The 72,089-nt window shown below is 37.8% G+C and overlaps 1 protein-coding gene across 1 annotated transcript; it reads left to right on the forward strand.

Annotated features, from left to right (window-relative positions):
* Positions 1-24,271: 24,271 nt before the first annotated feature.
* LOC120108078 (aquaporin SIP1-1-like) lies at positions 24,272-42,832 on the forward strand. Its single transcript, XM_039121624.1, has 3 exons — positions 24,272-24,693; positions 24,788-25,060; positions 42,278-42,832. The coding sequence occupies exons 1-3, from the start codon at positions 24,400-24,402 to the stop codon at positions 42,422-42,424; spliced, it is 714 nt and encodes a 237-aa protein (XP_038977552.1). The 5' UTR covers positions 24,272-24,399; the 3' UTR covers positions 42,425-42,832.
* Positions 42,833-72,089: the final 29,257 nt, after the last annotated feature.

The raw sequence follows: 72,089 nt of genomic DNA on the forward strand, positions 1-72,089 counted from the left end.
GTCTCGAGGTCCCTGGTCGTCCTCCCCGCCGCAGCCCGGCCTCCCTCCTCTACAGCTTTCAATCGGCTCTCGGCCCTCGCCAGAAGCCTCGCCTGTTCCTCGTGGCTCTCCTCCAGGCGGATCATGTATTGGGCGAGCTAAGAGGTAGGAAAAATGAGAGCGTCAGACGGGGATCAATAGAGCCTATAAATGACGAAAGCGACCAAAAGAACACTCACCGACATGAGACAGACGCAGCTGGCAGCTCCAACTTCAGGGATACCCATCTGCCGGACCTGCCTACGGTCCCCCTCCGGCAGCACCGTCTCGACGAGGTTTCGGGCGCCGGCGAAAGTGAGGGCCGACCCCGACTTCGCCCCGGAGCCGGATGGTGGTTCTGCAGCCTTACCCTTACCCATCGCTTGGGGGAGAGTCATGCCGACCGTGCTCGGGGCGGGGGCTGCGCCAGAAATCGACAGGGTCCCGCTCGGCCGGGGCCTCGGCGCGCCCCTCCTTCCCGTATCATCCGAAGCCGACCGAGTCGAAGGCCGGGCTGGGGACCGACCGCGTCCGACCCGGCCGTCTCGGGCGCGCCCGGATGACACCTCCAGAAAGACGGTAGTCTCATCACCGGAGGGCTGATGCGGCGTCAACTGTCGGTCCGAGCCCGCGGCGTCCCCCTGATCGGTGGGCCCGGACCCGTCTGTCGGCGTCGGAGTCGCCTGCTGGCGGGGCTTCTTCGCCGGTGGGACCCTGCTCGGAGGAGTCCGTTTCTTCCTCCGGACCGCTTCCAGTAGGGACGCCCTACTAACAGCCATTGCCTTGTCCGACTGCATGACGTCGTCGATTTCTGCAAAAAGGACGAGATGGTTAGAAACCGAGAAACTGATGGAAAGAAGAAATGAAAGAGGAGGAAAGAGCTAAAAAGAAGAAGTGGTGGCGGGCTCACGGTCGGCGGGGACCGAGCTCAGACCGACGTTCACCAAGGCATCCTCGGAAATAAGGCGAGCCACCGGGGGGAGCCGGCCCTCGGCAACCAACTCCCTCAAGACGGCGACGCCATCGGACTCCTCCCTCGACAACCTCGATAGGCCGATCGGGGACTTCATCGGCGTCTCCCAGGTTGTCCCGATTCCCCAAGAGGGATCTACGTCGATGAAAAAGAAACGCTCCTTCCAGCTATGAATGGAGGAAGGAGCCTCCTTGACGAGGCCGCACCCTCGCCGCGCCGCAAAGCACCACCACCCTCTGTCCCGGGGGTGGCCGTTCAGGCCGTAGCATTCCCAAAAGACGTTCAGGGTGGCGGGAACCTCGTGCATGCGGCAGAGAACCTGGAAGGCCGTCAGGGTACGCCATGAGTTCGGCACCAGTTGCGTCGGCGCCACTCTTAAACCTCGAAGCACCTGCACGACTAAGTCCAAGAGGGGAAAGCGGAACCCAGCCCGAAGGATGTCCTCATTGATGGCGACCTTCCCTGGAGGAGGATGGGACATCCTCTCCTCAGGCCCCGGAAGCGTAACGTTGCAGGCTTCGGGAAGGTGGTACCGGGCCACGAACCTATCTAGGTCTTCGGGGACCAGCTCCGACTGAATGCGGTCCGCTCTTACTTCGTCCATCCCTAACGGCCAGTGAATCTACGGTCAGGACGGGGTCAAGAGGGGAGAAGGGACCGGAACGACTGGGGTACACTAATACGAAAGGAGAAAGTACGGAGAGCCCTAAATTGAAGAGTGGGGCAACTCACCGGAAGGGAAGGAAGAACGGCTCCGAGAGCGTCAAAGGAGGAGCGAACGAACAGTCCGACGGCAACGGCAGCAGCACAAGGGAGAAACTCGAGGATGCCTGTGAAGAGAAAGGCGGACGGGGGAGGGCCCCCGGTTAAATAGGCAGAAAGGCAGATGACGCCTCGGTGACGCCAGAGGACGCCTGGCTACCGAAGGATCGTTCGCGCCCCAAAGGCGAATCGACGCCATTAAGGAAGGATGTCCGCCGAAATCCGCAGACCGCCAGATCAGCGACAACCGCCATACGCCATAAAGAAGGCGGGGAGCTCGGAGCGCGCGCGCCTTTCCGAGGGATGGCGGCAATCTCGAAGCATCACTCCCTTCACCCGTTCCCCTCCTGGTTCCAGGCTCGGAAGTGGGGGGCTACTGTTACGGGGGAACTTAGCCACCATGCCCCACGTGACCGGCACGCGCGCCCAGGAAGACTACGGCTGCCCCTTGATCCAGCAATCCGACCTCGGGTCGGATATCTTCGGCTCCGCAGCCCGACCCCAAGTCGGCTGCCCCTTGATCCAGCAATCCGACCTTGGGTCGGATATCTTCGGCTCCGCAGCCCGACCCCGAGTCGGCTGCCCCTTGATCCAGCAATCCGACCTCAAGTCGGCAATCTCTTGACAACAACAGACTGTTCCCCTGAGGCACGCCGCGGCCCCCTGCTCCACTACTCCCTGCAACGGCCGTATCCGGCGCTGTCCCACGATCTCCTGTAACAGCCGTACAAAGCGGAGCTCCACTACGCCCTGCCATAGCCGTACCCAGCGCTGCCCCACGGTGCCCTGTAACGACCATGTCAGTGGCAACCCCATCGTGCCACACGATGACCAATCCCCAGAGAAATCCCCCAGCCTGATATATATGCGGTTGGGGGGGAAGGGGGAAGGTAAGCAAGATTTTCCAGAGTATTATCTTACCTGCTACCTCTCCTTCTCCTTCGATCTCTCCTAACTTGATCGTCGGAGGGCCTCCACTACCCCGGTGGTGGTGCGAGGCTTGCTTGCAGGTCTCCCGGCGGAAGGCGGAGCGCAACCGAAGTAATTCCAAGGGAACCCCGTTCACACCGTTGTGCCAATCGTTCTCGGTTTGGACCCCCAGCAACATAATCGTTCTGAACTTACAGTGAATTTGTTAATAAGAGATTTTGATTGGTTAATATCTTTACTTAAGTTTTGATTTTCTTTAATTAAATTCTGATTTTTCTGAATCAATTGTTCTAAATTTAACCTTAAGCTTTCATTTTCAGAATTTAGTTTGTCATATATTTCAGCAATAGAATTTCTTTCTTTTAAAATTTTCAGATTTAGTTTCTTAAGATTTTTATTCTTTATAGCTAATTTTCTACATTCACCATACAAATCATGAAAATCATTTAATAATTCATCATAAGGGAATTCTTCTTGAGAATCATTTGATGTAAAAATAGATTCAGATTTTACCTTATCTTCTTGTGCCATAAAGCACAAGTTAGTTACCTTTTGTAGTTTTTTGAAGCTGAACTGCCTCGGAGTCGACTCGGATCGTTTTGGAGTCGACTCGGCTGACTTGGGAGTCGACTCTAGAGCGCTTGGAGTCGACTTGGCTCTCAGAGTCCCCGAAGTTGGTTCTTTGCCTTTTAGTCTTGCTTTCTTCTGAGAGTCGACTCGGACGTAACTAGGAGTCGACTCGCCAAACTTCGGAGTCGACTCGTAACCTTCTGGAGTCGACTCGGTTGCAGGGTCTGAAATACATCGTTCTGTCTTTCTTCTGTTACCCTTAGGAGTCGACTCGGAAACGTCGGGAGTCGACTCGGCAACCATCGGAGTCGACTCGAACCTTTCTGGAGTCGACTCGCTGACAGGGTCTGAAAATCTGAGTCTCTGCCTTTCAGACTGTTTTCCTCTAGGAGTCGACTCGGACAAACTGGGAGTCAACTCGGCTGATAAGGGAGATTCTGCAGTCTCACTGTTAGTATGTAATTGAAGCACATGTGAGCTAATCTGAGATTTATCATAAATATTTTTTAAAGTATCCCAGATTTCTTTAGCAGATAAGCATGCAGAAATCTTATTAAATATAGTTTCATGGATAGCACAATATAGTATGTTCATAGCATTATCATTCAATTGTGCTAAGTCTTTTTCATTAACAGTTTGAGAGAGTGTGTGAAGGTCATTTATTATGATATTCCATAAATAATAGTTTTGTGATTGAATAAAAATGCGCATGCGTGCTTTCCAATATATGTAGTCTATGCCATTAAATAGTGGAGGTCTATCAATTAATTGTCCCTCTTCTAGAAAACTATCTATTTGAGTTGTCATGATCTTTGGCTCTGGATCGTGAGATCAACAATTAACTTTAGAGCACCTGCTCTGATACCACTTGTTGCCCAAGATGACAACCCAAGAGGGGGGGTGAATTGGGTTTTCTAAAAATTGTGTTTCCTAATTTTTACTTTAAATTGAATGTAGCGGAATGATAAGATGTTACTTACTTAAGCTCTAGGTAATTATAAGTAATGCAGTGACAAACTAAGCTAGAGCAATTATACTATGGCTTTAGAACGCAATTGATCCTAAATTAACTTATAGTTGTATGATCAATTTAATCTATGTAAATTGTAAGAATAGAGTGAAAGCTAAGAAAGTTCTAAACAATCTCTTATACTCAATTAGGAAATAAAGCTAGAGATATTACACAGTCAAGTATGTATGTAAGGCATGAAATGCAAGAAATAAGGCATCACAAACACAAAGATATATAGTGGTTCGGTGCACCCCAGCACCTACATCCACTCCCCAAGACCTCTTGGGAATTTCACTATAATCCCTCAGATTACAGTCAGTTGTTTTACAAGCTCACAACCCAACTTGTTGTTTTGCGAGATCACAACGAACTCGGTCGGTTTTCACAGGCTCACTGACTAGAACCAACCGATTGTTTTCACGGGCTCACAATCCAACCCAGTTGGTTTTCCCAAAGGCTCACCAACCACAACCTTACAACGATTGTTTTCCGGGTTCACAGTCAACCCAGTTGGTTTTCCCAAAGGCTCACCAACCACAACCTTACAACGTTGGTTTTTCCCTTTGGCTCACCAACAAACCTTAACCCCTTGATTCAATTCTTTGATTGAATCAAGTTACAAGATATTTAGAGCAAGAGTTTAAATCAAGTACAAGCTTCTCAAATAAGCGAATATAGCAAATATAAACAAGTAAAGTAAAGGGAAGAAGCCCTCAAACAAATTTGTAGATGGAGGAACTCGGCTTCTTCTTTACTTGACCCTCTTCTAATTTTGCACGAAGTAGAGGATCACCGAGGCAGCACACGGATGGAGAGGAAGCTTTGGGATTCACTTGGATGCTCTTCTTCTCTCTATTTTACTTTGAATTGCCCTTTTGTGCTTATGGGAGATTTTTCGTGTAATCTCTTTGAAATCTTTTCCCTAAATGTTCTCTCCCACTTCCATACCCTCTTCCCTAGCTCTCCTCTTGATTTTATAGCTTTAGAGAGAGTGGAAACAAAAATCTAGCCGTTAGAGACAAAAATAGAGCCGTTGGAATCAAGAAAAAACTAGCCGTTATGCCTCCCAGCGTGCTAGAGTCGACTCGGCTGAAGTAGGAGTCGACTCGGCTGAAACAGGAGTCACTTGTGAATAGTAGTCTGTCGGCACTGTAGCTGGGAGTCGGCTCCGCACTGTAGCACTGAAGTTGGAGTCGACTCGAGATCACTGTAGCGCTGAAAATCAACTTTCTGTTTTTTTATTTGTTCTCAGTCGGAGTCGACTCGTAGAGTATCGGAGTCGACTCGAGCACTGTTTCTTGAAACTCTAGAGTGCCAGAGTCGACTCTAAACTTCCCGGAGTCGACTCGAGGACTATTCTTTTGAATCTTTCTTTGAATTTGCTCCTTCAACTTGAATCCTTTGAACTTGAAACTTGGGCCAATGAAGTGAAGCTTTCTTCCAACTTTTTTGAGAGCTTTTGAGGCCTTCTTGTATTTTTCCAACTTGCTATGTTCCTTGCAAAATAAATTATCTTTCTTCTTGCAACACAAACATTAGTAATTATACTTCAAGGTTTTGTGATCATCAAAATCAATCTTTAACTCAATCTTTGGGTCATCACGTCTTTTTTTCAAGGTCAATATTATTTTCTTTTTCTTCTCTTTTTTTTTCTTCTTTTTTTTTTGTATTTATAGATAAATTATGCACTTTTACTCTTGTAATGATTCCTCCGTGTAGCGAGCATTCAGTCAACACTCCCACACTAGATGGCGTAAGGTGTTGGGCATCAAGACTCCCCTACGGACCTATGCTCGGGTTCCTCATTACAAGCCCGCTGACCTTTGACGATAGGTAGCCCTTTTCGATGTACCTGACTAAATTCACTTTTTTTTTAACAATAAATACGAAATAATAGTGAATTAGATAGGAATGATTCATCAGGACTCAAGGTTGCTACTAGACTTAGTAACATAATGTTGAACCTAATCCTTAGAAGTGCAGGCCATGTGTGTTGTGAAATTCCAAAGTAAAAATTATCTTACAACTCGCTAAAAGAATTTTTAATAAAAAGAACTCAAATTGACTTACTCCTGACTAGTTATTGGGCTTTTTAGATTTTATATACTTTGTGTGTTTATCATTTCAGCACTAAAGCATAGAAATTAGGTTTTTTTTTTTTTTTGAGATGAAATACTTATTCACAAAATCAAAAATTTCGAAAAATTTCTTCAAAAATTCGAATCTTATACCCCCCAACCTAGATCAGACATTGTCCTCAATGTTTTTGTTTTTTTTTTAAAATTTTTTTTAAATATTTTATTATTATTATTATTATTATTATTATTATTATTTACGAAAATATGATGCATATGGAGGATAGAAGCATTGTACCTTAGTTGCATCAGTAATATGAGGACTTCTGAAAAAAATAACAAGAAAATGTGCAAAAATAATGTATGGAAATTGGGTTGCCTCCCAACAAGCGTTAAGTTTAACGTCTTCAGCCAGACGCAGTGCATCCTTATCAAATCATACCGGGTTCATGCGGGGTTCTCCAAGGAAGAAAATTTGTGGAAGACTGATTGTTGGGCAGGAAGTTATACTCTTCTGATCAGTCAAGTCAAGCATGCACTAAAAGAAAAACACGTCAAATCCTTGTATTTGCCCTAAAATCACTAGACAGCTCCTAACTGATTTGAAGAGGGCACCTAAGCCTCCAATCCGGTCTAATGAACTTAGTTGACCAGGTAAGCTCCCAGGTAAGTGGGGGGGTCACGATGCGTTGCAAAGGTCCCACTTAAAAACCACTTGCCTCGAACAGATGAACTGTCTCCCTTGGGACAAAGCTTGCCTAGACATCAACTGAGCCACAGAGCGAAATTGGTGCAACTTTCGGTGATCTTCGTCCTATTGAGCTTGAATTTCCCTAGGGGCCATCGTCTAATTGATTTTAATTTAAAATGATGGCTATGTGAGAATTGATTCACCTAATTTGGGCAAGAATCTGGTGATGAAATCCAGTTCTTATCTTGTTGGGGTGATTGCCCTTACTATGTGCGGATTAATTTGTGTATGTGTATCAGGCATGCATTCACACTTTTGCTGAATTTAAAATCAAACAATCACCACAAAATAGAATTTAAATAAGAAAGGTTTAGAGGTTACCAAAGGAAATTTCCCCAGCAATTTTGAAAAAAAAAAATTTAGGCAAACCTCAACAGCATTCCTTTTCCAGCAGTTCCCTTTTTGATCGACCCAGATTTTCTTTTTCGATTCCTGATCAAGAAAAATCAAAAATTAGTAAGAGAGAGAAATGAGGTAAGAAAAGTAACAAAAATAGAAAATATTTTTATTTTATTTTAGATATATATATATATATATATGAAAGATTTTTTTTTTTTTGGAAGAAAAACAACTATGCTAGCAATCCCCGGCAACGGCGCCAAAAATTGATAGTCAACTTTAAAGACCACGCAATAGCACGTATCTAGTAGGATAGTGATTACGGGTATCGATCCACAGGGATTGGGGTATAGTTGTTTTTCTTAAAATAAAAATATTTAAAATAATGAATTTGTGAAAACTATTAAACTAAGCAATTTAATAAAAGAAAATGCAATTAAAGGGATATCAGTTTAAGGGAACCTAGGGCAAGAAATTCACCACTAACATCGAGACAAGGGTTATTTATATTTTAATTTATTCTTGGATAAACATGCAAATTGGCTACAAGCCTAATAAGCATTTGAATAAAATTTCACAAAAGAAATTTGGGCATAATCCATCTTCAGTTGGCATGAAATGTCTACCCTAATCTAAGGTGGCAGTACATCGCATCTTCCTTAAGCATGGATTATCTTATATTTACTTAGTGATCATGAAGAGCAATTGTATAAACATCATATTTAAAATCACAGAAATTAAACATGAAATAAAAGAAGATATTCATTAAAAACAATAAGTTCATACAACTCCAAGAACATAAAATAAAATATAAAACCCATGTCCCTTTGTTAGGGCTGCGTCCAGCCCTAGTGAGGAGATCAGCCCTGCATGGAGTTGGAGACGGCAGCAGCAGCACAGCAGCGGGCTCCCATCTTGATATGAAAATCTTCCGCTTTCGTTCCACTCCCTCTATTCCCAAAATATCACAAAGTATTCTCTCCCTCTCCTTTTTTTTTATTCTTTTGTGGGAACTCCCTTGTGAGGGGCTCGGTGGGAGAAGAAGGAAGAAAGGGAGCAGTCCCCTCCCCTGGTGGGGAAGAGGAGGAATGCCCCCCGGTGGGGGAAGAGATGATGAACCGAAGAAGGAAAGCCTCCTCCTTTTATAGCTGCAATCTCCCCCTCTCTCCTCCTCTGTGACTGATTCGAATGGGAGGATAATCTTGTGGAGATAAGGATGGATCGAAGCTGAGGGATTGTTGCTTGATCCTCGAACATGTCGGAGGTGCTGACTCTGGTCCCGATCACTTGAACGTGCAACCTGTGAGGATAAACTCATGTTTTGTTTTCTTCTAACAGGGGATCCGGCAAAGATGAGTTGGCTGGGAGCTTATCCACCGAGAAAAATGCAGGGGAATTTGTTCTTTAGATGGCTGATTGCAAACAAGAGGATGATGCTGGAAGAATCGGGATGCTGAGAACGGATAAACTCTTCCATAATGCTTGATTCGGCTGAGCTTTGTTCTGCTGTTTCCGTGAAATCTGGGAAGAGGCTGAAGCAAAGGAATTTCGGGATGCAGGGGAGGAAGTTTGATCCGAGAAGATGATGATGGATGCGAAGATCGTGGGATCTAGCTTCGGAATGAACACCTAAACCTTATCCTATGGATGATAGGAGCAATCCAGAATGAGAAGAAGCTCGGGAATGGCTGGATTCGGCTGGTAATAGGGGATGGTGTGGATGGCATATCCGAACGCGAACGGGAGAAAATCTGGGATGCTGGGAAATGGGCGATGATGCCGTTGGGATGAAGTTTGGCCTGATTCGGAAGAGGATAAGGATGATATCTGTTCTGATTTGGATTTGGTTGGGAAGAAGTGAATGATTTTGTTCGTGGGTCACGGGAAGATGAAGCCGAGGAAGAGATATGCATCGCGGGATGGCTTGCGGATGAGGCTGATCCAGAACAAGGGAGCTGGGACGGCTTCAACGCAGAGGATACGTGGTTTGTTTGAGGTTGTGCGGGCTGGGTTTTGATTTTATCCCACGGATCATGCGACTCTATTCCAGAACAGGGGAAGATGCTGGGACGTTGGGGAGTTCATGAGATCAAGATGGGATTCTATTCTGAAGAAGGGGTAAGGCTAGATTCGTGAAGAGATAAGAGCATGCTTCATTTGGCTGGAAACCGGAAGAGGCCAATGCTAGAATTCTTTAGGATCCGTGCGGCTAAAGATGATATATTTTGAGATCTGTGAGACAATTGATCGAAGGGATTGTATTATTTTTAATGTTAAAACACGAGAATTGGAATGAGTGGGAAGAAATTTAGGTGAACTTGGGAAAGCACTGAATTTTGGAGAAGAGTTCTTGGAGTCGACTCCGGAGAATGTGAAATTGTGAAATGATGTAGTGTCCGTTTAGGCTTTACCTAATTGAGCTCGACTCGACCTGCATGCATTAAGCTTAATCAATAAATAATCAAATCAAACTTGAATTATCTTTGATAATTTATTAACATGCAATGATGAAGGTAACACATTTTTTAAGTTGAATTTACGAAATATGTGAATTAAAATAATGATAAGTGCTATGAATAAGATATTAATTTATGCACTATTTAGCACTTATCAAGTATTCTCTCCAGTTATTCGACATACTTCTATTCGGATGCTGTTGAGCATTGTTGCCATTCAGAATTTGGAGTTGGAGCAAATAGATGTTAAAACAGCCTTCCTCCATGGGAATTTGGAGGAGAAGATTTATATGGAGCAACCAAAGGGGTTTGGTGAGCCAGGGTCAGAAGAAAAGATCTGTTTGCTGCAGAGATCACTCCATGGGTTGATGCAATCATCAAGGCAATGGTACTTGCGGTTCGACACATACGTTAGGAGCATTGGCATGACCAGATGTGAGTATGACCCTTGTATCTATGTGAAGACTCTTGAGGATGAGTCTACATTATATCTGCTCCTGTATGTTGATGACATGCTGATTGCTTGCAAGAGAAGAGGAATTGTGGAAGACTTGAAGGTAACCTTATCTCGAGAATTTGAGATGATGGATTTGGGTCCAGCCACGAAGATTCTAGGCATGGAGATTCTCAGGGATAGAACCAAGAAGGTGCTGCATTTATCTCAGGGAGGTTACATCAGAAAGGTCTTGCGGAGATATGGCATGGATGGAGCTTAACCAGCGGCATTACCAATAGCTGGTCATGTCAGTCTTTCGAAGATAATGCACCACAGACTGAGGTGGAGGCTGAGGATATGAAGAGAATTTCATATGCTTCAGGAGTTGGGAGAATGATGTATGCCATGGTTTATTGTAGACTAGATCTTGCACATGCAGTTAGCCAAGTCAGTAGGTTCATGGCTAACCCTGGCAAGGAGCATTGGAGAGCACTGAAAGGTGTTTGCAGATACTTGGTGGGCACAGTTGGAGTTGGCATTTGCTATGGACTGGAAGGTAGCAAGGAGAAGAATTCCAACATGACCAAGGAGAACTAGAGCCGGATGATTGGTTTTGTGGATGCTGATTACGGAGGAGACATGGACACGCAGCGTTCTACCACAGGTTATGTGTTTTGCTTGAACAGAGGTCCAGTGTCATGGAGATCAAGCTTGCAACCAATCACGACATTGTCTACAACGGAAGCGGAGTATATTGGCATCACAGAAGCTGCCAAGGAAGCTCTATGGCTGAAAGGATTGGCATTCGAAATGGAATACAGGGGGCTATCAGGGTGCATTGTGATAGCCAGAGTGCATTGTGTTTGGTTCAGAACTCGGTCTATCATGCAAGGATCAAACACATTGACATCAGGTACCACAGGATTAGGGAGTTGGTGGAAGAACGTGAAGTGGAGCTTGCCAAAGTTCATACGAAGGAGAACCTGGCAGATGCACTGACCAAGTTTCTTAGAAGGGATGGCTTCCTCAGGTGTGGCGCTGATGGGGTTGATGGACCAGGAGAAGCTTGCAGAGGCTTTGGAGCGCCAAGGTGGAGATTGTAGGCTCATGTGTGGCGCATCCAATGGAAAACAACAAGTTTCTGGGCTGTGAACAGTATTGGAGTCGACTCCTGGAGACTTGAAGTTGACTTCGGCACGCTATGAAGACATGGCACAGTGCAGGGATCGACCCCAAGACTTCAAGGGTTGACTCCTTAAGAGCGATAGGAAAAAGTCCGAGAGCTATTTTCTGGAACAGCTTCAGGGGTCGACCCCAGGACAGCAGGAGTCGACCCCAGGGCAGCAGGAGTCGACCCGAGCACTGTTTTCACAGGATTTTCAGGCGTGAAGCGGGCCAAGTCAAGGTTTTTCAAGTCTCAAAGGATCTAAGTCATTCTTGGGCTAGGTTTAGGCTTAAAGGGGGAGAGCATGTAAGTCATGGACTTGGGTTGAGTGCTTTCTAATGTGGCTTAGGGGGAGATTGAGTTGGTGTATGATTAGATTAAAATTAGGTGCCTATATAAAGGCTTGATGTAATCAATTTTAGAGTTATCACTTGTATTATTTCCTAGAGAAATAAGAGCCTTCAGAAAACTTTCTCCCACGTTCTCTCTTCTCTTCCTCTTCTTCTCCACAAAAACCCTAGTTTGTGATTGTGATTCTCCATCTCTTCTTCCTTTTTTTCCCACGCGGCCTGACGCCCTAGGGGACGCCCTAGGTTAGCGGATATCAGGGATCCACACGCTTCCGCACAGCGCCAACAGTGGCAGCCTGCAGCAGAAGACAAAAGGGTAGGGATAAGGATGGGTTTTTTCCAAAAAAAGCTGCAGATGGATAGTGGGGACCTTTTAATAAAACCTCTCAAAAAGATTGACGCCCTACTTTGCCCGACTCGATTAATTACTTGAAGGAGAGATCTTATCTAGCATGAAGCGAGGGACAGACTTGAACTTTAGTTTTTTTATTTAGCACTTTGTTGCCCAGTAGATACAACCCAAGAGGGGGGGTGAATTGGGTTTTATAAAACTTTTAAGCCACTTCTAACACTTTTCAATTAATTATGCTAAGTTGTATAGTTGCACAGTGGAATTTAAACTTAGCAATAGGTTGATTTATCGAATGAGACTTGATTAAGTAAATTTAATATGCTTGCAACTAAAGGATGCGCGGATAAGAGTTAAGCATGCAATTTATCTAGGTAAGTAAGTGAGCAAGATAGACAATGACAAAAAGCATCACAAACACAACAAACATATAGTGGTTCGGTGCACCCCAGCACCTACATCCACTCCCCAAGACCTCTTGGGAATTTCACTATAATCCTACCGATTACAGCCGGTTGTTTTACAAGCTCACAACCCAACTTGTTGTTTTACGAGCGCACAACGAACTCGGTCGGTTTTCCCAGGCTCACCGACTAGAACCACTCCGATTGTTTTCACGGGCTCACAATCCAACCCAGTTGGTTTTCCCAAAGGCTCACCAACCACAACCTTACAATGATTGTTTTTCGGGTTCACAATCAACCCGGTTGGTTTTCCCCAAAGGCTCACCAACCACAACCTTACAACGTTGGTTTTTCCCTTTGGCTCACCAACAAACCTTAATCCCGTTGGTTTTCCCTTTGGCTCACCAACAAACCTTACACCGTTGGTTTTCCCTTTGGCTCACCAACAAACCTTTAACCCCTTGATTCAATCCCTTGATTGAATCAAGTTACAAGATATTAAAACAAAGAATAAAAACAAATCAAAGCTTCTTAAACAAGCAGATATGACAATATAAACAAATAGAGTAAAGAGAAGCCCTCAAACGAGTTTTGAAGATGGAGGAGCTCGGCTTCTTCTTTACTTGATCCTCCTCTGATTTGGCATGAAGTAGAGGATCCCCGAGGCAGCACACGGATGGAGAGGAAGCTTTCGGATTCACTTGGATGCTCTTCTTCTCTCTATTTCGTTTTGGATGGCCCTTTTGTGCTTATGGGAGATTTCCTTTGTAATCTCTTTGAGATCTCTTTCCTAGATGATCTCTCCCACTTCCATAAGTTCTCTCCTAGCTCTCTTCTTGTTTTTATAGCTTTTGATAACGTGGAAACAAGAATATAGCCGTTAGAGACAAAAATAGAGCCGTTGGAACCAGTCTGCACCTCCTGACAATATTACCGTTGGGATCGGAGTCGACTCGCGCGATCAGGAGTCGACTCGCCTGTTGCAGGAGTCGACTCGTGCTTTACTGGAGACGACTCGGCCACTGTTCCAAATTTGAATTATGGTGCATCCTCGACTGGGAGTCGACTCGTCTTAACCCGGAGTCGACTCGCCAACTTCTGGAGCTGACTTGGCAATTTCGGAGTCGGCTCATCCACTGAAGTCCGTGGATCCAATTTTGAATTTTGTCCTCTCGAGTCGACTCGACTGTCCTGGGAGTCGACTCGAATCTCAGAGCCCGAACTCCCGATCCTCTGTCTTTTGGCTCGTCCAGTCTTGGAGTCGACTCGAACTTCCTTGGAGTCGACTCGGCTCTCAGTTTGTGAAACACAACCTTCTGCCATCTTGGTGTAGCGCTGCCTTGGAGTCGACTCGAGCTGTCTGGGAGTCGACTCGAATCTCAGAGGCAGTAACTTGGTTTTCTGTCTGTTGATGGTCGCGGAGTCTCGGAGTCGACTCGTGCAATGCGGGAGTCGACTCGAATCTCAGAGTCCCAAAAATGCTCTCTGACTTTTTCCTTGTGTTCCGCTGAGAGTCGACTCTTGCTTTCTTCGGAGTCGACCTACCAACCATCGGAGTCGACTCGCGTTCCACTGGAGTCGACTCGAATCTCAGACCCGAAAACTGCTCTCTGACTTTTCTGCCTGTGACTCCTAGGAGTCGACTCATACTTCCCCGGAGTCGACTCGGTAAACATTGGAGTCGACTCGAATTCCTCAGGAGTCGACTTGAAGACTATTCTTTCGAATTTTTCCTTTGATTTTACTCCTCCAATTTGAACCTTTTGAACTTTAAACTTGGGCCAATGAATTGTAGCTTTCTTCTAACTTTTCTTGAGAGCTTTTGGAGGCCTTCTTGTGTTCTTCCAACTTGCTATGTTCCTTGCAAAATAAATATCTTTCTCCTTGCAACATAAACATTAGTATCCATACTTCAAGGTTTTGTGATCATCAAAATCAATCTATGAATCAATCTTTGGGTCATCAATCTCCCCCTTTTTGATGATGACAAAACTTGGAGTATATGCAATATAAAAGATATTGTTTTCTAGAAGTAATACATAGCTAAGTTGCATGAAGTAGAAAACATATATATTTAAAAGAACATACTTCATGATAATGCTTTAGATTTAATCAGCTTAACACAATCAACATATTTCAATTTAAGCTGATTTGTATTCAATTCAAAGCATAAAGGCATTATGAGCATATACTTAGATATTTCTCCCCCTTTTTGACAACATCAAAAGATAGTGAAACATTAAGCACAAAGATCAGAATGCTCATATATTTCTTTTCCTTATTGTACTCTGATTTGCAAGTCAAATTATTGCAAGGATATGAATCATATAACTCAAGGCAATAATATTAGAATCAGATTAATGAGCATAGATCAGAGCCAATTAAGATAATTTCAGAACAGAACACATTAAATGTGATTTCAAGAAGTTTTCTAATTTGATACCACAGATAGTTTTCTAATCAAGTGTAGGTGGAATCTTCCTTAGGTTAATTCAAGAAGTACCACAAATGATATTCAAGGAAAAATATGAGTGAAAATCTAACCTCTCTTCACTAAGTATGAAAGCTTGTTCATTTAAGACCTTTTGCCCAATCTATTAAGTATTTTATCAACATGAGAGCAATTTAATTAATTTTCAGAGTAAAAGATCAAAACTTATATATTTGGAAAAACATATCATCATGTTGGATCATTAATTCTTAATGACTTCAAAGTTCTTTTATGATAATAAGAGCATTGGGGCACAAATACCAAAATATGAGTTTATGCAATTTTTGATACATCTTTGAGCTCTTTTAAAGACTTTCTTTTATTCCTTTAGAAAATAAGCACAATTTGATACATAAAATAATGAATTGGCACAAAATAGAAGTTCTAAAGAGCAAGCCAATTAAAACTCATTAGTGAGGTTCAAAATAGATTTTCTAAGAGATACTCAAGAAAATTTAATACATTGTTCTCCCCCTGTTTTATTAAATTAGAGGCTCTTAAGATTTGTAATTTGGTTCATGAGTGATGCATAAGATATACTAACCAAATAACACGCCTCAAGGTGTATCATAAAGATTTTCAGATTTAAATTTCAGATGATACATATTGGAGAGTATTAGGATCACTTTTCATTTAGTATTCTTTCCCTCTCCTATAGATTCATGTAATTAAGTTCCATAAGACCTCTCCTTCTGAAATTTTCTTTCTCCCCCTCAATTGATCATTCCATTTAAGAGTTTAGAATCCTAAGATAATGTTCAACAAAATTGTCAATCTCAAAAATATATTTTCTATAAGTTTCAGCTTATTTTCATAAGACTCAAGGTTTGAGATAAGACAACCTTTATAGAACTCATCTCAAGGTAATTAAAGCATGTTTTGCAATATAAGGAGATTCATCAAAATCAATCCATAAAATTCAAAGCATGCATCAAAATAAAGTGTCTTTGGGATAGGATACTGAATATCTAAAGCTCCCCCTCAAAAGATGCATTCTTCTTTAATCATTTTAAATTGTTGAATTTCAGATTATAGTGATAAACGTGAATAACACTGAAATCCTGTAATATCGAGAATGTAGAGTAATCTAGTATTATTCCAAAATTTGTAGTAATTACTCTTTCTAATCCTTTACGAACAAGTTATGTTTTCTCTTAATCTTAGAGAAAATGTATAGAAATATCAATCAGAAAATGATTCATTTGAAGCTTAGTTTCTTTCAACCGCATTTACATTTTCTTTCTTTTAGAATCATTTGAGTGAGCTGAAATATTTCTAGTTTTAAGATCATTCACTCTATTGATGGAAGTTTTTAATAATGTAGGGGAGAAAAACATATAGATGATCATTGAGGTATATATATTTATAGAACTCAATTTTTTAATCATAGTTTTTCAGCAATGTATACATGAAACACAATAAATCCTTTTAATATCAAAATAAAATCATATATTTAGAAATTTTTGTTTGCAATCAAGATCATCGAAAGACACATCATTTGAACCAATATTAGTATACTTTGAAGATAAGAAATGATATGTTTCTGATGCGTATCGGAGCAATCAACCAAGGCATCAAAATTAATTCTGTTTTTCTTACATTAAGAATTTATTTAAAAATCATATTGAGTTCAAGCTTTTATATAAAATCAGATTCTGAATTACATAAGGATTTTCAATAGAGGCTTTCAAAATCATAATTTGAGATATGTATCTTCCACATTGTAGCTCATCTTAAATCATTACGATTGAAAACACATATTTCAAACATATAAGAGCATATTCAGAATATTTGTATTTATGTTGAATTTTGGTGTGAATTAGAACATTATATACTAAAATTAGGCATGTTGAAAGATGAAACAAAAACAATTCATTTTTCCTAAATAGATATATCCTTCTCTTCCCCTTTTTTTTTTTTTACAAATTTTATTCTACTTTCAGATTTTAGAGATGATTGTGAATGACAAATCTGAAATAAAATAAAAATAACTTCATATAGTACTTCAAACATTCAATCATGGAACATTACAAAATATTGGGAATTCATAATTCAGAACATCAGGCCACATGCAAAATATGTTATGTGTTAAGTCATGCATTAAAATAATAAGAACACGCATGTCAAGGATCAAAATCAATTCTTTTCAAATAAACTCCCCCTATTTAAATATAATCTTGCATTGATTTCATCCTTAAATTATGTTTTCAAGTGATAAAAAAAGATGACTTGATTCTTCTTATATACTTTCATTTACTTTGTCTTTCATTTTTTACTTTCTTATGCTCTATACTCTATTTACTCCCTATCCGGTGGAGTTGGGAAGGGGCACGAGGTACTACCACCAGCCTCCCTCTTGTGCCGTCCCTATGATGAGCAATATAGAAAGTTTAAAATGGTTACTTCAAACTCTCCCTGTTTAAGTGTAATTAATTATGGATTTTATCCCTTCCAAAAGAGTGCTCACCCAAGTCTCATAAGTGTGCCGAATATATTATGTTTGTTTTGCTTTTCCTTAAGATTGGAGTACTTGCCTTGCTTAGATTTTTCATCTCTTGAATAATGTCCACTTTCTTTCCTTTATCTCTCTCTCTTTTTGTTATTCCCAAGTAATTTACATGAAAGAGCAGAATAAAGAAATAATCTTATGTATCATATAGATGTATATCATGCAAACAACATTTTCATTATGCTCATGGATTCATAACTTCTCACAAGTTATTTTACATCAAAATTTTAAGCATATACTTGTGTATTTCATGGTTATGATATAGTCAAAGATATATTTTAGTTTGTGCAAACCATGAAACAATTTCTAAGAGCATAAGTCAATCAATATATATAGAGACATGATATCAAAAATTAATAATTAAAGACCTTAATCATGCCATAATAGGATTTAAGTTATTGACTTTGCTCAATTAATTTATGAGAGAAGTATCTAGAATTACCAATTCATTCTGCATTCTTCAGCAAATATCTACTAGATTTCTTACGTGTGAACTTTTGGCTGAAGAAAATCCTCTCTCTTGTTTGCATGTGAATGTTTGTTGTATCTTATGTGGAGGTGTCCTTCAAGTTGAATTCACTCATTTTCTTGCTCAAGGATTCTGCATTATTAACAAACTCCTTTTCTTTCTTGAAGGAAAGTCTTTAGTTTATTTAATATACAAACCATTCATCTAACACTTTTCTAACTAGATGACTCAATATAAGATAAGACAATAGTTGAATATTGAGTAACTTTACTCAAGAGATTGCCTAAATATAAGCAAGCATATATCACTTGAACTAAAGAGATAGTTTCATTAACCAAGATGGTTCAAGGACAAGCATGTGAGGCAATAGGAAGATTCATCAAGGTCAAATTAATTTCTTATTTTCAACATCAATTTAGCTTAGATTCTATTTGCTTAAGATAATTATCAATAAGGCATGCTAGCTAAGTTTTGATCAAATTGCCTTAAACAATTGTTTCTATCAAAATTCAGATTATGATTCATTTGTTATCAATAAATTATGATTCATTAGAGTTAGATTGAAGTCTTGCATAAGGGCACATAATGATCACACAATCTGGTCTATTAGGTGTTTGATGAAATAATTATTCTATCATGCTTTTGATGCTTGTTCCAAATCACATATTGCTTTATCATATTAGTAATGAGTGTTTTCAAATAACGTGGTTATTTTATATAGATTTTTTTAAATGAAATAACCACATAGACGTATATTCTACACATTCATTTGACAGAATATAAAGCTCATAAAGCAAGCAAATGATAATGGTGATCTTTACTTCTAATCATGCAAGAATTTCATCAAGATCTAATTCATCTTTTCTTGATTGAATCTTTTAGTAGTCACCAATTTTTCTTCATTAAGTGTATTTTTGAAAACTCAATTTGGTTCTAATTATTAACAAGTTTTCAGATTGTCATATGTAAAAGATTAAACATATCCATATATAATTTGATTTTAGTATCTTGATAATGAATCATTAGTCTCATAAAGAATAAACTGAATTGATATTTCTTTAACTAGAATCTTTTTATTGAATATTCTATATGCATTGCTTGATGAATGATATCCAAGGATAGAAATATCTTTATCAGATTTGGCATTATTTTCATAAGAATATATCAGGTATAACGTGTACGACTAAAAAATATGAAAGATATGCAGTAGTTCATTTTCTATTTTTCAGAAGATCAAATGGAGTTTTCATCAAATATAGACCTAATAGAAACCATATATATGACAAGCAATGATGATAGCTTTTAAATGACTATCGTACAACATTGCCTTTTTCATTTCTTCAAGGATTCTATTAACCCTATTTTACTTATGGTGTTCTTTGGTGCAGAAATAATTGTATTCAATATTATTTTCTGTGCACAACTTAATACAAAATTGGTTTTCAACACTATGCCATGATACTTCTTTTACTTTCATAGTTTGCAAACCTTTTTCATTTGATCCCTTTCACAAGATTTAGCAAATGCAGAAAATACTTTAATTTTACTTGCCAAAAACAAATCCAATGTAAGCTTGTGAAAACTTAGTGATGGAAACAACATCTTTAGATTTAGAAATTGATTCTTGTTTGTTTCCTTAGTTAACATGCATAGTAAACTTTGACCTTGCAGAAGATATTCTAAGTAAACCAATGACAAGATCTTTTGAGATTAGGTCCATACTAGCATAAGTTAATTTTATATGCCAAAAAGAATTCTTTGATCATAGTATTTATAATGCATATATTCAAAGATATACCAAGTACACATTTTCATATCTATGATCAAGGAACAATAATGCCATGGATAAAAACTCTCAGTCAAGCATATAGAGAATTCATTGAGTTATTCTTAGGAGAATTGATTTACCAAATTATCCATCTATAAGTAAAGCATAATCTAGAAAGATGGAGTGATTTGGATATATTTTCTTTTCATATCAGAAATATCACTTATATCACAAGAAAAGAATGATTAATACTTGCAAGATGTGTTTTAATCAACTAATAAAACAATTTCAGTATGAGAGGATGCGAGAATTACTGATTTCATTATTATTTTTTTTTGTTAATAACTTTTTAAGTTTCTTTATGTTCCATGGGTACCTTGGTACACCTATGTGTCCATCCTCATTTTCTCATTTTGGGTACCCAAGCTTGCTTGAGTCCTTGAGAGTTAGGACATATGGTTCCTTTTGGAACCCATATCTGTTTAATAGTAATAACTTTACCATTTGATTTAATTATACTAGAACGATAGGTAAAGTTGTTATTCCCATCCTTTTCATTTTTGAAATAAGTTATCTTATTTAATGGTTTGCTTGGTAAATTGATAACCTTTTTCTCTAGAGATTTATGGCTAAGTGAAGGAGTCAAGCTAAATTTTGATTTATCAAAATCAGCATGTTGGCTTTCAAACATCATTTTTAATCTTTCTGAGCTTACGGTGAATTTGTTAATGCAAGATTTTAATTGATTAATTTCTTCGCGTAAGTTTTGATTTTCTTTAATTAAGCTATGATTTTTCTGAATCAATTCTTCTGAAAATGACCTTAAGCTTTCATTTTCAGAATTTAGTTTCTTAAGATTTTTATTCTTTACAGTTAATTTTCTACATTCACTATACAACTCATGAAAAGCATTTAATAATTCATCATAAGAGAATTCTTCTTGAAAATCATTTGAGGTAAGAGTAGATTCAGATTTTACCTTGTCTTCTTGTGCCATAAAGCACAAGTCAGTTACCTCTTGTAGTTTCTTGGAGCTAATATCATCATTGTTGCTCCTAACCTTTATTTTTTGGCTTGACTCTTTCTTGGTCAAGGCTTTCTTCCTTTTTATCTCTTTCTTCCTTTCTTCTTGCTTCCTCTTTTTCCTTGTCTTTAGGAAGCTGATTTGCCTCGGAGTCGACTCGGAACTACTTGGAGTCGACTCGTTCACAGGGTCTTCAAGACTGTGTCTCTGCCTTTCAGACTGTTCTTCTCTAGGAGTCGACTCGGACGAACTGGGAGTCGACTCGGCTACTGTGGAGGATTCTGCAATCTCATTGTTAGTACGCAATTGAAGCACATGTAAGCTAATCTGAGATTTATCATAAATAGTTTCTAAAGTATCCCAGATCTCCTTAGCAGATAAGCATGCAGAAATTTCATTAAACTTCGTTTCATGAATAGCACAATATAATATGTTCATAGCATTAGCATTCAATTGTGCTAAGTCCTTTTCATTAATAGTTTTAGAGAGTGTATGAAGGTCATTTATTATGATTTTCCATAAATAATAGTTTTGTGATTGAATAAAAATGCGCATGCGTGCTTTCCAATATGTGTAGTCTATGCCATTAAACAGTGGAGGCCTATCAATTAACTGTCCTTCTCCTAGAAAACTATCTATTTGAGTTGTCATGATCTTTGGCTCTTGATCGTGAGATCAATAATTAATCTTAAAGCACCTGCTCTGATACCACTTGTTGCCCAGTAGATACAACCCAAGAGGGGGGGTGAATTGGGTTTTATAAAACTTTTAAGCCACTTCTAACACTTTTCAATTAATTATGCTAAGTTGTATAGTTGCACAGTGGAATTTAAACTTAGCAATAGGTTGATTTATCGAATGAGACTTGATTAAGTAAATTTAATATGCTTGCAACTAAAGGATGCGCGGATAAGAGTTAAGCATGCAATTTATCTAGGTAAGTAAGTGAGCAAGATAGACAATGACAAAAAGCATCACAAACACAACAAACATATAGTGGTTCGGTGCACCCCAGCACCTACATCCACTCCCCAAGACCTCTTGGGAATTTCACTATAATCCTACCGATTACAGCCGGTTGTTTTACAAGCTCACAACCCAACTTGTTGTTTTACGAGCGCACAACGAACTCGGTCGGTTTTCCCAGGCTCACCGACTAGAACCACTCCGATTGTTTTCACGGGCTCACAATCCAACCCAGTTGGTTTTCCCAAAGGCTCACCAACCACAACCTTACAATGATTGTTTTTCGGGTTCACAATCAACCCGGTTGGTTTTCCCCAAAGGCTCACCAACCACAACCTTACAACGTTGGTTTTTCCCTTTGGCTCACCAACAAACCTTAATCCCGTTGGTTTTCCCTTTGGCTCACCAACAAACCTTACACCGTTGGTTTTCCCTTTGGCTCACCAACAAACCTTTAACCCCTTGATTCAATCCCTTGATTGAATCAAGTTACAAGATATTAAAACAAAGAATAAAAACAAATCAAAGCTTCTTAAACAAGCAGATATGACAATATAAACAAATAGAGTAAAGAGAAGCCCTCAAACGAGTTTTGAAGATGGAGGAGCTCGGCTTCTTCTTTACTTGATCCTCCTCTGATTTGGCATGAAGTAGAGGATCCCCGAGGCAGCACACGGATGGAGAGGAAGCTTTCGGATTCACTTGGATGCTCTTCTTCTCTCTATTTCGTTTTGGATGGCCCTTTTGTGCTTATGGGAGATTTCCTTTGTAATCTCTTTGAGATCTCTTTCCTAGATGATCTCTCCCACTTCCATAAGTTCTCTCCTAGCTCTCTTCTTGTTTTTATAGCTTTTGATAACGTGGAAACAAGAATATAGCCGTTAGAGACAAAAATAGAGCCGTTGGAACCAGTCTGCACCTCCTGACAATATTACCGTTGGGATCGGAGTCGACTCGCGCGATCAGGAGTCGACTCGCCTGTTGCAGGAGTCGACTCGTGCTTTACTGGAGACGACTCGGCCACTGTTCCAAATTTGAATTATGGTGCATCCTCGACTGGGAGTCGACTCGTCTTAACCCGGAGTCGACTCGCCAACTTCTGGAGCTGACTTGGCAATTTCGGAGTCGGCTCATCCACTGAAGTCCGTGGATCCAATTTTGAATTTTGTCCTCTCGAGTCGACTCGACTGTCCTGGGAGTCGACTCGAATCTCAGAGCCCGAACTCCCGATCCTCTGTCTTTTGGCTCGTCCAGTCTTGGAGTCGACTCGAACTTCCTTGGAGTCGACTCGGCTCTCAGTTTGTGAAACACAACCTTCTGCCATCTTGGTGTAGCGCTGCCTTGGAGTCGACTCGAGCTGTCTGGGAGTCGACTCGAATCTCAGAGGCAGTAACTTGGTTTTCTGTCTGTTGATGGTCGCGGAGTCTCGGAGTCGACTCGTGCAATGCGGGAGTCGACTCGAATCTCAGAGTCCCAAAAATGCTCTCTGACTTTTTCCTTGTGTTCCGCTGAGAGTCGACTCTTGCTTTCTTCGGAGTCGACCTACCAACCATCGGAGTCGACTCGCGTTCCACTGGAGTCGACTCGAATCTCAGACCCGAAAACTGCTCTCTGACTTTTCTGCCTGTGACTCCTAGGAGTCGACTCATACTTCCCCGGAGTCGACTCGGTAAACATTGGAGTCGACTCGAATTCCTCAGGAGTCGACTTGAAGACTATTCTTTCGAATTTTTCCTTTGATTTTACTCCTCCAATTTGAACCTTTTGAACTTTAAACTTGGGCCAATGAATTGTAGCTTTCTTCTAACTTTTCTTGAGAGCTTTTGGAGGCCTTCTTGTGTTCTTCCAACTTGCTATGTTCCTTGCAAAATAAATATCTTTCTCCTTGCAACATAAACATTAGTATCCATACTTCAAGGTTTTGTGATCATCAAAATCAATCTATGAATCAATCTTTGGGTCATCACACTTTTTATAAAGTGGTTGTCTGACGACTCAAAACGTGCAATCATGCTTGTCAATCCAAACCTGTTACCATTGCACCAGACAATGACCTCTTAATGCTTTGTTCAAATTGCCAAAATAAAGATATTTTTGGTAATGTTAGATAGAATGCAGAAATCTAATTTGATTCAGATCCGACCCAACCAGACTCGATTCGGACCCAAATTTTTTGGGTCAGATCCGAGTTACACATGAATCCGATTCGACCCGAATAACCTGATGGGTCAAAAATTGTAGTCAACCCGATTCGACCTGATCCGATCTTTATTAGAATCGGATTTGGATCCAAAATTAGAATCCGAATAAAAAAATAGATTGGGTTGAATGAGTGATCTGATCCAATCCGACCTATTTGCACCTCTACTCTAGCCCTAGGCTCCACCAAAGTCGTCACACGGTGAGATTCTGAGATTGGAGTCGGCGGCAACTCCAGAACAACGGGCCGGACATCTCTATCCAGAGAAAGCCATCCGATCATCCCTCCACCCAAAACCGAGGGGGCGAGAAGGAATTCAACCAATCCTCCACCACGGTGAAAGACAACAATAGGAGAGAAAAGAAAAGCAAGGCTGGGGGCAATGGGCGCGATAAGGGCAGCCGTGGGCGATGCCGTGATTACGTTCCTGTGGATGTTCTGCGTCTCCACCGTGGGCGCCCTCACCGCCGTCATCGCGTCGGCCCTGCAGGTCCAGGGCGTCGCCTACTCCCTCCTCATCACCACCACCCTCATCTTCCTCCTCCTGCTCGTCTTCAATCCCATCTGCGATGCCATCGGCGGCGCCAGCTTTAACCCTACCGCGACGGCCGCCTTCTACGCCGCCGGCTTTGGGGAGGACAACCTTGTCTCCATGGCTCTCCGCTTCCCAGCCCAGGTCCATCCACCCATCCTCTCCCTCTCCCCTTCTCCATCCTTGCCATTTGTTTCTCTGGCCATCTGATTAATCTAATCCTTCATGATATCGTCAGGCGGCCGGGGCGGTGGGTGGTGTGTTGGCTATCGCAGAGTTGATGCCTCCTCATTATAAGCACACGCTGAGCGGGCCTTCTTTGAAAGTGGGCCTGCACACGGGGGCAGCCGCGGAAGGGGTCCTCACCTTTTGCATCACCTTGGCTGTTCTCTGGATAGTGATCAAGGGTCCCAGCAGCGCGTTCGTGAAGACTTGGTTGCTCGCTGTAACAACTGTGGCCTTCGTTCTTGCAGGTGCTGGTTACACGGGGCCATCCATGAACCCTGCCAATGTGAGCTGCTTCTTCCCTTATTCTGCATTTCTGCTGTCATCATCATCACCTTCTTCATCATTGTCATCTTAGATATCTGCAAATTACTTTGGTGCCATTATAACTTGTGTTTACTATTTGGAAGGTGTGGTGTAGCTTCCTGGTAGCAGTAGGACATCAGTGTATATCCTTATTCAGTTCAACTATTTAGCTTGCTCTATCACCTTTAACCATCAGCTGCACATTCCAACATTTCAAGCATGTCATTGAACTTCTAGCAGCATTTGTGGATTCCTTTTTCCCCACTCCCTTTTTTTGGTTTCATGTTCAGCTTATGAAGCTAGACTGTTTTTTGCAGATTATCCTGCGATATTTGGCACAAAACAAATCATTGCATAATACAGTTTAGTCTAGGATTGAGGAATAGCTAAATGTACAAATAAGAAAGCCACTTATACTGCTTTGTTTTAAAAATATGCATAGCTTTGTGTATACTTGTGTTTATTTCTCACCCAGCATCTGTTAAAGCAAGAGTTAATTGAAGACAAAGTATGTCTGTGTGATGGTTATAACCGATAGGTATTTCCTTTAGGTGCTCTACCTGTCCAGCCTCAGTTAGATTGTCACATATAAGAACCATTTCATTCCGATGTCACTGAAAACATATTATGTCTGTCTGATGAAAATGCTACTATCATTTACTAAAAGAATTAAGCATGATGGTTTCTTGAGTGTTTAAATGGTTTATAGTTATTCAAATTACAATCCATATTCACAATTCTTTATGGGCTTGCTAGAAGCGATCTTGTTTCTCTAACGCATGAGACATAGGTGTGACATTCTTTGTTTACAGGTTAAACCATAGAAGCTAGGAGTAAGAATGGGGTATTGGTGAAAATAAGGTCCAGTATAGGTGAAAATAGGGGCTGATAGCCTGCTAATCCAATATGATTTTGACTTTTCAGGTTTGGATTTGCAAAATTAGCCAAATAAGCTACACCTATTGGATTCTATCTAGATCCTATATTTAAATCTAAATCCCTTTCAAGTTAAGTTTGGATATAAGTTGACTCAAATGTGGTACTATTACTTGATAGCCATATATGTGTATGCACACGCACATACATATATGTGTGTAAGTACATACATATATATGTATATACATGTGTGTGTGTATGCATACATACATTCATTCATAAATACATATATATACACACATACATACATGCACACATTATACATGTATCTATTGTTATATGGCATATTTTTGTTATAGTTGCATTCGGGCATGTGCAATGTGAATTGGACTAAAAACTATGAAATTAGAGTAAACTAGAATCCCTCACATGTGAAGCAAAAGGGCATATGGGGGAACCACAGCTGCAAGGGATGCCGTGCCCCCATATTTTTTTTCAGGAAATGCGGTCTTTTCTGCTTCTAATATTGGAGTCCCATTGCCTGCTGGACTCCAAGGCTTAGTGTTATATATAATTGAGATTTGTAATTATCTTATTTTACGATCAATTCATTTTAGAGGATGCCAACTGGTAGAGTTGGTAAAATTTGTTGTTTTGATACAAGAAACCTAGGTTTATCTACCCTTAACTCAATATTTGGTTGGGTTTCCATTTGACCTAATTATCAAAGAGAAAGAAGATCGGTTTATTTTCAAGAAAAATTTGTGGATAACTTGTTTCAGTAATAGAATAATAGAAAGACATTTTAAATAATTGAAAATAAAAGATTTTATTGTAAAAGAAATAATGAAATACCCTCTCTCAATAAGGCTTTAGTGATCCTAGGCATCTTGTCAAAGTTAGAGATCAAAGTGTCTTAGATCATGTTTTTGTTCAAAAACTCTAGTGTTATATCTTTGGACTTAAGGTTAAGCAGCCGTATTGAAAGGAGAGAGAAGTTTAAATAGCTTCCTGAATTATGCAATAACCCTTTTTTCTTTGTAATTAAGCAAATAAGTGAAAATGGAATTATTGCAAAGGATATATATTAACTTTGATGGGGAAAGTAGACAGATAGAAAAAAAAATGGATAAAGAAAGAGGACCAGTACTAAAGGGTTTGAGAGAGAAATGGTTCAGGGGTTATATTTCAAACAAGGAGGAAGAAGAAATGAGATTGTTGGGATTAGAAGAGATACACAACTTAGGCTGGCCTCAAACCCAAAAACAACAAGCCTAACCTGCCTGTTTTGGTTGGATTGGGTTGAGAGACTATGAACTTCGGTTGGGATTAGGCTCAAAAATACCAACTTGACTCCAAGTTGTTTTATGTTAAGATTGAGCTTAAACCCATCCCGATTTTGACTGCAGCCCAACTTAAATCCTGTCGAATTATAGAGTTATGTGTCACTGTTTATGCCATTCATCCATCAATTTTGGTTGAGGGTTAAGATATCCACACCTTTTCCTCTTTATTAAAATTTCAACCCAAGCAACATTAACCTGACAGAAGTTTCCCAAGCCTTTCCTCTATCTTAAAATCCTTGTTTGACATGACCTAACTTGACTAAACAGAACCAACTTGACGTCTTCCTGACTTAGCTTGATATGGTTTGGGTTGATAAAATTTCAAACCAAAACGATGTTGATTTGGGATGAATTTGAGAGTTACAGAGGTTGGTTTGGTTTAGGCTTAGCTGTCAACCCAACCCACCTGCCCAAGTTGCAGCTTTAGAGATACACAAGGCAAAAGAGGAAAAGTGGATGTCCACATATTGCACGTCACATGCAGAGTTACAGATTCACATGCTTGTGATAATTGTTTCTGCACTTCATGAATCTCGCTCATGTCTTGTGCACAGCCACTTCTGCACTCCCATGTCTACATGCGAACCTGTTCACACAATTGGCTGCACTTGGGAATAGGAGTGCATTTTAACTCACTGGATGAGATTTTCTATATTTGGTGGGTAATATGATTATTCTGTTTCCTTTTCTTAATAGGCACATTATGATATTTGTAAAGGTGTTAAGAGAGTTGATCAGATCAGGATTAGAAAAATGATGGGCAGGAATCTAAAACTCTAATCTTTTAAATAATATACTTGAGTATTCATATTAGACGATTGTGGTTAAGGTATTGTTTCTATCTTATTAAGGTAAATTCGTAAAATAGAAAATAATCTAATTGGATTAGCCAATCAATAGCTAGTTGGCTTTATTAAGCTAAATAAGTGGAGTCTGGTGCATTTTGGGAAGAAAGGTTGTTAATATTCCTGAAATTCAAAATCTCATTTTTAATAAATATGGACGATATATATTTTACCATCTATGTCTCATCTATAGCATCTAAATTGAGACATAACTCTCAACTCGCTTTCCCTTTTGGAATTTCTTATGTTTGTTCGTCCTTTTTTTCAGGATGGAGGCACTGGTGGTAGTGTCGATGAGCATCCTTTTGTTGGAGAGATGGAGAGGATGATTGTTAACAGAACGTCCCTCCCATCTCTTGCCTACCCCAAAAACCAAAAACCACACACCTCTAATGTCTCTGTTCTACCTGTTAAACCCCCACCTCTTAGCCTCACCCCTTTGCCAATCCAAAGGGCCCAACTAAAACTCAATTAATAACGAAAATCTAGGCCTTAACATTGTATATGGGTATAGGCTGTAAATTGAGTGCATGGATCTAACACATGTAATGTAATTTGGATTTGGCTATGGATATAGCTAGACCCAACTTGTTGCCACCCTTGTCTGGAAGTGGTGTCATGATGCTTGTCTTGACTTGACAATGAACCCTTTTAGGATATCATAACAAACTTGTGTTTTGCAAGAAGCTCGAGCATTGGGGGTTTCAGAACAATTTTTCTCTAACTCTACTACGAGTGATTAAACTCATAATATCTACTTCTGATGTCAAAAAAATGTTGATCCTTAGTGCTTGGGGATTGTGAAAGATCCAAACTTGATGGAAAGCCAATTATTATCGAGTTATTCATGATGATATATGATGAAGCTCGAAAGTCAAAACTGCAATAAAGATCTTAATATGTGAATACTTTTGAAGGTATGAGAATAGTCAAATAATTGTTGAAAGGAATAATGAAAAAAGTAATGTAGGTGTAAGAAAGAATATCATGGAGGAAGAAGTAATGAATAAGTTAAACACTGTTTATGGTACAGCGTACTAAATATATACTAGTGAGACAACTTGCACTGACTATACTTCAGAATGTAAAAGTTTCTTTTGAATGGATCATTGTAGACCGTAGAAGATGGCAAACGTTTTTAAATGTTCAATATCTTATGAGTTGGAAATCATTAAGGATGGACAACTAATGAGTTGAAGCCATTTAGGTAAGGATGGTGTAGCAGAAGGAATGAAGATTAGAGGGATCCACTAGATGCTAGAATACTTAGCATAGACTGGTATATAAAATGATGCTTACTCGCACAGATACTAGCATTGATTTTCTGAATTGATAATCGTCTTTTATGGAAGAAATTGCAGATAGTGGCAAAGCAGTTATTAGCTGTTTATGAGTTGCAATCATCTAGGCAAGTATGTTTTGGCAAGAGGGAATAAAATTATATGGTGTTCTAAATATGTAATACTTTATGCATGAATTACACATAGTATTTGCTCATGTCAGAATTCATATAGTTTCTGGTCATGTTAGAATTCATATAGTATCTAGTCATGTTAGAATCCATACTCCAGCTTTTTCCATGTGCATATTAGGTGGGTAGCTGCTTTGCAATTAGAGTTGATAAATCAAGCGAACTTTTTGTTTTGTCATGCTTACCTCATTGTGCTATTATTCGTTTTTTTTATGGAAGACTTGTGAAAACCTTAGTTAAATTATGAGTATTCTTATAATATAAGAATTTTCTGCATATTTGGTTTATGATATTTAATCTCATTTCCTAGTGGGCTTTAAGATTTACCTAATACAAAATTGTGATCGGCACATATTTACATAAATATCCAAGGGAAAAAATGGCCGGCCTTTTCTGTTGAAATGAAAATTTCATTGTGACACCATTTCAGTTGTGGAGATCAGTGAATAGCTATAATGAATGGCATGATGAATGGTCATTGAGTGGCTTCTAAAATCGGAACTTCTTGATGATGACAATTGACCATTTTTAAATTTGTATCTACCATGCAAATAGACATGATAAGTGCTCAGATAGATGGGAAGATTTTACTGATGGTGAAGCTAATGTAATTTCTCTAAAAAAATTTTCTGGTAGCTTTGTTTAGCTGGAGTAGGATAGTTAGATGGTTGGTGTCCAATTGTATACTCAATTGTTTCACTAAACGAGGAACATATGATATATGCCCATATTGAGAAATATTGGTCACCTTCTTTCTAGCATATGTTTTTTGCTGGATTCATCAGAAAGTAGTGTACATGTAATTTATAGATTTTTTCACCAGAGAATTTTGTGGATGGTCCTTTCGTAATGGGTCATAGGTGGGATCTACTAAGTGCTTTTGGAGGTTTATGTTATAACATATTTAGTGCAGTTGGAAAATTGACGGGGATGTCTTAAGAAGAAAGATGAAGAGGTAATTAGTTCTCTTTGTAGGTGCAAGAAAGAAGATCAGACATGATGAGTAGGAAGGAAGTAGCAAGTTGCTTTGCTAGAGAACAGCAGCCACTCATTTGCTTAGTTGTTTCAGTCCAACATTAGATGGTTTTAAGTTGCATTTGCTTGGTAGTCTCAGTCCTTTTATTTGCAGCAACTGGATGCTTTTATGTTATACTTTAGAGCTTGACTGAAGGACTGCAATGACTGCAAGTGTGTTTGATGGTGCCTGTGGTTAATACAATTGTCTAGGTCTTACAGTGGTAATGCCACCATTAGGGTTCAAATCCTAGATCTCTTCCATAAGCAAGCCTTTAAGAGGAGGGGTGTGGCAATTGTTGGAGCTAAGTCCTATTGGCAACATAGGTAGATAACTGGATTTCATATATTGATTATAACACTCCAACCTGACACTAGTCACTATATGCTTGGATCATATATTTGGGTTCATTATTTTCCTTGTTCTCCTCGTATGATCAGGCTTCTCCAAATATTGATTATTTTCCCACTTCTTCCTTTCAGCTCTTCCTCCCTGCTCTCTACGAAGGGCCAATGCTTATTTATTTGGTTTTCATTGTACATGCTGGTATCATCCTGATTAATAGTAGCAGATTGTGCTCAATCTCTTAAAACTTTGAAGAATACTCTATGTTCTTATTTTAATTCTCTTTATAGCATCTATGCCCTTAGCATTCACATGCCATGCAGCTCTCTTCTTATCCTATAAACCAACAAAAAGAAGATGAAAAGTTGCAGAGACCCCTCGTTGTGCTATGGTATACCAATGAAAAAAAACGTTTGCATGTTGTGGTTAAGATGTGTGGAGTGATTGATTATAACCCTATTTGATTTTGATGAGCTCAAAGCATTTGAGTATATTTTATGTTATACTAATAAATTCAATCTAGTGTTTCAGCCAAATATTTGTGAATTTATATTTAAGTGTCTCTAGCTTTGGTTCAATACATTTTGGCTAAGTATGGAACTCAGTTTGAACCAAAGTCTGAAGCTCGAGTCGACTCCGGAAGGTTACGAGTCGACTCCAAGTGTTTCAGAAGTTCTGGCACATGCTCGAGTCGACTCCGGTACACTACGAATCGACTCCGACTGAGAACTGACAGAAAGACAGAAAGTTGATTTTCAGACCCTGTCAGCGAGTCGACTCCAGAAGGGTTCGAGTCGACTCCGATGGTTGCCGAGTCGACTCCCGACGTTTCCGAGTCGACTCCAAAAGGTAACAGAAGAAAGACAGAACAATGTATTTCAGACCCTGCAACCGAGTCGACTCTAGAAGGTTACGAGTCGACTCCGAAGTTTGGCGAGTCGACTCCTAGTTAAGTACGAGTCGATTCTCAGAGGAAAGCAAGACTAGAAGACTAGAAGGCAGTTCAAGCCAAAACACAGAGGATCAGTTTTTGCATTCTGAGAGCCGAGTCGACTCCAACAAAGTGCGAGTCGACTCCGAGGCAGTTCAACTCAAAACACAGAGAAACAGTTTTTGGATCCTGAGAGCCGAGCCGACTCCAAGTGCTCCCGAGTCGACTCCCAAGTCAGCCGAGTCGACCCCAACAAAATCCGAGTCGACTCCGAGGCAGTTCAACTCCAAACACAGAGGATCAGTTTTCGGGCTCTGAGAGCCGAGTCGACTCCAAGATGATCCGAGTCGACTCGAGAAAGAAATGCAGAAAAACAGATCTCTGGAACTCTGAGAACGAGTCGTCTCCGAAGGGCCGAGTCATCTCCGGACATTGGCGAGTCGACTCCAAGTTTGGCCGAGTCGACTCCAGAACGGGACAGCACTTTATTTCAAATTTTGAACAGTGGGCGAGTCGTCTCCCGTAAAGCATGAGTCGACTCCAGCAACAGCCGAGTCGACTCCAGATCGAGCGAGTCGACTTCGATCCCAACGGACACTATGTCAAGAGTTGCAGACTGTACAGAACGGCTCTAAAAGTGTGTCTAACGGCTATTTTTCGATGGGAATTGCTTAAATAGCCAGAGTAAACAGTAATAGCCAAACTTGAAAAAGATTGGGATGACAATGATATTAGGAAGGCACAACTAAATGCCAAAGCAATGAATGTGCTCTATTGTGCATTAGACCGTAATGAATTTAATAGAGTCTCTACTTGCAATTCTGCAAAAGAGATATGGGATAGACTTGAAGTGACCCACGAGGGCACGAATCAAGTAAAAGAATCTAAAATAAACATACTAGTTTCATAAATATGAACTATTTAAGATGGAATCTAATGAAGCTATTACTTGCATGTTTACTAGATTTACTGATATTGTCAATGGCCTAAAAAGCCGTAAAAATTATACTAACAGTGACCTTGTCAGGAAAATTCTCCGATGTTTGTCAAGGTCATGGGAGGCCAAGGTAACGGCAATCCAAGAAGCCAAGGACTTGAACAAGCTTTCACTTGAGGAGCTTCTTGGATCCCTGATGACGCACGAGCTCACAATGAAACAACACAGCGAAGAAGAATCCTCTCATAAGAAAAAGGTAATAGCCCTCAAATCTACTTCTTCTAACAAGGATTTATCTTGCAGTAGCAGCAGCGAAGAAGAAGATAATGAGGGAGATGATGATGAGGCTCTTCTCGTGCGAAAGTTCAGAAAATTCATCAATCGGAAGAAGTCTTTTCATCAGAGGAGAGGTCCCTCAAGTTCCTACAACAAGGATAAAGGTAAGAAAAGGAAAAATGAAGGAATCGGATGCTATGAATGCAAGAAGTTGGGACATTTCAGAGTTGACTGTCCCTTGCTTAAGAAGGGCAGCAAATATAAGAAAAAGAAAGTCCTCGTCTCCACTTTGTCGGACTCCGATTCATCATCATCATCATCGGATGAGGAACAAGAGGAAAAGGCCAACTTCTGCTTCATGGCGAATGAAAATGAGGTAACATCTGAAACGCATTTAGATTTTACCTTTGATGAATTGTATGATGCGTTTAATGAATTAATGGATGAATATAAGACAATAAAGCTTAAGAATAAAGAGCTAAAACTAACCAATCAATCTTACTTCCATAAATACGATAAATTAATTAAGGATAAGGATTTTATCATTAAAGAAAATTTAGAACTTAAAATAAGCAACCAAATGTTAATTCAAAAAACTAATACCTTATTTAAAGATAATGAAAAACTAACCAAGAAAATTTCAGAACTTAAAAACGATAAACAAACTATAAGAGATAATCTCACAAAAGACTTAAACATAGTAAAAACAGAAAAACAAAAGCTAACAAAAGAGCTTGATAAATACAAACCTTTTGTTGAAAAGTTTATATATAGTTCTGAAAAATTGGAAATGATACTTAATAACCAACGAGCTGTGTTTAATAGAGCTGGTTTTGGGTATAGACCTAATAATAAGCAAAAGCTCCTTAAAAATTTCTTTGTGAAAGCAGGGGAAAGTAAAACTAAGAATATAACCTGTTTTTGCTGTGGAAAAGTAGGACATAAAGCTAATGTGTGTGACCATAGAAAAGTAGAAGCTAAAAGAAAAATTAAAAAGGTTTGGGTTCCAAAAGGAACCAAATTACTAATCTTGAAGGACCCAAGAAAACTTGGGTACCTAAAATTGTATGATTTCCTTGTGTAGGAGTGTCTTGCAGCCAAAGTTTTGACAAAAACTGTTGGTATTTGGATAGTGGCTGCTCAAGACACATGACGGGTGACAAGGAGTAATTCTTCACCTTAGAGCCTAAGAAGGGAGGTGCTGTGACATTTGGAGACAATAACCAAGGTCACATCGTTGGTATAGGTAAAGTACAAATCACCTCTTCAACCTTCGTTGATAATGTACGATTTGTAGATGGTCTTAAGCATAACCTACTTAGCGTTAGTCAATTATGTGATAAAGGTTTTGATGTTTTGTTTAAGCCATCTTTATGCATCATAACCAACTCAATTGACAATGGCTTAGTATTTAAAGGAATTAGACGTGGTAACGTCTATGTTGTAGATCTTGAAGACTTTGCTAAAAACAGTCCTTGCTTAGTAGCTAGTGATACTAAGGTTGATGATGCAAGTTGGTTATGGCACCGTAAATTAGGTCATGCAAGTATGGATACAATATCTAAGTTAGTTAAAAGAGATTCTGTAATAGGTTTGCCAAAACTAAAATTTGAGAAAAATAAAATTTGTGAAGCATGTCAATATGGCAAACAATCTAGGAGCTCTTTTAAATCCATAAATTGTCTCTACCTCTAGACCTCTTGAACTACTACACATGGATCTATTTGGACCAACTAGAACCACAAGTCTTGGTGGAAACAAATATGGTCTTGTTATTGTAGATGATTTTTTTAGATATACATGGGTCATGTTCTTAGCTCATAAAGATGAAGCATTTTCAGTATTTAAGAAATTTCATAAGGAAGTTACTAATTCAAGAAATGCTTCAGTTATAGCTATTAGGAGTGATCATGGAACGGAATTTGAAAATCATCTATTTGACGAATTTTGTAGTAAAAAGGGGATAACTCATAATTTCTCTGCACCTAGGACACCACAACAAAATGGAGTTGTAGAAAGAAAGAATAGAACTCTAGAGGAAATGGCTAGAACCATGTTGTGTGAAAGTAACCTCCCTAAGTACTTTTGGGGAGAAGCCATTAATACATCATGTCATATTTTAAATAGAGTTTTATTGAGACCCATTATAAAGAAAACACCTTATGAACTTTGGAGAAATAGAAAGCCCAAAGTAAACTATTTTCATGTTTTTGGATGTAGGTGTTTCATTCATAATAATGGCAAAGATAACTTAGGTAAATTTGACTCTAAATCTGATGAAGGTATCTTTTTGGGATATTCTACATCAAATAAAGCTTATAGAGTCTTTAACAAAAGAACCCTTGTTATTGAAGAGTCTATACATGTTGTTTTTGATGATACTAATGATATCTCTTCTAGCAAGAAAGTAGCTCTTGATGATGATGCAGAAATTCTTGAAGAAAAGATTGATGAGATGACATTACAAGAAGATGAACCAAAGCAAATTGGAGAAGCATCAACAAGCCAAGAGGTAATTGTGGATCATGGGCTGACTAAGGCTTGGAGGTATGCTCATGGTCATCCTAAGGAATTAATTTTAGATTATCCCTCTCAACCTGTTAGAACTAGAGCATCTCTTAGGAACTTAAATAATCATCTAGCATTTGTCTCACATTTTGAACCTAAAAACATAGAAGAAGCTGAAAATGATGTAAATTGGATAAATGCAATGCAAGAAGAGCTAAACCAATTCACTAGAAACAAGGTATGGAACCTAGTTGAACGACCCACTGAATACTCAATAATAGGAACTAAATGGATATATAAAAATAAACTTGATGAAAACGGAATCGTGATTAGGAACAAGGCTAGACTAGTAGCAAAGGGCTATAATCAAGAAGAAGGTATAGACTTTGATGAAACTTTTGCTCCTGTAGCTAGACTTGAAGCAATTAGATTGTTACTAGCATTTGCATGCTCTAAAGATTTCAAATTATTTCAAATGGATGTAAAAAGTGCCTTTTTGAATGGGTATATTAATGAGGTGTATGTAGAACAACCTCCTGGTTTTGAAAATCATCAATACCCCAATCATGTGTATAAATTAAACAAAGCACTTTATGGTTTGAAACAAGCTCCTAGAGCATGGTATGAAAGACTTAGCAAATTTCTGTTAGACTATGAATTCTCTAGAGGGAACGTTGATACAACACTGTTTTTAAAGAAGAAAAATAAAGATATGTTAGTAGTTTAGATTTATGTAGATGATATTATTTTCGGTGCTACTAACAATCGCGAAGAATTTGCTGATCTAATACAGAGTGAATTTGAAATGAGCATGATGGGAGAGCTGAACTATTTCCTTGGGCTCTAAATCAAACAATCTAAAGAAGGCATCTTCATCTGTCAAGCAAAATACATCAAGGAGATGCTTAAGAAGTTTGATATGGAAGGAAACAAGTCAATCAGCACACCCATGAGTTCATCATGCAAACTAGACAAAGATGAATCAGGTAAATCAGTAGATCAAAAGATGTATAAAGGTATGATATGATCTTTATTATATCTTACTGCAAGTAGACCTGATATCATGTTTAGTGTATGCATGTGTGCTAGATATCAATCTAATCCTAAGGAATCACACTTAATTGCTGTTAAGAGAATCTTTAAATACCTAATAGGAACAAAAACCATAGGTTTATGGTACTCTAAAGATTCGAGCATAAACTTAATAGGGTACACTGATTCAGACTTCGCTGGTTGCAAACTTGATAGAAAAAGCACCAGCGGGTCATGTCAATTCTTAGGAGAAAACCTAATCTCCTGGTTTAGCAAGAAACAAAACTCGGTTGCACTATCTACGGCTGAAGCCGAATATGTTGCTGCCGGGAGTTGTTGTGCTCAAATCTTGTGGATTAAACAACAACTTGAAGATTATGGCATTAAACAAGATAAAATTTCCATTAACTGTGATAATACAAGTGCCATTAATCTAACTAAAAATCCAATTCAGCATTCAAGAACTAAACACATTGAGATAAGACATCACTTCATAAGAGATTATGTACTGAATGGTGATGTGGCACTTCAATTTGTTTGTACTGATGATCAACTTGCTGATATCTTCACAAAATCTTTGAGTGAAGATCGATTTTGCATACTTAGAAGAGGGTTAGGAGTGATTGATCCATTCTAGTGATACTCTCCTCTAGTTAATTGATTTTGAGAATTAGTTTATGTTGGACATAGGATTTCTTATCTATGATCATCAAATCATTTCTTAAATCCTAGATAAGTCCATAACTCTCTCGTTTGGCACGAAAATAACAAGATTTTTGGTTGTGTGCCAGAGTTCGAGTCGACTCGAATACATTTTAGAGTCGGCTCATGGGGGAGTCGACTCGCGCATATTTGGGAGTCGACTCGGGGTCGAGTCGACTCGCGACTTACCAGAGTCGACTCGAGGTCGGAAATCCGACTTTTAACCCTAAGCGGAATGTTTTTCTTTTTACTTCTATTTTCAGCCGCCACTGTTCAAAAACCCTAGAGCCGTCTCCGACCTCGTCTTCGACCCACTTTAGGTCATCTCCATCGAGGTTTCCCCCTATTTTTCGTGTCCTTCCCCGTTTTTAGGTCAAAAATGCTTAGGAAGGTCATTGTCCCGAGCCGAAAGAGACCCGTCTCCGCGAGTGGGGCCGAGCGATGGTCCAAGGCTCGGAACGAACCGGCGAGGCCACCACCTCCGGTTCCTTCCCCGCCTAGGCCGGTTCCCTCGCGCTCATGCGCCGGGAAGGTTGTCTCTACCGGGAGGCAAGTCAACTTTGACTTCCTCTCCCGGGAAGGGTTCAACCTAGGGCATCACCTTAGGGCCCAGGGTTTAGAGTTTTTCTGCACACTTGACCTCCCTACCTATCTAGGGTTAGTTAGGGAATTCTATGGTACTGTCGCACGGGTTAGCGGGGGTATCCAGGAAACTGTTATGGGTGTCCCTATTTTCATCTCGGAGGACTTCATTGCTCGAGTCCTCCATCTCTCGAGTGAGGGGATTGTTCCCACACACCCCTCCGATAGGACAGAGGCCCTTACGACCATCTTAGGGAGTCCACCTCTGTCCCCCATAGAGAAGGTGTTCGCAAATCAGCTTTCGGCTGAAATGCGGCTTCTCCTAAGTGTCATTTCTAGGACTCTCTTCCCCAAAACGGGTAGGTTTGACTTTATTTCAGAGAGAGACCTATCACTGATGTACCATCTCCTCCAAGACACTCCCATCAACTTTTCCAAGCTCATCTACAAGTACATGTGTGAACCCCTAGATAAACCTAGGCTCAGCCTTCCTTATGGCATGCTATTCACCCTTATATTTAGGGAGTTAGAGGTCCCTATTCCTGAGGGGGAACCCTCTCGCTCACTGCGTTTTACAGATTGCATGGGTGAGGGGACCTTCCATCGGATGGGTTCCCATAGAGTTGGGGGAGTCTGGGTACGGAAACCATCCACATCCACATCCACACCTTCTGACCCTACCACTCATCACTCACCTAGTCCCGATCATGATCAGGACCATGACATAGCTCCTCCCACCTTTCCTTCCACCTCTGCTCCTACCTATACTGAGCCCTCCACCTCCACTGCCCCACCTTCTCAGCAGCAGCCCCTGGAGGTTCGGATATCTTCTGAGCAGCTCCGAGGTCCTCAGAGTGCTCAGAGTGCTCCCTCCACCAAGCTAGTTGCCTCCCTGGCAGCCGTAGCCGAGATGATTGCGCACCTGAGGGAGGAGATATCCAATGTGCGCAGCCTGGTCCAAGCTCAATACTGGAACATGAGTGACGTCAAGGACGACACGAAGAAGATGCGAGACGGCATCCGACAGGAGCTAGGCAGCCAGAGCCAGGGCGCAGAGAGATTAGCCCAGGCCTTGATCTCCAGGTTGGACACACTTCAGGAGAGTGTGAACAACATTTCCTCGAGTCAGTCTAGAACCACCTCGGAGATTCTCAAACAACTAGGGAACATCAATGAGGGGTTAAGCATGGTCATCCAACACACTAGACTAAGTAAGGGAGCCACATCCTCCACTACAAAGAAGAATTAGTGTATTTTTTATCTGTTTTTGTGATGTACAGACCCTTGAGGACTTCTTTTGATATGTGATCACACTTGTACTCAAATTTGAATTTAATACAATGAGTAGAAATTTTCTTTCAAAATTGTGCATTCTTGAGTGCTTGTACTTTTCTGTGCCTCCTGCCTTTTTGCTATGATGACAAAAAGGGGGAGAAAATATATTGAATTGAAATGTAAAGGGAATCACTAAAAAGAAAATTTTTAAAGCAAAAAGTAATTTGTTCTAAGTGGATTCGATACCTCGAGGCTCATTATCTCTCTGTTGGGGCTCCTAAAGGAGTAATCTCCAGAATCTATTCAAGGGATATTCGGAGATTAGTTGAATCATACTCAAGAAGAAATTGTCAGATTTTTCCTCTAAAACCAAAAATTTAAGCTCAAAAGCTTCAAGACATTAAAAGAAAATTCAGAGAATCTAAATAAAATTGAATGCATATGTTGAGGGGGAGAATCTGAAATCTTAAGAAAGCAAATTCATTAAACACATATAAGCCAAATAATTGATTGTATGACATGAAGGCTTATATAATTCCAAATGAAAGGGGAGCTTTAACTTCAGGATTTACTGTTTCACACCTTTCAATTTTGGATAAATTAAATGACTAGACACTTGAATTCATTTCAAAACTTTATTATAAATTTCCTTTTGGTTGAGCAAATCACTTTACAAATTCTCAATGTTATGTCATCATCAAAAAGGGGGAGATTGTGGAGTGATTGATTATAACCCTATTTGATTTTGATTAGCTCAAAGCATTTGAGTATATCTTATGTTATACTAATGAATTCAATCTAGTGTTTCAGCCAAATATTTGTGAATTTATGTTTAAGTGTCTCTAGCTTTGGTTCAATACATTTTGGCTAAGTATGGAACTCAGTTTGAACCAAAGTCTGAAGCTCGAGTTGACTCCGGAAGGTTACGAGTCGACTCCAAGTGTTTTAGAAGTTCTGGCACATGCTCGAGTCGACTCCGGTACACTACGAGTCGACTCCGACTGAGAACTGACAGAAAGACAGAAAGTTGATTTTCAGACCCTGTCAGCGAGTCGACTCCAGAAGGGTTCGAGTCGACTCCGATGGTTGCCGAGTCGACTCCCGACGTTTCCGAGTCGACTCCAAAGGGTAACAGAATAAAGACAGAACAATGTATTTCAGACCCTGCAACCGAATCGACTCCAGAAGGTTACGAGTCGACTCCGAAGTTTGGCGAGTCGACTCCTAGTTAAGTACAAGTCGACTCTCAGAGGAAAGCAAGACTAGAAGGCAGTTCAAGCCAAAACACAGAGGATTAGTTTTCGGATTCTGAGAGCCGAGTCGACTCCAACAAAGTGCAAGTCGACTCCGAGGCAGTTCAACTGAAAACACAGAGAAACAGTTTTTGGATCCTGAGAGCCGAGCCGACTCCAAGTGCTCCCGAGTCGACTCCCAAGTCAGCCGAGTCGACCCCAACAAAATCCGAGTCGACTCCGAGGCAGTTCAACTCCAAACACAGAGGATCAGTTTTCGGGCTCTGAGAGCCGAGTCGACTCCAAGATGATCCGAGTCGACTCGAGAAAGAAATGCAGAAAAACAGATCTCTGGAACTCTGAGAACGAGTCGTCTCCGAAGGGCCGAGTCATCTCCGGACATTGGCGAGTCGACTCCAAGTTTGGCCGAGTCGACTCCAGAACGGGACAGCACTTTATTTCAAATTTTGAACAGTGGGCGAGTCGTCTCCCGTAAAGCATGAGTCGACTCCAGCAACAGCCGAGTCGACTCCAGATCGAGCGAGTCGACTCCGATCCCAACGGACACTATGTCAGGAGTTGCAGACTGTACAGAACGGCTCTAAAAGTGTGTCTAACGGCTATTTTTCGATGGGGATTGCTTAAATAGCCAGAGTAAACAGTAATAGACATTAAGAGAGAGACTCCATTCAAAGCAAAAGGGATTTCCACCTACCAAAGCCTCTCAAGAGTTAATACAAGAGAAAGAAGGAAGAAGTGCATTGAAGTCCATCCTCCAAACGTCTTCCTCGCATTTAAGGCTCTCCTCTGACATCAGATCATCAGTGCATTCAAAGAGGAGACTCAGAGTTCGAGAAGCCCCTTCCTCTTCCAAAATCTGTTTGAGGGCTTCTAACTCTACATTATTTATATTGTTCATATTTGCTTTTTAAGAAGCTTTTTCTGTACTCTTTACAAACTGTTTTCTTGTTACTTGATTCAATCAGGGGATTGAATCAAGGTTGTTGAGGTTTGTTGGTGAGCCGAAGTTAAAACCAACGGTGTAAGGGTTCGATTGTGATCCCGGAAAAACAATCGGGTGGTTCTAGTCGGTGAGCTTGTGAAAACCGACCGAGTTCGTTGTGATCTCGTGAAAACAACAAGTTGGGTTGTGAACTTGTAAAACAACCGGCTGTAATCCTAGGGATTATAGTGAACTCCCAAGCGAAGCTTGGGGAGTGGACGTAGGAGCAAGGGTTAGCTCCGAACGACTATAAAAGCTCTTGTATTTGTAATTGGTTCATTGTCTCTTCCATCCTCTCCACTCACTACAACTAGTAATCTAATTAATCAGCCTGCAATAATATTGATTAGTTACTCATTAAGTTTTAATCTGCAATTATTACTTAAAACCCAATTTACCTCCTCTTTTGGGTTGTCTTCTTGGGCAATAAGAAGGATATTTTGCAATGGCTCTATAGGCAAACTCATTAGATGCCATCTGTGGTAGTATTCTTGTCAGAAGCCCACGGTGCAATGAATAACATGTGTACTATGTACACTTTAAGGTGCTATGCACTTAGTGGAGAAGCAATTTTATGGAAGATATATTATCAGCTTTCTTTATTTTTTAACTTTTTATTTTTATTTCGTAATTTTTGTAATTAAACTATTCTGATTTTGATAGGATATCTGGGTTGTATATTAATAGTAATTCCATCACCATCTTGCTGACTTTTTCATGACATGGCAAGCATCGATATTCCTCACTGCCATTTTTTTAATCTAATACTGTTATGTTTATTTTTGTTTTTCAAATTTGACAAAATTATTTTCTGTTAACAGGCATTTGGCTGGGCATACATCAGCCACCGCCACAATACATGGGAACAATTTTATGTCTACTGGATATGCCCTTTCATTGGTGCCATTCTGGCTGCTTGGGTTTTCAGGGTTCTCTTCATGCCAAAGGTCAAGGCTAAAAAAGCATGAGATTAAATAGATGAAGCTGGACAGTTATTTTTTGATGCTCTAGTGAAATAAACCGGTTAGACTATGGCGGCTGGAGGTCATACTGCATCTCTGCTTTTCATTTTTGTTGAACTCTCTTTAGTCTATTTTTTTGTTGGAGTAATATCAATATTAAATATTATTTCAACCTTCGTAGTTATGTCTTTTGTTTATTGGCTGATGTAAACTTAAAAGAGGTTGGTTTTAGGACGCTACCTTGGTCAGGCAGTTCAAGCATGATACATGCGTGTCCCGAAAGATTAATACCCATTACTTGCATTTTGTGCCTTGTTTAGGAGGGGCAGAGTTTAGGCCCGGCTGTTGGTTTTCAATTTCTGTTTTTTGCTTTCAAAAACACAAACATCTGAACTTAAAAAATTACTTGGCAGATGAGTTTATGTTTCCAGATTTTTAAAATTATTATCTAGATTTTGAAAAAATTGAAAATCAGGAATTATGACTTTTGTTGTTTTTGAAAATTGAAATTGATTCTTTTTATCTTTGCCACTGCCACCGTTGTTGCAATTGCTATTGCTGCTATCATTAAAGGTATCATCATTGCCATTACTTGGGTATCATCATTGTCGCTCCTACCATCATGGCTACCATTGTCATGTTGCTACCTAATAGCCTCTATTGTCACCACCATCGTTGCTGCACCATCATTGCTATTACCTCTCTCACTACTATCACTATCATCCTCTACTACCATTGTCACCATCACTATCACCATTGTTATTATTACCAAATCTTTAGAATTATAAAAATAGATTTCAAGATTAGTTTTCGGGAAAAAAAATTAAATTTATTTTTGAAAAGTTAAAAACTGAAAATTGACAATCATGCCAAACATCATCCTAGTTTGTCTAGAATATTTTTAGTGGCCTGAAGCTCCAACTTTTCTCATTATATATTAGTAGATTTTGTCATATACCATGCATGTAAAAGGAAGCATTATTATTTATAAACTCTTTACAAGATTAAATTGTTTTTAATTTTACTTTTTTCATATAAATGACAAGGAGGCTTACAAAAAAGTGATAAGAGGGTTGAACTTTCCTTTTTAACCTAATTCTGTTTTGGAGAACAGAGAGCCAATTAATGGATCTCCTTGCTTTCGCTAAGAATCGAAAACAATACTGTCTTTTTCTCTTTTTCGAATAAAAAAAATATAGTTGGTTTTGACTTTTGACTTTATCATATTATGATTATATTTCCTTAAAAAAAGTTTGGAGATCCGTACAATTTGTACGAGATCCCACTTGGGACTTTTCTGGTATGGTTCAAATAAGCACAAAATCATTTTACCAACATCAATTCTGATTTTCCTTCTTACATGCTCTCTTACATGCATCGAGGAACAACTGATGCAAAAGTCCTGTTCTATACTCCCGTTCATCCGCCCTAGAGGCCAAGTCTCACTTTCTGTGTCTTAACTACTCTCAATCACTTCTCTTTATCGCAACCTCTCACCAAACCCTCCTTCCACCCTCACGGCCAAACGCTCCTCCCCGTCTTCGGTTTCAGCACACCGTCCCGGGACAATCATCTCATCACCCCTCCAACTCTCGGTATCCTGCTCCCTGTTCCGTTCAACCCAGAGGCAGGCCCAATGCATTTAAAGGCTTAAGACAAACTCACTAAAAAAGTCTTTTTTTTTTATTTTTAAAAAATGATGAAAATTTTTTAATTAAGTGTAAAATACTTTCAAAATTCACCAAATCACTGACCTGCGCACTTGGATTACAAAACATGCCAATAGCTTAAGGAAATAAGGGCCTACTCCTCCCCAATTCATATTGCTAGACAATCTTTAGATTTAATTCCACATCTTCTCACCCCAACCGGATCCCAATCTCAAAGCTTGACTCCCTTACAAATCTCTTCAAGGAGTACGCAACCACCCCCACCCCCAACCCAAATCCCAACCGAAAATACAAAATAAAAGAAAACATCATAGTGGCTCCTAAGAAAAGCACAATTTATTTTCTCAACTCAAACTTGACTAAGCCTTAATCCCAAACAAGTTGGGGTCGGCTAACCACAATTCATTTCATTCAGCTCCGCAATGCCCATAGCATCCTTCTATTTTCTCTGTCCCAGATTACAAATGAAATCTCCCCCCCACCCCTAGACCGCTAACCCCTCCCAATAAAAAGAATAAAAAAATCATTCTGAATCCTTCATAGAACAGTCAAAAACCAAACTAATATTTATGTGATGCACATAAATATTAGTGAGGATGCCACCCACATAAGTAACCTGCACTGCAGATTAAAATGGTTTGCTTTTACTACCAAATGATTCAACACTAGATTTCCAATGATAAATTTTGTTTTTTTTTTTCTCAAACAGATTTTTAAAAAAAGCAGATCTTGGTTTTAACCGACTTTGATCGAATCCATATATACTAAAAAAACTTTTCAAAATGCAACAGTACGAGTGTGCCACTGCTGATAGTCTATTCTCACCAGTTTCGGTACTTGACAGATGAATTTTACAAGAGTTTGCTGCCAGTATAGCGATTGATGTATAAGAAAACTTAAATGAATTTAAAATGAAAAAGGAGAAAAAAATCAATACATACCTACACCCCGGTAAAGGCCTCTCAATCCATTTTGTCTGCAGGTTTTGAAAATGCCATCAAGAATTCCTCCAAAACCTGTTCCGACTTCGGACTGAGATAGTCCTCTGAACTTGCCCCTTGATGGTCCAACAACCTGCAAATCAAGTTCCCGATAAACTAATTCCAGATGAGAACATGTCCACAACACAACATTGAAAATCAGACAGAAGTATGTGAGGTGGTTATTATTTATCAGTAGAAGATCCAGGGATCTAGAATTACTTCCAAGAGATAGTAGATTATTTTGTATTGGTAAGAAGAATCAAGGCGAAATTTTCCATATCTGAAGAGATCCAAAACCCACAGATGGAAAAAGTGGTGGAAAGAGATAAGCTAAATCACAAAAATGGAATGATGTAGGAGTCTAATGATGTTCACCTGATAAGCCAATTTGGTGCGAACCAAATCGAGAGGATAAGCGCAAACAACTGCAGTTCCTCCAGCAAGTGACCCTGATACAAGATCAAGAACAGGCCCTCTTCCAACATCAGGAAAACCAAGTCTAATCCATCGACGATATTGCTCATAAGCCAATGCAAAGCTGCATAAGGTACAATCCGAGCAACACTGCAATCTAATCATTAGTTGTTTCTATCAAAATTCTGATTATGATTCATTTGTTATTAATAAAATATGATTCATTAGAGTTAGATTGAAGTCTTGCACAAGGGCACATAATGAGCATACAATCTGGTCTACTAGCTGCATGATAAAATAATTGTCCTATCATGCTTTAGTACAGCTTCAAAACAATAGATCTACCTTGCTCATCCTTTTCAAATTCTACAAGATGGGGTCATAGTCATATCTTCTTCATGCCAATCTTCTATAAGAGTTTTCTTGTGAACTTACTTTGGTCAATGAAGATCCCCTTTCTTGTTTGTCTTAATTTGGAGTTTGAGAGAAATCACACATTCATCATACATATTTCGAACTCATCCTGCATGAGCTTAGTAAAACCTTCATATAAAGCTTCATCAGTAGAACTAAAAATGATGTCATCAATGGATACTGTAAGCAGATAAGATATCACAGATTCTTCTTTTTGATGCATAGATTTATCAATATTGCTTTCTATCAAAAAGTTACTCAAGCTTTCATATCATGCCTTTGGTGCTTGTTCCAAATCATATATTACTTTATCATATTTATAATGAGTGTTTTCAAATAAAGTGAATATTTTACAAAGATTTTCTTTAATAAAATAACCACATAGGAGTGCATTCCACACATTCATTTGACAGAATATAAAGCTCATAAAGCAAGCAAATGATAATGGTGATCTTTACTTCTAATCATGCAAGAATTTCATCAAGATCTAATTCATCTTTTCTTAATTGAATCTTTTAGTAGTCACCAATTTTTCTTCATTAAGTGCATTTATGAAAAACTCAATTTGGTTCTAATTATTAACAAGTTTTTAGATTTTATCAACAAGATTTCAAATTCTATCTCTTTCAAAAATGATTTAGTTTAACTTGACCAATTATAATCTTGTTCATTCTTCTTAAGGTATTTTAGTTTTAGATTGTTATATGTAAGCAAAAAGATTAATCATATACATATCATATAATCTGATTTTAGTGTCTTGATGAAAGATCATTAGTCTCATAAAGAATAAAATGAATTGATATTTCTACAACTAGGATCTTTTTCATTGAATATTCTATATGCATTGCTTGATGAATGATACCCAAAGACAGGAATATCTTTATCAGATTTGGCATTATTTTCATAAAAACATATCAAGCATAACATGTATGACTGAAAAATATGAAAGATATGCAATAGTTCATTTGCTATTTTTCAGAAGATCAAAAGGAGTGTTCATCAAAAATAGATCTAATAAAAACCATATGTATAACAAGCAGTGATGATAGCTTTTAACAAAAATTATTTAAACAGATGACTATCATATAACATTGTCTTTTTCATTTCTTCAAGAATTCTATTAATCCTATTTTACTTATGGTGTTCATGGTGCAAAAAAAAATATTCTGTTCAATTTTATTTTCTGTGTCAACCTTATCAGAATTTTAGTTTTCAACACTGTGCCATGATACTCGTTATCTTCACAGTTGGAAAACCTTTTTCATTTGAAATACTTTTATAAGATTTAGTAAATATAGAAAATACTTCAATTTTATTTGCCAAGAACAAATCCAATGTAAGCTTTTGAAAACTTAGTGATGGAAACAACATCTTTAGATTTAGAAATTGACTCTTATTTGTTTTCTTAGTTAACAAGCATAGAAAATTTTGACCTTGCAGAAAATAATATAAGTAAACCAATGACAAGATCTTTTAAAATTAGATCCATACTAGCATGAGTTAATTTTATATACCAAAAGGAGATTTCTTTAATCTTGGTACGCATATTTTTCAAGAACATATCAAGTACACATGTTCATACTTATGTTTAGTAAAAGATAATGCCATGGATATTAAAACTCTCAATCAAGCATATAGAGGACTCAAAAAGATATTTTAAAGAGATTGATTAATCATTAGTAAATTGTCCATCAATAAGTAAAGTATAACATAGAAAAATGGAGGAATTTGAATTTATTTCTTCTATTTTAATTGCTTTTCTTAATTACATTTTAAGTTCCATTCTTTAACATGTGCATAGTGTTGCCCAGTAGATACAACCCAAGAGGGGGGGTGAATTGGGTCTTTTAAATCCTTTTATACTACTTCTGAAACTTTTTGATTAATTATGCTAAGTTGTATAGATGCACAGTGAAATTTAAACTTAGCAACAGTTTGATGTATAGAATGTGACTTGATTGAATATGCTTGCAACTAAAGGATGCGCGGATAAGAGTTAAGCAAGCAATTTATCTAAGTAAGTAAGTAAGTTAGACAATGACAAGAAGCATTACAAACACAACAAACATATAGTGGTTCGGTGCACCCCAGCACCTACATCCACTCCCCAAGACCTCTTGGGAATTTCACTATAATCCTACAGATTACAGCCGGTTGTTTTACAAGCTCACAACCCAACTTGTTGTTTTGCGAGATTACAACGAACTCGGTCGGTTTTCACAGGCTCACCGACTAGAACCAACCGATTGTTTTCCCGGGTTCACAATCAAACCCAGTTGGTTTTCCCACAGGCTCACCAACCACAACCTTACAACGATTGTTTTCCGGGTTCACAATCAACCCAGTTGGTTTTTTCAAAGGCTCACCAACCACAACCTAACACCGTCGGTTTTCCCTTTGGCTCACCAACAAACCTTAACCCTTTGATTCAATCCCTTGATTGAATCAAGTTACAAGATTTTAAAACAAAGGTTTAAAACAAATCAAAGCTTCTTAAACAAGCAAGTATAACAATATAAACAAATAGAGTAAAGAGAAGCCCTCAAACAAGTTTTGAAGATGAAGGAGCTCGGCTTCTTCTTTACTTGACCCTCTTCTAATTTGGCACGAAGTAGAGGATCACCGAGGCAGCACACGGATGGAGAAGAAGCTTTGGGATTCACTTGGATGCTCTTCTTCTCTCTATTTCGCTTTGGATGGCCCTTTTTGTGCTTATGGAGGATTTCCCTTGCAATCTCTTTGAGATGTCTTCTCTAAATGTTCTCTCCCACTTCCATGCCTTCTTTTTTAGTTCTCCTCTTGATTTTATAGCTTTAGATGTCGTGGAAACAGAAATCTAGCCGTTAGAGACAAAAATAGAGCCGTTGTGCACAGTCTGCAACTCCTGACAAAGTTTCCGTTGGGATCGGAGTCGACTCGCGCGATCTGGAGTCGACTCGCCTGTTGCAGGAGTCGACTCGTGCTTTTCTGGAGACAACTCGGCCACTGTTCTAAATTTGAATTAATGTGCATGCCTTGTCCTAGAGTCGACTCGGACCAAACTGGAGTCGACTCGCTAATAGTTGGAGACGACTCGGGCACTTAGGGGTCGGCTCATTCTTAAAAATCCAGAGAACATACTTTCTGATTTTCTTCCTCGAGTCGACTCGGATTCTCTTGGAGTCGACTCAGCTCTCAGAGCCCGAAAACTGATCCTCTGTATTTTGGGGTCGCGCTGCCTTGGAGTCGACTCGAACTATCTTGGAGTCGACTCGCCTCTCAGAGACGAAAATACCGTCTTCTGTCTTTGGGGTTGCGCTGCCTCGGAGTCGACTCGGACTTCGCGGGAGTCGACTCGGTTCTCAGTGTCTGAAATTGGCTCTCTGACTTTTTGCCTTGTTTTCCTCAGGAGTTGACTTGCCAGCCATCGGAGTCGACTCGAGTTCTTCAGGAGTCGACTCGGTTCTCAGGGTCCAAAATAGCTTCTCTGTCTTTCTGTCTGTTACTCCCTGGAGTCGACTCGTTCTACTCTGGAGTCGACTCGACAAGCATCGGAGACGACTCGAATTCTTCAGGAGTCGACTCGAGGACTATTCTTTTGAATTTTTCTTTGAATTTGCTCCTCCAATTTGAATCCTTTGAACTTGAAACTTGGGCCAATAAATTGTAGCTTTCTTCCAACTTTTCTTGAGAGCTTTGGAGGCCTTCTTGTGTTCTTCCAACTTGCTATGTTCCTTGCAAAATAAATATCTTTCTCCTTGCAACACAAATATTAGTATTTATACTTCAAGGTTTTGTGATCATCAAAATCAATCTTTAAATCAATCTTTGGGTCATCAGTCTCCCCCTTTTTGATGATGACAAAACTTGGAATATATGCAATATAAAATATATTGTATTCTAGAAGTAATGCATAGCTAAGTTGTTTGAAGTAGAAAGTATATATCTTTAAAATATACTTCATGATAATGCTTTTAGTTTTAATCTTAACATAATCAACACATAAAGCATTATGAGCATATACTCAGATATTTCTCCCCCTTTTTGACAACATCAAAAAGATAGTGAAACATTAAGCACAAAGATCAGAATGCTCAAGGCAATAATGTTAGAAAAAGATAAATGAGCATAGATCAGAGCCATTTTGGATAATTTCAGAGCAAATTACGATGAGAGCACATCTAATGTGATTCCAAGGATAGTTTTCAACTCAAGTGTAGATGGAATCTTTCTTAAGTTAATTCAAGAAGTACCACAAATGATATTGAAGGAAAGCACGAATGGAAATCTAACCTCTCTTCAATAATAAGTATGAAAGCTTGTTCATTTAAGATCTTTTGCCCAATATATTAAGTATTTTATCAACATGAGAGCAATTTAATTAATTTTTAGAGTATAAGATCAAAACTTATATACTTGAAAGACATATCATCATGTTGGATCATTAATTTTTAATGACTTCAAAGTTCTTTTATGATAATAAGAGCATTGGGGCACAACTACCAAAATATGAATTCATGCAATTTTTGATACATCTTAGAGCTCTTTTAAAGACTTTCATTTATTCCTTTAGAAAATAAGCACAATTTGGTACATATAATAATGAATTGGCATAAAAATTGAAGTTCTAAAGAACAAGCCAATAAGAACTCATTAGTAAATTCCAAAAATAGGTTTTCTAAGAGATACTCAAGAACATTCAACACATTATTCTCTCCTTTTTTCATTAAGTTAGAGGCTCTTAAGATCAACTGTTTGAATTGCAATTTGGTTCATGATTAATGCGCTAACCAAATAACAAGCCTCAAGGTGCATCATACAAATTTTCAGATTTAAATTTCAGATGATACACTGTTGCCCAGTACATACAAGCCAAGAGGGGGGGTGAATTGGGTCTTTCAAAACTTTTATGCTACTTCTAAAACTTTTTGATTAACTATGCTAAGTTGTATAGATGCACAGTGAAAGTTAAACTTAGCAAGGGTTTGATGTATAGACTTCGACTTGATTAAATATGCTTGCAACTAAAGGATGTGCGGATAAGAATTAAGCAAGCAATTTATCTAAGTAAGTAAGTGTGTTAGTTAAACAATAACTAGAGGCATTACAAACACACAGGACATATAGTGGTTCGGTGCACCCCAGCACCTACATCCACTCCCCAAGACCTCTTGGGAATTTCACTATAATCCTACCGATTACAGCCGGTTGTTTTACAAGCTCACAACCCAACTTGTTGTTTTTACGAGCGCACAACGAACTCGGTCGGTTTTTCCAGGCTCACCGACTAGAACCAACCCCGATTGTTTTCCCGGGCTCACAATCAAAGCCTTACACGTTGGTTTTACCCTCGGCTCACCAACAAACCTAAACCCCGTTGGTTTTCCCTTTGGCTCACCAACAAACCTTAATCCCGTTGGTTTTTCCTTTGGCTCACCAACAAACCTTACACCGTTGGTTTTTCCTTTGGCTCACCAACAAACCTTTAACCCCTTGATTCAATCCCTTGATTGAATCAAGTTACAAGATATTAAAACAAAGAATAAAAACAAATCAAAGCTTCTTAAACAAGCAGATATGACAATATAAACAAATAGAGTAAAGAGAAGCCCTCAAACGAGTTTTGAAGATGGAGGAGCTCGGCTTCTTCTTTACTTGACCCTCTTCTGATTTGGCACGAGGTAGAGGATCACTGAGGCAGCACACGGATGGAGAGGAAGCTTTGGGATTCTCTTGGATGCTCTTCTTCTCTCTATTTCACTTTGAATGGCCCTTTTGTGCTTATGGGAGATTTCCCTTGTAATCTCTTTGGAATCTCTTTCCTAAATGATCTCTTCCACTTCCATGCCTTCTCCCCTAGCTCTCCTCTTGTTTTTATAGCTTTAGATGGCGTGGAAACAAGAATCTAGCCGTTAGAGACAAAAATAGAGCCGTTGGACACAGTCTGCACTTTCTGACAATATTACCGTTGGGATCGGAGTCGACTCGCGCGATCAGGAGTCGACTCGCCTGTTGCAGGAGTCGACTCGTGCTTTACTGGAGACGACTCGGCCACTGTTCCAAATTTGAATTATGGTGCATCCTCGACTGGGAGTCGACTCGTCTTAACCCGGAGTCGACTCGCCAACTTCTGGAGCTGACTTGGCAATTTCGGAGTTGGCTCATCCACTGAAGTCCGTGGATCCAATTTTGAATTTTGTCCTCTCGAGTCGACTCGACTGTCCTGGGAGTCGACTCGAATCTCAGAGCCCGAACTCCCGATCCTCTGTCTTTTGGCTCGTCCAGTCTTGGAGTCGACTCGAACTTCCTTGGAGTCGACTCGGCTCTCAGTTTGCGAAACTTGGTCTTCTGCCTTTTTGATGTGAAGCTGTCTTGGAGTCGACTCGAGCTGTCTGGGAGTCGACTCGAATCTCAGAGGCAGTAACTTGGTTTTCTGTCTGTTGATGGTCGCGGAGTCTCGGAGTCGACTCGTGCAATGCGGGAGTCGACTCGAATCTCAGAGTCCCAAAAATGCTCTCTGACTTTTTCCTTGTGTTCCGCTGAGAGTCGACTCTTGCTTTCTTTGGAGTCGACCTACCAACCATCGGAGTCGACTCGCGTTCCACTGGAGTCGACTCGAATCTCAGACCCGAAAACTGCTCTCTGTCTTTTCTGCCTGTGACTCCTAGGAGTCGACTCATACTTCTCCGGAGTCGACTCATACTTCTCCGGAGTCGACTCGAATTCCACTGGAGTCGACTCGAAGACTGTTCTTTTGAATTTTTCTTTTGATTTTACTCCTCCAATTTGAATCCTTTGAACTTTAAGCTTGGGCCAATAAATTGTAGCTTTCTTCCAACTTGAGAGCTTTGGAGGCCTTCTTGTGTTCTCCCAACTTGCTATGTTCCTTGCAAAATAAATATCTTTCTCCTTGCAACATAAACATTAGTATCTATACTTCAAGGTTTTGTGATCATCAAAATCAATCTATGAATCAATCTTTGGGTCATCAATCTCCCCCTTTTTGATGATGACAAAACTTGGAGTATATGCAATATAAAAGATATTGTTTTCTAGAAGTAATACATAGCTAAGTTGCATGAAGTAGAAAACATATATATTTAAAAAAAAACATACTTCATGATAATGCTTTAGATTTAATCAGCTTAACACAATCAACATATTTAAATTTTAAGCTGATTTATATTCACTTCAAAGTAATAAAGCATTCTGAGTATATAGCATATACTTAGATATTTCTTCCCCTTTTTGACAACATCAAAAAGATAGTGAAACATTAAGTACAAAGATCAGAGCAGAACACATCGAGTGTGAATTCAAGAGGTTTTTTAATTTGATACCACAGATAGTTTTCTAATCAAGTGTAGGTGGAATCTTCCTTAGGTTAATTCAAGAAGTACCACAAATGATATTCAAGAAAAAATATGAGTGGAAATCTAACCTCTCTTCACTAAGCATGAAAGCTTGTTCATTTAAGACCTTTTGCCCAATCTATTAAGTATTTTATCAACATGAGAGCAATTTAATTAATTTTCAGAGTAAAAGATCAAAACTTATATATTTGGAAAAACATATCATCATGTTGGATCATTAATTCTTAATGACTTCAAAGTTCTTATATGATAATAAGAGCATTGGGGCACAAATACCAAAATATGAGTTTATGCAATTTTTGATACATCTTTGAGCTCTTTTAAAGACTTTCTTTTATTCCTTTAGAAAATAAGCATAATTTGATACATAAAATAATGAATTGGCACAAAATAGAAGTTCTAAAGAGTAAGCCAATTAAAACTCATTAGTGAGGTTCAAAATAGATTTTCTAAGAGATACTCAAGAAAATTTAATACATTGTTCTCCCCCTGTTTTATTAAATTAGAGGCTCTTAAGATTTGTAATTTGGTTCATGAGTGATGCATAAGATATACTAACCAAATAACACGCCTCAAGGTGTATCATAAAGATTTTCAGATTTAAATTTCAGATGATACATATTGGAGAGTATTAGGATCACTTTTTATTTAGTATTCTTTCCCTCTCCTATAGATTTATGTAATTAAGTTCCATAAGACCTCTCCTTCTGAAATTTTCTTTCTCCCCCTCAATTGATCATTCCATTTAAGAGTTTAGAATCCTAAGATAATGTTCAATAAGATTGTCAATCTCAAAAATATATTTCAGCTTATCTTCATGAGACTCAAGGTTTGAGACAAGACAACCTTTATAGAACTCATCTCAAGGTATAAACTTATAATTAAAGCAAGTATTGTAATATAAGGAGGTTCATCAAAATCAATCCATAAAAATCAAGGTATGCATCAAAATAAAGTGTCTTTGGGATAGGATACTGAATATCTAAAGCTCCCCCTCAAAAGATGCATTCTTCTTTAATCATTTTAAATTGTTGAATTTCAGATTTTAGTGATAAACGTGAATAACACTGAAATTCTGTAATATCAAGAATGTAGAGTGATCTAGAATTATTCAGAATTTATAGTAATCACTCTTTCTAATCCTTTAAGAACAAGTTATGCTTTCTCCTAATCTTAGAGAAAATGTATAAAAGTATTAATCAGAAAATGATTCAATTGAAGCTCAATTTCTTTCAAAAGCATTTACATTTTCTTTCTTTTAGAGTCATTTGAGTGAACTGAAATATTTCTAGTTTTAAGATCATTCACTTTATTGATATTCTGATGGAAATCTTTAAGAATGTAGGAGAGAAAAACATATAGATGATCATTGAGGTATATATATTTATAGAACTCAATTTCTTAATCATAGTTTTTCACCAATGTATTCATGAAACACAATAAATCTTTTTAATATCAAAATAAGATCATATATTTAGAAATTTTTGTTTGCAATCAAGATCATCGAAAGACACATCATTTGGACCAATATTAGTACATTTTAACGATAAGAAAAGATATGTTTCGGATGCGTATCGGAGCAATCAACCAAGGCATCAAAATTAATTCTGTTTTTCTTAAATTAAGATTTTATTTAGAAATCATATTGAGTTTAAGCTTTTATACGAAATCAGATTCTGAATTTCATAAAGATTTTCAAAAGAGGCTTTCAAAGTCATAATTTGAGATATGGATCTTCCACATTGTAGCTTATCTTAAATCATTACGATTGAAAACACATATTTCAAGCATATTCAGAATATTTGTATTTATGTTGAATTTTGGTATGAGTTAGCACATTATATACCAAAGTTAAGCAAGTTGATGGATAAGACAAACTCAATTCATTGTGCCTAAATAGAGATATCCTTCTCTTCTCTTTTTTTTTTACAAATTTATTTAACTTTCAGATTTTAACGATGATTGTGAATAACAAATCTGAATTTTCTTTTCAATAAAACCAAACAAAAGATGTTATGTAGCATTTCAAACATTCAATCAAATTGTCCAAGTATGGGGTACTACAAAAGATATTGAGAACCCATAATTTAAAATATCATGCCACATGCAAAATATAGTGTGTGTTAAGTCATACATTAAAATATTAAGAACAAGCATGTCAAGTATCAAAATCAATTCTTTTCAAATAAACTCCCCCTATTTAAATATAATTTTGCACTGATTTCATCCTTAAAGTGTGTTTCCATGTGACTAAAAATTTGAATTGATTCTTTCTTGTATACTTTCATTTACTTTGTCTTTCTTTTAACTTTCTTAAGCTCTATACTCTATTTGCTCCCTATCCGGTGGAGTTGGGAAGGGGCACGAGGTACTACCACTAGCCTCCCTCTTGTGCCGTCCCTAATATGCCCTACACCGAATAGTTGGGTCAAATAGTGCCGGGTACTACCACTAGCCTCCCCATTGGCACCATCCCTATGATGAGCAATATAGAAAGGTTAAAATGTTTACTTCAAACTCTCCCTGTTTGAGTGTAATTAATTATAGATTTTATCCCTTCCAAATGTGCCGAATATATTATGCTTGTTTTGCTTTTCCTTAAGATTGAAGTACTTGCCCTTGCTCAGATTTTTCATCTCTTGAACAATGTCCATTTTCTTTTCTTTATCTCTCTCTCTTTTTGTTATTCTCAAGTAATCTTCTTCACGCCAATCTTCTATAAGAGTTTTCTTGTGGACTAACGTTGGTCAATGAAGATCCCCTTTCCTGTTTGTCTTAATTTGGAGTTTGAGAGAAGATGTTAATTCATTCATCATATTTCAAACTCACCTTGCAATATAACTATTCATATAAATTTTCATTGGTAGAACAAAAATGATGCCATCAATGTGTGCTATGAGCAAGCAAGATATCATAGATTCTTCTTTTTGATGCATAGATTTATCACTATTACTTTCTATCAACAAGGTTACCTAAGCTTTTATATATCAAGCTTTTGATGCTTGTTTTAAATCACATATTGCTTTATCATATATGTAATGTGTAATTTTTAAATATGGTGGTTATTTAACATAGATCTACTTTTTAATGAAATAACCACACAGGAGTGAATTCTACACATTCATTTGACAGAATATAAAGCTCATGAGTCAAGCAAATGATAGTGGTGATCTTTACTTTTAATCATGAAAGAATCAAGATCTATTTCATCTTTTCTTGATTCAGTCTTTTAGTAGTTATCAATTTTTCTTCATTAAGTGCATTTCTGAAAAACTCAATTTTGTAATAATTATTAACAAGTTTTCAGATTGTTATATGTAAAAGATTAACCATATATAATTTGATCTTAGTATCTTGACAATAAATCATTAGTCTCATAGAGAATAAGACGACTTGATATTTTTGCAACTAAAATCTTTTCATTGAATATTCTATATGCATTGCTTGATGAATGATATCCAAGGATAGACATATCTTTATCAGATTTGGCATTATTTTTCATAAGAACATATCAAGCATAACATGTACGACTGAAAAATATGAAAGATATGCAATGGTTCATTTTCCATTTTTCAGAAGATCAAAGGGAGTTTTCATCAAAAATAGATCTAATAGAAATCATATGTATGACAAGCAGTGATGATAGTTTTTTTTTAAAAAAATCATTTAAGTAGATGACTATCATACACAATTGTCTTTTTCATTTCTTCAGGAATTCTATTAATCCTATTTTTCTTAAGGTGTCCTTGGTGCTGAAAATATTATTTTTCTGTGCACAACTTAACACAAAATTGGTTTTCAATCACTATGCCATGATTTCATAGTTTGCAAACCTTTATCATTTGATCGCTTCTTGTGAGTTTGTGCCAATGCAGAAAATATTTTAATTTGAGTGCCAAGAACAAGGCTAATGTAAGCTTTTGAAAAAATTAGTGTTGGAAACAACATCTCTAGATTTAGAAATTATTTTTGTTTGTTTCCTTAGTTAGCATGCATAGTAAAACTTTGACCTTTAAGAGGATAATCTAAGTAAGCCTATGGCAAGGTCTTTTGAGATTAAATACATACTAGCATGAGCTGATTTCATATGCCAAATATGGTTTCTTTAATCTTGGTATTCATAGTGCATATATTCAAAAGCATACCAAGTACACATTATCATATCTATGATCAATAAACAATAATGCCATAGATAAAAACTCTCAATCAAGCATATAGAGAATTCATAGAGTTATTCTTAATAAGTTGATTAATCATTTAGCACCTTATCTACTAGTGAGTAAAATGAAATGATTTGATTATATTTTCAAAAGTATTTTCTATATCACAAAATTGATCACTACTAGCAAATCATATCAAATACTAAAGCACAAATAATGATGAGATGCAAGAATTACTGATTTCATTATTATTTTTTTGTTAATAACTTTTTAAGTTTCTTTATGTTCCATGGGTACCTTGGTATACCTATGTGTACATCCTCATTTTCTCATTTTGGGTACCCAAGCTTGCTTGAGTCCTTGAGAGTTAGGACATATGGTTCCTTTTGGAACCCATATCTGTTTAATAGTAATAACTTTACCATTTGATTTAATTATACTAGAACGATAGGTAAAGTTGTTATTCCCATCCTTTTCATTTTTGAAATAAGTTATCTTATTTAATGGTTTGCTTGGTAAATTGATAACCTTTTTCTCTAGAGATTTATGGCTAAGTGAAGGAGTCAAGCTAAATTTTGATTTATCAAAATCAGCATGTTGGCTTTCAAACATCATTTTTAATCTTTCTGAGCTTACGGTGAATTTGTTAATGCAAGATTTTAATTGATTAATTTCTTCGCTTAAGTTTTGATTTTCTTTAATTAAGCTATGATTTTTCTGAATCAATTCTTCTGAAAATGACCTTAAGCATTCATTTTCAGAATTTAGTTTCTCTTGTATTTCATCATTAGAATTTCTTTCTTTTGAAATTTTCAGATTTAGTTTCTTAAGATTTTTATTCTTTACAGCTAATTTTCTACATTCACCATACAAATCATGAAAAGCATTTAATAATTCATCATAAGAAAATTCTTCTTGAAAATTATTTGATGTAAGAGTAGATTCAGTTTTTACCTTGTCTTCTTGTGCCATAAAGCACAAGTCAGTTACCTCTTGTAGTTTCTTGGAGCTAATATCATCATTGTCGCTCCTAACTTTTATTTTCTGGCTTGACTCTTTCTTGGTCAAGGCTTTCTTCCTTTTTATCTCTTTCTTCCTTTCTTCTTGCTTCCTTTTCTTCTTTGTCTTTAGGAAGCTGATTTGCCTCGGAGTCGACTCGGACCTTATTGGAGTCGACTTGGTGAACTTGAGAGTCGACTCTGAGATACTTGGAGTCGACTCGATTGAGGGAGATTCAACACCCTTTTCTGCAGTCTCATTGTTAGTATATATTTGAAGCACATGTGAGCTAGTCTGAGATTTATCATAAATATTTTCTAAAGTATCCCAGATCTCCTTAGCAGATAAGCATGCAGAAATTTCATTAAACTTCGTTTCTTGAATAGCACAATATAACATGTTCATAGCATTAGCGTTCAATTGGGCTAAGTCCTTTTCATTAATAGTTTGTGAGAGTGTGTGAAGGTCATTTGTTATGATTTTCCATAAATAATAGTTTTGTGATTGAATAAAAATGCGCATGCGTATTTTCCAATGTGTATAGTTTATGCCATTAAATAGTGGAGGTGTATCAATTGATTGTCCTTCTCCTAGAAAACTATCTATTTGACTTGTCATGATCTTTGGCTTTTGATCGTGAGATCAATAATTAAACTTAGAGCACCTGCTCTGATACCACTTGTTGCCCAGTAGATACAAGCCAAGAGGGGGGGTGAATTGGGTCTTTCAAAACTTTTATGCTACTTCTAAAACTTTTTGATTAACTATGCTAAGTTGTATAGATGCACAGTGAAAGTTAAACTTAGCAAGGGTTTGATGTATAGACTTCGACTTGATTAAATATGCTTGCAACTAAAGGATGTGCGGATAAGAATTAAGCAAGCAATTTATCTAAGTAAGTAAGTGTGTTAGTTAAACAATAACTAGAGGCATTACAAACACACAGGATATATAGTGGTTCGGTGCACCCCAGCACCTACATCCACTCCCCAAGACCTCTTGGGAATTTCACTATAATCCTACCGATTACAGCCGGTTGTTTTACAAGCTCACAACCCAACTTGTTGTTTTTACGAGCGCACAACGAACTCGGTCGGTTTTCCCAGGCTCACCGACTAGAACCAACCCCGATTGTTTTCCCGGGCTCACAATCAAACCCTTACACGTTGGTTTTACCCTCGGCTCACCAACAAACCTAAACCCCGTTGGTTTTCCCTTTGGCTCACCAACAAACCTTAATCCCGTTGGTTTTCCCTTTGGCTCACCAACAAACCTTACACCGTTGGTTTTCCCTTTGGCTCACCAACAAACCTTTAACCCCTTGATTCAATCCCTTGATTGAATCAAGTTACAAGATATTAAAACAAAGAATAAAAACAAATCAAAGCTTCTTAAACAAGCAGATATGACAATATAAACAAATAGAGTAAAGAGAAGCCCTCAAACGAGTTTTGAAGATGGAGGAGCTCGGCTTCTTCTTTACTTGACCCTCTTCTGATTTGGCACGAGGTAGAGGATCCTCTCTTTTTCTTCGCTGTCCATTGGTGATATTATCATATATAAATATAGATAGAGCCCCAAAAATGAAAACAGTTCCTGATGAATTTGGCGCAACTCCGCTGTCCACTGCTACGATGTAGCAGTGAAGAAGTTCCTTCACTGCTACGTCTGGATCGTCTGATGCCTCTTTTCTTTTCTTTCCCATTCTTTTGAACCCCTCTCTTCCTATCCGTAGGGGGGACTCGTGAGGGTCCTCACCCCTATTTCATTCTCCCGAAAAACGAAGGTCGAAATCCCTCTCTTTCTCACCCCGGGGAACTGAGGCAGCACACGGATGGAGAGGAAGCTTTGGGATTCTCTTGGATGCTCTTCTTCTCTCTATTTCACTTTGAATGGCCCTTTTGTGCTTATGGGAGATTTCCCTTGTAATCTCTTTGGAATCTCTTTCCTAAATGATCTCTCCCACTTCCATGCCTTCTCCCCTAGCTCTCCTCTTGTTTTTATAGCTTTAGATGGCGTGGAAACAAGAATCTAGCCGTTAGAGACAAAAATAGAGCCGTTGGACACAGTCTGCACTTCCTGACAATATTACCGTTGGGATCGGAGTCGACTCGCGCGATCAGGAGTCGACTCGCCTGTTGCAGGAGTCGACTCGTGCTTTACTGGAGACGACTCGGCCACTGTTCCAAATTTGAATTATGGTGCATCCTCGACTGGGAGTCGACTCGTCTTAACCCGGAGTCGACTCGCCAACTTCTGGAGCTGACTTGGCAATTTCGGAGTCGGCTCATCCACTGAAGTCCGTGGATCCAATTTTGAATTTTGTCCTCTCGAGTCGACTCGACTGTCCTGGGAGTCGACTCGAATCTCAGAGCCCGAACTCCCGATCCTCTGTCTTTTGGCTCGTCCAGTCTTGGAGTCGACTCGAACTTCCTTGGAGTCGACTCGGCTCTCAGTTTGCGAAACTTGGTCTTCTGCCTTTTTGATGTGAAGCTGTCTTGGAGTCGACTCGAGCTGTCTGGGAGTCGACTCGAATCTCAGAGGCAGTAACTTGGTTTTCTGTCTGTTGATGGTCGCGGAGTCTCGGAGTCGACTCGTGCAATGCGGGAGTCGACTCGAATCTCAGAGTCCCAAAAATGCTCTCTGACTTTTTCCTTGTGTTCCGCTGAGAGTCGACTCTTGCTTTCTTTGGAGTCGACCTACCAACCATCGGAGTCGACTCGCGTTCCACTGGAGTCGACTCGAATCTCAGACCCGAAAACTGCTCTCTGACTTTTCTGCCTGTGACTCCTAGGAGTCGACTCATACTTCTCCGGAGTCGACTCATACTTCTCCGGAGTCGACTCGAATTCCACTGGAGTCGACTCGAAGACTGTTCTTTTGAATTTTTCTTTTGATTTTACTCCTCCAATTTGAATCCTTTGAACTTTAAGCTTGGGCCAATAAATTGTAGCTTTCTTCCAACTTGAGAGCTTTGGAGGCCTTCTTGTGTTCTCCCAACTTGCTATGTTCCTTGCAAAATAAATATCTTTCTCCTTGCAACATAAACATTAGTATCTATACTTCAAGGTTTTGTGATCATCAAAATCAATCTATGAATCAATCTTTGGGTCATCATACACAATGGAGAGTATTAGGATCACTTCTCATTTAATATTCTTTCTCTCTCCTTTAGTTATGGATTTATGCGATTGAGCTCCATATGATCTCTCCTCCTAAAAATTTTCTCTCTCTCCCTTAACTGAACATTCCATTTAGGAGTTTAGAATTTGAAGATAACGTTCAATAAAATTGTCAATCTCAAAAAAATATATTTTCTATAAGTTTCTGCATATTTTCATAAGACTCAAGGTTTGAGATAAGACAACCTTTATAGAACTCAACTTAAGGCAAGCAATGGCAACATAAAGAAGTTTATCAAAATCAATCCATAAAACATTCAAGAAATGCATCAAGTGATGGTGGCTTTTGAATAAGATGTAAAATCTTGATATGTCTAAGCTCCCCCTCAAAAGATGCATTCTTCTTTAATCATTCTTTTCTTTTTGTTGAATTTCAGATTTTAATGATAAGCGTAAATAAAAACAGAAATTCTATGATATCAAGAATGTAGAGTGATCTAGATCTACTCAAGATTTATAGCAATCACTCTTTTTAATCCTTCAAGAACAAGTTATGCTTTCTCTTAATCTTTGAGAAAATGTATAGAAATATTAATCAGAAGATGATTCATTTGAAGCTTAATTTCTTTCAAAAGCATTTATATTTTCTTTCTTTTAAGAATCATTTGAGTGAGCTGAAATGTTTCTAGACTTAAGATCATTCACTCTTTTAATAATATATATATATATTTTGATGGAAGTCTTTAATAATGTAGGAGAGAAAAAACATATAGATGATCATTGAAGTATATATATTTATAGAACTCAATTTCTTAATCATAGTTTTTCAGCAATGTATACAGGAAGCACAATAAATCTTTTTAATATCAAAATAAAATCATATATTTAAAAATATTTGTTTGCAATCAAAATCATTGTAAGACACATCATTTAGACCAATATTAGTACACTTTAACGATAAGAAAAGATATGTTTCGGATGCGTATCGAGATAATCAACCAAGGCGTCAAAATTAATTCTGTTTTTCTTATGTTAAAATTTTCATTTAGAAATCATATTGAGTTATTCTCCTAAATGACGCGATCATTGAAGCATATAACTAAGGTTACAAAGATGTAACGATATAATCATTTTTTAAGTTAAGTTTAAGCTTTTATACAAAATCAGATTCTGAAATTTTATAAGAATTTCCAAGAAGGTTTTCAAAATTATAATTTGAGATATGTATCTTCTACATTGTAGCTCATCTTAAATCACTAAGATTGAAAACACATATTTCAATAACATTAGAGCACTTTCAGAATCTTTGCATTTAATATTGAGTTTTGGTATAAATTAGAACATTATATACCAAGGTTAGGCAAGTTGAAGGATAAAACAAACTCAATTCATTTTGCCTATATAGAGATATACTTCTCTTCTCCTTTTTACAAATTTATTCAACTTTCAGATTTTAACGATGATTGTGAACGACAAATCTGAAATTTCTTTTCAATAATACCAACTAAAAAATAATTTATGTAGTATTCCAAACATTCAATCAAATTGTCCAAGCATGGAGCATTACAAAATATTGAGAACCCATAATTCAAGACATCATGCCACATGCAAAATATATTATGTGTTAAGTCATGCATTAAAATAACAAGCATGTCAATGATCAAAATCAATTATTTTCAAATAAACTCCCCCTATTTAAACATGCTCTTGCATTGATTTCATCCTTAAAGTGTGTTTTCAAGTGATTAAAAATTTGACTTGATTCTTTTTATATACTTTCACTTACTTTGTCTTTCATTTTTACTTTCTTATGCTCTATACTCTATTTGCTCCCTATCCGATGGAGTTGGAAGGGGCACGAGGTACTACCACTAGCCTCCCTCTTGTGCCGTCCCTAATATACCCTACACCGAATAGTTGGGTCAAATAGTGCCGGGTACTACCACTAGCCTCCCCATTGGCACCATCCCTATGATGAGCAATATAGAAAGGTTAAAATGTTCACTTCAAACTCTCCCTGTTTAAATGTAATTAATTACGGATTTTATCCCTTTCACACGTCTCATAAATGTGCCAAATATATTATGCTTGTTTTGCTTTTTCTTAAGATTGGAGTATTTGCCTTTACTTAGATTTTACTTCTCTTGAATAATATCCATTTTCTTTTCTTTATCTCTCTCTCTTTTTGTTATTCTCAAGTAATTTACATAAAAGAGCAGAATAAAGAAATAATCTTATGTATCATATAGATGTATATCATGTAAACAACATTTTCATTGTGCTCAAGGATTCATAACTTCTCACAAGTTATTTTAAATCAAAATTTTAAGCATTTACTTGTGTATTTCATGGTTATGATATAGGCAAAGAAATATTTTAGTTTGAGCAAACCATGAAACAATTTCTAAAAGCATAAGTCAATTAATGCATATATAGACATGATATCTAGAAATTAATATTTAAAAATTTTAATCATGCCACAATAAGATTTAAGTTATTGACTTTGCTTAGCTAATTTATGAGAGAGGTATCTAAAATTACCGATTCATTCTGCATTCTTCAAGTCAAATACCTACTAGATTTCTTATGTATGAACTTTTGGCTGAAGAAGGTCCTCTCTTTTGTTTGCATGTGAATGTTTATTGTATCTTACATGGAGATATCCTTCAAGTTGAAATCTCTCATTTTCTTGCTCAAGGATCCTGCATTATTAACAAAATTCTTCTCTTTCTTGAAGGAAAGTCATCAGTTTCTTCAAGATACAAACCATTCATCCTACATATTTTTAACTAAATGACTCAATATAAGATATGACAATAGTTGAATATTGAGTCACTTTACTCAAGAAATTGCCTAAGTATAAGCAAGCACATATCACTTGAACTAAAGAGATAGTTTCATTAACCAAGATGGTTCAAGAACAAGCATGTGAGGCACTAGGAAGATTTATCAAGGTTAAATCAGTTTCTTATTTTCTAAATCAATTTAGTTTAGATTTTATTTGCTTAAGATAATTATCAACAAGACATGCTAGCTAAGTTTTAATCAACTTATCTTAAACAGTTGTTTCTATCAAAATTCAGATTATAATTTATTTGTTATCAATAAAATACGATTCATTAAAGTTAGAATGAAGTCTTTCACAAGGTCACATAATGAGCATACAATCTGGTCTACTAGCTGTATGATAAAATAATTATTCTATCATGCTTCAATACAACTTTAAAACAATAGATCTACTTTGCTCATCCTTTTCAAATTCTACAAGATGGGGTCATAGACATACCTTCTTCATGCCAATCTTCTATGAGAGTTTTCTTGTGGACTAACTTTGGTCAATGAAGATCCCCTTTCTTGTTTGTCTTAATTTGAAGTTTGAGAGAAGATGTTAATTTATTCATCATACATGTTTCAAACTCACTTTGCATGAGCTTAGTAAAATCTTCATATAACTCTTCATTAGTAGAACCAAAAATGATGTCATATGCATACCTTGAGCAAATAAGATATCACAAATTCTTCTTTTTGATGCATAGATTTATCACTATTACTTTCTATATAAAAAAAAGGTTACTTAAGCTTTTATATCCTCCTTATGATGCATGTTCCAAATCATATATTGTTTTATCATATTTGTAATGAGTGTTTTCAAATATGGTGGTTATTTAACATATATCTTCTTTAATAAAGTAAGCACATAGGAGTCCATTCTACACATTCATTTGATAGAATATAAAGCTCATAAAGCAAGCAAATGATAATGGTGATCTTTACTTCTAATCATGCAAGAATTTCATCAAGATCTATTTCTTCTTTTCTTGATTTAGTCTTTTAGTGGTCATCAATTTTTCTTCATTAAGTGCATTTCTGAAAAACTCAATTTGGTTCTAATTATTAACATGTTTTCAGATTGTTATATGTAAAAGATTAACCATATACATATATAATTTGATTTTAGTATCTTGATAATAAATCATTAGTCTCATAAAGAATAAAATGAATTGATATTTCTGCAACTAAAATTTTTTCATTGAATATTCTATATGCATTGCTTGATGAATGATATCCAAGGATCGACATATCTCTATCAGATTTGGCATTACTTTCAAGAAACCATATCAAGTATAACATATACTACTGATAAATATGAAAGATATGCAATAGTTCATTTTCTATTTTTCAGAGAATCAAAAGGAGTTTTCATCAAAAATAGATCTAATAGAAATCATATGTATGACAAGCAGTGATGATAGCTTTTAAAAATCATTTAAGTAGATGACTATCATACACAATTGTCTTTTTCATTTCTTCAAGAATTCTATTAACCCTATTTTACTTATGGTGTCCTTGGTGCTGAAATAATTATTTTCTGTATAAACTTTATCAGAATTTTGGTTTTCAACACTGTGCCATGATACTCTTTATCTTCACAGTTTGGAAACCTTTTTCATTTGAAACACTTTTACAAGATTTAGTAAATACAGAAAATACTTCAATTTTATTTTCCAAGAATAAATCCAATGTAAGCTTTTGAAAACTTAGTGATGGAAACAACATTTTTAGATTTAGAAATTAATTCTTGTTTGTTTTCTTAGTTAACATGCATAGCAAACTTTGACCTTTCAGAAGATAATCTAAGTAAGCCAATGGCAAGGTCTTTTTGAGATTAAGTACATACTAGCATAAGTTGATTTTATATGCCAAAGATGGTTTCTTTAATCTTGGTATTCATAGTGCATATATTCAAAAGCATACCAAGTACACATTATCATATCTACAATCAATAAACAATAATGCCATGGATAAAAACTCTCAATCAAGCATATAGAGTTATTCTTAATAAATTGATTAATCATTAACAAAGATTTAGACAAATATAGAAAGATGAAGGACTTTGAATTTATTTCTTCTGTTTTAATTGCTTTTCTTGATTATATTTTAAGTTTCACTCTTTAGCGTGTGTCTAGAACACCCATTTGTATGAAAGTTGTATTTGTTTCATGGGTATCTTGGCACACCAATGTCTACATCCTCATATTTTCATTTTGGGTACCCAAGCTTGCTTGGGTCCTTGAGAGTTAGGACATATGGTTCCTTTTGGAACCCACATCTGTCTAATAGTAATAACTTTACCATTTGATTTAATTGTGTTAGAACGATAGGTAAAGTTGTTATGCCCATTCTTTTCATATTTGAAATAAGTTATCTTATTTAATGGTTTGCTTGATGCATTGATAACCTTTTTCTCTAGAGATTTATTGTTAAGTAAAGGAGTCAAGCCAAGTTTTGATTTATCATAAGTAACATATTGGCTTTCAAACATCAATTTTAATCGTTCTGAACTTACAGTGAATTTGTTAATAAGAGATTTTGATTGGTTAATTTCTTCACTTAAGTTTTGATTTTCTTTAATTAAATTCTGATTTTTCTGAATCAATTGTTCTGAATTTAACCTTAAGCTTTTATTTTCAGAATTTAGTTTGTCATATATTTCAGCAATAGAATTTCTTTCTTTTGAGATTTCGAAATTTAGCTTTTTAAGATTTTTATTTTTGATAGCTAATTTTCTACATTCACCATACAAATCATGAAAAGCATTTAATAGTTCATCATAAGAATATTCTTCATAAAATTCATTTGGTGTAAAATTAGATTCAGATTCTACTTTATCTTCTAATGCCATAAAACATAAGTTAGTTACCTCTTGTAGTTCATTGTTGCTTCTAGCTTTCAATTTTTTGCTTGACTCTTCCTTGGTCAAGGCTTTCTTGCTTTTTATCTCTTTCTTCCTTTCTTCTTGCTTCCTCTTCTTCTTTGTCTTTAGGAAGCTTTTGAATCTTTCGGTGTTTGGGAATGGATCCTTGTTTCCATCACCGAACTCTTTGTTTTTTGAACTAATCTGCCTCAGAGTCGACTCGGGCCTTGTTGGAGTCGACTCGGCTAACTTGGGAGTCGACTCTGAAATACTTGGAGTCGACTCATTCACAGGATCTTTAAGACTGAGTCTCTGTCTTTCAGACTGTTCTTCTCTAGGAGTCGACTCGGACAAACTGGGAGTCGACTCGGCTAATGTGGAGGATTCTGCAATCTCATTATTAGTACGCAATTGAAGCACATGTGAGCTAATCTGAGATTTATCATAAATAATTGTTAAAGTATCCCAGATTTCTTTAGCAGATAAGCACGCAGAAATCTTATGAAATATAGATTCATGGATAGCACAATATAGAAAGTTCATAGCGTTAGCATTCAATTGTGCTAAGTCTTTTTCATTGACATTTTGAGAGAGTGTGTGAGGTCCATCTATAATGATATTCCATATTTTATAGTTTTGTGATTGAACAAAAATATTCATTCTAGCTTTCCATTGAATATAATAAGTTCCATCAAACAGTGGAGGTCTGTTTATGGAAAGTCCCTCGGCAAATAATATGTTATGTGGGGTTGTCATAATCTTTAGCTCTAGTCGGTTAAGACTATAATTAATAAAAGAGCACCTGCTCTGATACCACTTGTTGCCCAGTAGATACAACCCAAGAGGGGGGGTGAATTGGGTCTTTTAAATCCTTTTATACTACTTCTGAAACTTTTTGATTAATTATGCTAAGTTGTATAGATGCACAGTGAAATTTAAACTAAGCAACAGTTTGATGTATAGAATGTGACTTGATTGAATATGCTTGCAACTAAAGGATGCGCGGATAAGAGTTAAGCAAGCAATTTATCTAAGTAAGTAAGTAAGTTAGACAATGACAAGAAGCATTACAAACACAACAAACATATAGTGGTTCGGTGCACCCCAGCACCTACATCCACTCCCCAAGACCTCTTGGAAATTTCACTATAATCCTACAGATTACAGCCGGTTGTTTTACAAGCTCACAACCCAACTTGTTGTTTTGCGAGATTACAACGAACTCGATCGGTTTTCACAGGCTCACCGACTAGAACCAATCGATTGTTTTTCCGGATTCACAATCAAACCCAGTTGGTTTTTCCACAGGCTCACCAACCACAACCTTACAACGATTGTTTTCCGGGTTCACAATCAACCCAGTTGGTTTTCCCAAAGGCTCACCAACCACAACCTAACACCGTTGGTTTTTCCTTTGGCTCACCAACAAACCTTAACCCTTTGATTCAATCCCTTGATTGAATCAAGTTACAAGATTTTAAAACAAAGGTTTAAAACAAATCAAAGCTTCTTAAACAAGCAAGTATAACAATATAAACAAATAGAGTAAAGAGAAGCCCTCAAACAAGTTTTGAAGATGAAGGAGCTCGGCTTCTTCTTTACTTGACCCTCTTCTGATTTGGCACGAAGTAGAGGATCACCGAGGCAGCACACGGATGGAGAGGAAGCTTTGGGATTCACTTGGATGCTCTTCTTCTCTCTATTTCGCTTTGGATGGCCCTTTTTGTGCTTATGGAGGATTTTCCTTGCTATCTCTTTGAGATGTCTTCTCTAAATGTTCTCTCCCACTTCCATGCCTTCTTTTTTAGTTCTCCTCTTGATTTTATAGCTTTAGATGTCGTGGAAACAGAAATCTAGCCGTTAGAGACAAAAATAGAGCCGTTGTGCACAGTCTGCAACTCCTGACAAAGTTTCCGTTGGGATCGGAGTCGACTCGCGCGATCTGGAGTCGACTCGCCTGTTGCAGGAGTCGACTCGTGCTTTTCTGGAGACGACTCGGCCACTGTTCCAAATTTGAATTAATGTGCATGCCTTGTCCTAGAGTCGACTCGGACCAAACTGGAGTCGACTTGCCAATAGTTGGAGACGACTCGGGCACTTAGGGGTCGGCTCATTCTTAGAAATCCAGAGGACATACTTTCTGATTTTCTTCCTCGAGTCGACTCGGATTCTCTTGGAGTCGACTCGGCTCTCAGAGCCCGAAAACTGATCCTCTGTATTTTGGGGTCGCGCTGCGTTGGAGTCGACTCGAACTATCTTGGAGTCGACTCGCCTCTCAGAGACGAAAATACCGTCTTCTGTCTTTGGGGTTGCACTACCTCGGAGTCGACTCGGACTTCGCGGGAGTCGACTCGGTTCTCAGTGTCTGAAATTGGCTCTCTAACTTTTTGCCTTGTTTTCCTCAGGAGTTGACTTGCCAGCCATCGGAGTCGACTCGAGTTCTTTCGGAGTCGACTCGGTTCTCAGGGTCCAAAATAGCTTCTCTGTCTTTCTGTCTGTTACTCCCTGGAGTCGACTCGTTCTACTCTGGAGTCGACTCGACAAGCATCGGAGTCGACTCGAATTCTTCAGGAGTCGACTCGAGGACTATTCTTTTGAATTTTCCTTTGAATTTGCTCCTCCAATTTGAATCCTTTGAACTTGAAACTTGGGCCAATAAATTGTAGCTTTCTTCCAACTTTTCTTGAGAGCTTTGGAGGCCTTCTTGTGTTCTTCCAACTTGCTATGTTCCTTGCAAAATAAATATCTTTCTCCTTGCAACACAAATATTAGTATTTATACTTCAAGGTTTTGTGATCATCAAAATCAATCTTTAAATCAATCTTTGGGTCATCATATAGAACACCCATTGTCCAGATAATATCTTCCATTGAAATCTTAGGTAACTAGACACACCTGCTGAAAAATAATCAGGTTTTCAACTTAGAAACACAAGCTCTTTTGGGTCCTTGCAGGTTAGCTATAATTGTTCCTTTTGGAACCCAAATCTGTTTAATAGTAATAACTTTACCATTTGATTTAATTCTACTAGAACTATAGGTAAAGTTGTTATGCCCATTCTTTTTATGTTTGAAATACGTTATCCTTTTTGATGATTTGCTTGACGAATTTATAACATTTTTCTTTGGAGGTTCATTGCTAAGCGAAGGAGTCAAGCCAAATTTTGACTTATCAAAAACAGCATGTTGGCTTTCAAACATCATTTTTAATCTTTCTGAACTTACAGTGAATTTGTTAATAAAATATTTTAATTGGTTAAACTCTTCACTTAAGTTTTGATTTTCTTTAATTAAATTCTGATTTTTCTGAATCAATTGTTCTGAATATACCCTTAAGCATTCATTCTCAGAATTTAATTTATTTTTTATTTTAGCGGTAAAAAACTTTCATTCTGCGGCTAGATCTTTGTATAGAAAATGGAGCTTTCGGCCCCCGTACTGGACCCCTTAAACTCATGATTTCATAGTCATCTAAGTGATCCTTGGCTTGGAGCTAAGTCTCGATCTAGATCTTAGTACTCCGGGTGCTGTAATTTAGTAGCGTACTTGTCCAGGCTTGACCCGCCCACCACCCTCCTTATATATATATATATATATATATATATATATATATAAGATTTAGCTTGTATGAATCACTATTGGTTTAATACCAATAATGGCAATCGTTTCAGTATGTCAAGGATATATATGTATCCACAATTCATAATTGGTTTATAGCATTTCTAGATTTAGCTTTTTAAGATTTTTATTTTTCATAGCTAATTTTCTACATTCACTATACAAATCATGAAAAATATTTAATAATTCATCATAAGATAATTCTTCTTGTAATTCATTTGATGTAAAATTAGATTCAGATTTTATCTTGTCTTCTTGTGCCATAAAGCACAAGTCAATTACCTCTTGTAGTTCATTGTTGCTCCTAACTTTCATTTTCTTACTTGACTCTCTCTTGGTCAAGACTTTCTTACGTTTAATTTCTTTCTTTCTTTCTTCTTGCTTCCTCTTCTTCTTTGTCTTTAAGAAGTTTTTGAATTTTTCGGTGTTTGTGGATAGATCCTTGCTTTCATCACCGAATTCTTCATTTATTGCTCTTTCTTCCTGATTGGAAGATTCAAAAGCTTTTCCTGTAGTCTTACTGTTAGTATGTAATTGAAACACATATGAGCTAATCTAGAATTTATCATAAATATTTTCTAAAGTATCCCAGATCTCCTTAGCAGATAAGCAAGCAGAGATTTCATTAAATGCAATTTCATGAATAGCACAATATAGTAAGTTCATAGCTTTAGCATTTAATTGTGCTAAGTCTTTTTCATCATCCACAGCTTGAGAGAGTGTGTGAGGGCCATTTTTTTTGATGATCCAAAGGTCATAGTTTTCTGATTGAATAAAGATTTTCATTCTGATTTTCCATTGAATATAGTTCGTTCCATCAAACAGAGGGGGTCTGTTTGTGGAAAGTACCTCAGTGAATAATATGTTATGTGGGGCTGTCATAATCTTTGGCTCTAGTCGGTTAAGACTATAAATAATAGAAGAACACCTGCTCTGATACCACTTGTTGCCCAGTAGATACAACCCAAGAGGGGGGGATGAATTGGGTTTTTTTAAAAACTTTTCAACTACTTCTAAACTTTTAGAATTAATTAAGCTAAGTTGTATGGATGCACAGTGGAATTTAAACTTAACAACAGTTTGATTTTAATCTAATCAAGATTAAAACTATTAAGCAGCGGACTCAATAAAAGATTAGTCTAACTTTGCCCAAGCATGCAATTCAATACAATGAGTCTTAATGTAGTTTTATTGAATGAGACTTGATTAAGTAAATTGAATATGCTTGCAACTAAGGATGCGCAG

This window comes from Phoenix dactylifera, unplaced genomic scaffold, assembly GCF_009389715.1.
Source record: "Phoenix dactylifera cultivar Barhee BC4 unplaced genomic scaffold, palm_55x_up_171113_PBpolish2nd_filt_p 001163F, whole genome shotgun sequence".
Lineage (NCBI taxonomy): Eukaryota > Viridiplantae > Streptophyta > Magnoliopsida > Arecales > Arecaceae > Phoenix > Phoenix dactylifera.

Coding starts and splice junctions, on each gene's coding strand:
- LOC120108078 (XM_039121624.1), top strand. CDS start 24,400: ATGGGCGCGATAAGGGCAGCCGTGGGCGATGCCGTGATTACGTTCCTG. Junction 24,694..24,787: donor CTCTCCGCTTCCCAGCCCAG/GTCCATCCACCC, acceptor TGATATCGTCAG/GCGGCCGGGGCGGTGGGTGG. Junction 25,061..42,277: donor CATCCATGAACCCTGCCAAT/GTGAGCTGCTTC, acceptor TTCTGTTAACAG/GCATTTGGCTGGGCATACAT.